Here is a 72,089-nt window from a genome sequence, read left to right as displayed (position 1 = left end):
TTTCATTTCTTTTGTACTCCTCTGAACAATCTTATACAGCACTTCTCATTTCACTGAATCTCTTTGTTGTATTCTTTGTTTGTAAATCATTTTGGAAAAAAGCTTCTTCTAAATGAATAAATGTAAATCAAGTGCTGTTTTGTTTGTCTTTGGTCAGTATCAACAGGAGGCAGAGATCAGAGTCTCCAGAACCCAGCGGTGTGTCTCTGAAGAGTAACAGATCCATGGTGCCACCGCCTGAATTCAGTGATGGACCAGTGACCTCTAAACCTCTGTTAGTATAAACATTTACTTGCTAATTTAAAGTAGTGCATCTCAGATGAATAATGCTCTCAGTGAAATAACACAAAATGTTCTCCAAATAAAAATGGCAGCATGCAACATTCCAGCCAACATGTCCATGTGGGTTTTTTATGGGCTGTTACTTGGGACCTGCTTGGGCAACCCAAATAGAAATGTGTCCATCGGCTCCACATGGGCCCCATGTATGTTATCCCATAGGGGCACATGATGGGTCCATAGTGGGCTCTAAGAGGGGCCCATTTAGATGTTCATTATATGGGCTCACTGTGGTTGCCAATGGGTGCTAAGAATGGGGCTGAGGTGGGCTGCACACAAAAACCTTATGGGACCCACATGGGTGATCACATTGGTCTCACAAATTGGTCCCCCATTATGGTTTTATTATGGGAATACAGTGGGAGAAAATTGGGCCCCATTGATTAATTTCAAGTGTTAATTTAACACTGGGGATTTTGCTGTGTACACTGTAAAATATTGTCCAGCAAATTAATGAAATGATTACTGATAAATTGCTGCATCTCATGATGTAGAATCACAGAGATAATATAATCAATAAATATAAAATTATTTGAACACACATACAATCAGTGAATCAGACAAGTCCATGGCTATTACGGCTTCATCACAACAGCCAAAAACAACTGATCAACTTTCTCTTGGCTTTGTCTTGCCATTACAAATGTGCTTTATAAACTCACTGTCAACAGCCAGAGAGAAACTAATGTTAAAGAGTCAAGAGCCCAACTAAAGCAAACACTGTCCACCATAAAGGGGAATTACAAACTTTATTATTTTCAATAAAACATAAACATCTAAACCTCTGTTAATTATTTTTACTAAGAACTTAACTGTTCTTTTACTGTTAAAATGCATTTTAGTGATCAGTGTTTTCTTTAATTTCTTTAATCTTTAAGTGTTTTTTTTTTCTTTCTTTTTTTTTTCTTGTGTATTTACAAGGCACATTTGCTATGGCAAGATTGATTGGGTGAGTTTGGCTGTGTCACTGTGTGCCAGCCAGGCACAAAACTCCCAGAATGCATTGTAGCATGAATACATTTTGCAGCTGAATGGTTTTGCAAATTTTTTTTATTTGCTTGTATTTGTTGCTGGTGACCATATCATCATCAATACATAATAATCAGAATTCACTGTTTGTTTTTACTCTCTGTTTGCTTAATTTATTTTGTGTTAAAAAGGTTACAATGTCCTTGCATTTAGTTGAAAAAAAAGTTAGGTGAATTCAATAAAAGAAGGGTAAATGCTGAACAGAAGTCTTATTTAGCATTTTTGCACATAATAATATAGTGGAGATCGGTTAGTGTTTAATGCTCTGTTGGGATTTAAATGGTTTCTGTTGTCTGAGTTTTGTGGGTCACCATTGAGCTGATGAGTAGAGCCTGTGACAGCCCATCAAAAACCCATACAGGATCTGTATTTGAAATTTCGGCTGGAATGGTATAAACAAAACAAACTGCAAAAAAATACAATAAAACAATGGTATGTATATATATCTTTATATATATGGCCCACATGGTATTTTAAAATAAGCAATAATGAACAACATAACTGGGGCCCACTCTGACCCCATTCCCAGGCATATAACACAGATAAAACCCATGTGGAGTGGGCTCCACATGGGAGCCAACACGCATATGCATATGCATATGCATATGCACTGCATAGGGGTACCAAAATCATGGTAGCCAATATATTTATGATGATCTCCTGTAATTTTTGTTGCTCTTTTCTTTATAATTCCAGCAGGGGAGACACACATGAGCTGATAAGGTCTGTGTCGTCTTCAACATCCCATTATCAGACCCACATCTGGCAGGACAAAACTGAAGCAGTCCTGCAGACACACACACTGGAGACTGGAGGCCTGCAGATAGTCAAAGACCAGCACAAAACCAGCATGAAGAACAAGTATGAGAGATTATTTGAGGGAAACAAACTCCAAGAGAATCAAACCCTCTTGAACAGGATCTACACACAGCTCTACATCATAGAGGGAGAGAGAGAAGGAGTGAATGAAGAACATGAGGTTTTACAGATGGAGAAAACAGCCAGAACACAACACTCACAAGACACTCCAATCTACTGCAATGACATCTTTAAAGCCTCGCCTGAACCAGGATGTGAGGAGAAAGACCAAATCAAGACTGTTCTTACTAAAGGCATCGCTGGAATCGGGAAAACTGTCTCTGTGCAGAAGTTCATTCTGGACTGGGCTGAGGGAAAAGCCAATCAGGATGTAGATTTCATGTTTGTGCTTCCATTTCGAGAGCTGAACTTGATCCGAGATCATCAGTACAGTCTTCACAAACTTCTGCTGGACTTTCACCCTGAACTTCAAGATCTGGACTCAAAGATTTATGAGCAGTGTAAAGTTGTGTTCATCTTTGATGGTCTGGATGAAAGCAGAATCACACTGAGGTTTTCAGATGCTCATAAAGTTTCTGATGTGACTGAGACTTCATCAGTGGGTGTGTTGATGTCAAACCTCATTAAAGGAGAGCTTCTTCCCTCTGCTCTCATCTGGATCACCTCTAGACCAGCAGCAGCCAATCAGATCCTCTCTAAATACATCCACCGTCTGACAGAAATTCAGGGATTTAATGAGTCTCAGAAGGAGGAATATTTCAGGAAGAGAATCAGTGACGACCATCAAGCCAGGAGAATCATCTCACACATCAGAAGAGCAAGAAGCCTCCACATCATGTGCCACATACCTGTATTCTGCTGGATCTCATCCACTGTGCTTCAAAAGCTCCTGGAAGATGATCTGAGTGCAGAAATCCCTCAAACTCTAACTGAAATGTATATCCACTTCCTGCTGATTCAGATCAAGACAAGGAATCAGAAGTACGAAGAGAGAGATCCAAAGAAAATTCTGCAGTCCAACAGAGAAGTGATTGTAAAACTTGCTGAAGTGGCTTTCAAACAGCTGATGAAGGGCAATGTGATGTTCTATGAGGAGGACCTGAGAGAGAGCGGCATAGACATCACTGACGCCTCAGTGTATTCTGGGATTTGCACTGAGATATTCAAGGAGGAATCTGTGATTCATGAGAGGAAAGTATACAGCTTCATTCATCTGAGTGTTCAGGAGCTTCTTGCTGCTTTCTATGTGTTTTACTATTATAATAGACAAAGATCTGTTACATCCCAGTTTTTTTGATTTAATTAAAAGTTTACTGGAAAGTGCAGTAGATAAAGCCCTTGAGAGTGAGAATGGACATCTGGATCTGTTCCTGCGGTTCCTGCTGGGTGTCTCACTGGATTCCAATCAGAGACTCTTACAGGATCTACTGACACACACAGAGAACAGCTCAGAGAGCATCAGGAGAACCACACAGTACATTAAAGAGAAGATCAAAGATGGACATGGACTCTCCACTGAAAGATCCATCAATCTGTTCCTCTGTCTGCTGGAAGTCAAAGATCAAACTTTGTCTGTCTCCAGAGAGATACAGGAGTTTGTAAAATCAGACAAACACTCAAAGAAACTCTCTCCTGCTCACTGCTCAACAATCGCCTACATGCTTCAGATGTCAGATAAGGTGATGGATGAGCTGGACCTCAAGAAATACAACACATCAGATGAGGGTAGAAGAAGACTGATACCAGCTGTGATCAACAGCAGAAAAGCCCTGTGAGTGATTAATCGTGTCTTAATCATTTCATTTGAATGCCTTTTCAAGAATGAAGCTGATATCTTTGAAATACAGTTGAAGAATGAGGAATGCACTTTTATGTTTTACCCTCCTTCAGTCTTGCTGGCTGTAATGTGACTGCTCAGCATTGTGAAATTGTGGCATCAGCTCTACAATCCTCAAACTGTGCCCTGAGAGAGCTGGACCTGAGTAATAATGATCTGCAGGATTCAGGAGTGAAGCTGCTCTCTGGTGGACTGAAGAGTCTGAACTGTCGGCTGAAAATACTGAGGTAAGGAAAAAAATAAAGTTTGCAACAATTGTAACACCCGTTTCACACATACTCCGTGTGCGGTGCAGGAGCAGCACGTGCTATAGTGCTTTCACATATGCTGCGTTTGCAGTGCATAACTGATCCGTGGCTGTACCACAAACACATACTTACTATTTTAATTTTAAATCAAGAAGTTATGCAGCAACTTTTATATAAAAAAAAGTTTTGTCAGCATTGCGATTCTCTTTGTACACATATACACTCTTTAATGGACATATGCACGTTTAAACACAATTTAAACAACGTAGGCCTATTATTCCATTCATTACTTCTACTTATATTAAGTTGTTCAAGCAAGTGGTCAAATATATACTTGCTTATATTAAAATCGCAAACATTTTAAATTAAAACTTAAAATTGACAAAAACAGCAGGCTCTCATGCCTTTTTTTTTGCATTTAAATTTTAATACAATACATCTTGCATGTCACAAAGAACTTGTTTTTCCACTTCCACGAATGAGACAAGTGTTGTTCATTATGTCGCCTTGTTGAGGTAAATTGTAGTTTTCCTTGCTTTACCCCGGTCTTAAAGTAAAAAAAAAAGACTGTGAATTTTTTTTTTTTTTTTTATTAAATACGTTTATGGTGAGATTACTACATTTTATTTAATTAAACACATTTATGGTGAAATTACTATCTGTGTTCATTTTGAGCATGAAACATGCGCTGTCACTTTAATTCAGCGTTTACAGCATAGCAAAAATAGACTCAGTGTGGAAACGATCGTTGCACTGCTGTATACTCACCACAACTGGAATGGATCGACTGACTGCAACCTCGTGCAGTGTGAAAACACATGTGTATGTGTTTTGTTAAACACACTGTTATAAAAATGATAAACTAACATTAAAAAGTCAAGGGTCAAGAGATCAACTAACACAAACACTGATCACCATAATGGTAACGTCAAACAAAACTATTATACAAAAAAAAAAATCAACATCTAAATATCTGTTAATTCTCTGTAATAACTTCTGTAGACGTCTGACAGAAATACTGTAAAGTCAATCTGGTTAGTAATAAGTGAAGCTGGTAATGCTGTTTGTGGAGTTTAATCCTCCTCTGCTGAGATCTTTACAGATTTAATGTGATTTAAATGAGATTTTATTTTCAGTTGATTTCATCTAAGGCTGTGTTTGGAAGCAGAGGTGGAAAGTCCAGGGGTCAGAAAGTAAAAGTCCTGCCATATGTTTATTCCACCCATGAACTCACACAGCAAAAACTCCAGTGTTAAATGAACTCTCTCCTGGGAGTTTATTTGGCTTCAGAGTGTTAAAGTTAATGATATACTTTAGTGATTGATTTAGTGATGATTGATCATTATTGAAGACACCTGATGTTAACAAGCAGAATCACTGAAGGAAAAAATCTAATTTTTAAAGTTGCCATTATTGTGATCGGTGTTTGCTTTAGTTGGGCTCTTGACCCTTAGTCAAATAACGTTAGATTTAGTTTGGCTGCTTTAACTGAGTTATAACTGCCAGATGAACAACAAGAAAAGCTGATCAGGTGGTGTTGCTTATGTTTTGACATAATCATCATTTGACCAGAATCACAAAACTTATTTAGAGAGTTAGGTTTACCTTGTTGATTACAGCAGCCTGTGGTTCTAAAGTATACTATTTGCAGCATTTTCCATATAATCAAAAAGATTTCTTAAAAGCTGTTCTGATCAAAAGACTTTTATTTGGAAACACAGACATCAAGAATCAGCCTGTGATTCTCAACAATGGTGACAATAATAAAGCATGTTGCAGTGCATTCTGGGTGCCACCGATCAAAACTCATTCATGGCTCCCATCATGCGGTATGAATAAATTATGATCTGAATTGTCTTAGTAATTTCCTTTTCCTAAATGAATATTCTTTTTGTCACCATTGTTGAGATTCATACACTGATGTCTGTGTGTGCCTTAAAGAAAGATTATATATATATATATATATATATATATATATATATATATATATATATATACATATACACACATACACATATACACATATACACACATATATATATCAGAACAACTTTTAAGAAATCATATAGATGTTATTGAAAATCTGAATCTTATTCTGTAGAATCACTGTGATGCTGTAATGACCAATAGACATTTAAGTCAGAGATTAGGCTCTAAATGAGTTCAGTGATTCAGGACAAATGATGATTATGTTAAAATATTACCAACACCACCTGATCACCTTTTCTCTTTGTTCATCTGGCTGTTATAACTCAATTACAACAGCCAAACAAAATCTAAAGTTAAACATTTAAAGGTCAACTGCCCAACTAAATCAAACACTGATCTCCATAATGCTGACTAAAATTGTGATTTTTCTCCTTCAGTGATTCTGCTTCTTAACATCAGGTGTCTTCAATAATGGTCAATCATCACTCAATCAATCACTTAATTAGCTCATTAACTTTAACACTCATATTTTAACACTTTAACACTCTTGAGTCTGGAACCAAATAAACTCCCAGGAGAGTTCATTTAACACTGGAGTTTTTGCTGTGCAGCCGATTTCATTAATTAGTTCTCTCTCCTGTCTGAGTTAGCAAATCCAGGTGATTGGAACAAAATACTGAGGAGAACTTTTACTTTCTGAACCCCGACTTTCCACCTCTGTCTGGAAGTCAGTGGTACTTCTTGTGTTTCTTCATCTTTTTTTTGTTTCTTGGTTTTTGGTATTCAATGGTTCTGCTTGTTATCATCAGGTGTCTTCCATAATGGCCAATTATCACCTAATTTATCACTTAATTATCTCATTAATTTTAACACTGCTTCAGTGTTACTTTTAACACTCTGTAGTCCTTCATTGTAACTGATTGCTGTTGGAACACTTGCTGTAGTTTCACAGTGGTGGTAATGTACAATTTAAGTATGCTAATAATATAACACTTTTGATAAGGGATTTAACACTGGATGAGATCAGTGAATCCAGAGACTATATGATTGTTAAATCCTCATCAATCCATTACTATAAATATAATTGAGTGATGATTGAGCATTATTGAAGACAGCTGATGATTAGCAAGCAGAATCACTGAAGGAAAGAGAAACACAAGAACTACAACTGACTTCAGCCACAGCCTTAGATGAAATCAACTGAAGATAAAAGAAGACATTAAGGCCATGTCCACACTAATACGTTTTCGTTTGAAAACGTATATTTTTCTCTCCGTTTTGGCCTCCCGTCCACACTGAGACAGCGTTTTTAATAATGAAAACTAAGCTTTTTTGAAAACGCACTCCAAAGTGGATACATTTGAAAACGCCGTTTGCACGTTGTAGTGTGGACTGTGAAACCGGTGGTATTTAAAAACTATGACGTAAATTTAGTCATGTGATGCATATTGTACCAATAGGTATTCGTGTTTATTACCAGTATTGTGCTTTTTATGTGTTTTTCACTTTCACACTGTTGCTAAAAATATTCTACATTGCACTCTTCATATCACAGTCCTGCAAAGATGACAGAATTTACTCACATTTGCTGTCCTGCGGCAATACATGAGAGTAGCCTACCGGTAGTTGCGTTTAGACCAAACATATGGTGACTACGTGCGACCTGGACCGCATCAGTGAATGGTGAGATATTTTACTAAATAAAATTATCCTGTTAGAAGAATTGCGCAATAACTTCATTATTTATTTTTCCATCTGAATCATATCAGTGAGCTTTTGTGGGGGTTTAACGCATGCGCAGTAATGTGAATTTAGCGTTTTCAGACGTTTTTCAAAAGTTTCTCATCCACACTGAAACGTCCGAAAACGCCTGAAAACGTTAGTGTGGCTGGAGAGCGTTTATAAACGAAAACGCCGTTTTCAAATGTATCCGGATTAATGTAGACGTAGCCTAAATCTCTGAAGATCTCAGCAGAGGATTAAACAACTCCACAAACAGCATTACCAGCTTCACTTATTACTAACCAGATTTACTTTATTTTTGTCAGACATCTACAATTCTTATTTAGAATTAACAGAGCTTTAGATGTTGATGATTTTTTGTTTCATTTGAAGTTACCATTATCAATGTTTGCTTTAGTTGGGCTTCTTGACCCTTGACTTTTAACATTAGTTTTTCTCTAGCTCCTGTAACTGTCTTTACAATACAATTGTAATGGCAAAAAAGCAGAGGATGTTGGCTATTTATTAGGGTAATGGTCACAATCATCATCTAATAGCCTATTTCACTGATCTACCCCCTAATTTAATGTATAATTTTATAAATTTTGTTATGATATCTCTGTGACCAGATAATATATAAAAAAATGTAAAAACAGTTTGTGCTCAAAACATTCTGAACTTCTGCATTGTTCAGACACACACATCAAGAATCAGCATATGAATCTCAACAATGGTAACAATCGAAATTTTCATGCCACAATGCATGCTGGGTACCAGCATTGTACAAAAGTCATCCAGGACTCCCAGCATGCATTTCAGCATCAATAAATTATGCCACTGAATTGTCATTTTCTTTCATTCTTACTATTTGCTGTTGTTTTTGTGTTGACTTTTAGTAGCTTGTTTTGTGATGTTCAGGGTTGATATGTTTACCTTTTTTATTGATTGTCACTATTGTTGAGATTCATATGCTGATTCTTGATGCCTCTGAGTGTCTAAATGATGCCGTAGTTCAAACGATTTTTGTGAAAGAGTTTAAAAATCCTTCATAACTGACTTCTCAGCACTGTTTTATCTTTTATCTTTTGTCACAGTAGTGGTAAGGTAAAATTGTTCGGTATTTTACACTTAAAGCCCTGTTTACAGATCGTTTCTGATGAAATAGAACGGTTAAGATTATACTAATATGAGTATTTTGGAAAAGATTATACAAACATACTAACACTAATCATTGTACATCTGCAGGTTGTCAGGTTGCATGGTGACAGAGGAAGGCTGTGGTTATGTGTCTTCAGCTCTGAGTTCAAACCCATCACACCTGAGAGAGCTGGATCTGAGCTACAATCACCCAGGCGATTTAGGAGCCAAGCTGCTCTCAGAGAAACTGAAGGATCCAAACTGCTCACTGCAGATACTCAAGTATGTCAAACATAAGTAATCTATTCCCCCAAAACTTTCCCCCAAAAATCTCAAAACTTTAAACTGCAGCTGTAAGACGGTCGAATCTCAAATCAGCTCAAATATGACGTAACACATTTCCTTATTTGGATCTGGTCTGTACCTTTGTTATGCCCCTAAATTTGCATACACACAGCCCACTTTCTGGGCCCAGGAATATCAATGGTGATCGTGCAGTCAGACACAGTTTAGCCACAATGGCTCGAGAATGATGAGTTCTCGTGGTGGTTAAAGCCGGTACCTGGAAATGTATACGAGGCAAACTGCGCTGTTTGTCGAAGACTTTTTAAACTGGGTACAATGGGAATCAAGGTATTTGAAAAATAATTTTCTCCTTCAAAAGAACTGTATTTCTATAGCTCTTTGGCTGATTTTTGGATTTTGGATTTCTTGGGGGCTGTTTATACCTGGCCACTTCATGCGTTTTCTGTGATCGGATAGCTATCCGATTGTGAAAAGACCAGGTGTAAATGCCCTCCGAAACGCATTCGAGACGGATTTGAATCCAATCGCTCAAACCACTTCAGGAGGAGGTCTGGGCCACATTCCAGACGAAACTAGACAAGTGTAAATGCATCTGGTTGTCGAAACCACATATGTAAATTGTACTCCTCCCAAAAATGAAAAAAAAATGAAAAACTTGTGAGAGCGTGTTATAGGCTACAATGTCATATTAAAGCTAGATATGACGATGCTACACGCATCACCGCAAATGAGCAGCTGAGCATGTATTCATTAAGCCAACGTGCAAACTATCGCAAATCAAAGTGAAAGTAAGTTCACACAATCATCATCATCATCATCATTAAAAGTAAAGAAATTAAATGATCTTATCAAGGCTGTTGCCGCTCTCTCTTATTGCGGTCTTTGATGTTGAAATTTTAGCTGATGATCAATAAAATGCAGCTCATATCTGTTGCTTTCGGTGACGTGCACTCCATTAAATCTGCATTTAGCACGGGAATTGAGGATCGGATTTAAATCTGTTTTCCAAAAACACATTTATGTGACCAGGTGTAAATGGTATCGTTTAGATAAATCCGATAGCTATCCATTATGAGAAAACGCATGAAAGGGCCAGGTGTAAACAGCCCCTTGGATATTGTCTGCGCTGCTGATATGAAAAGTTCATTGTATATTGTAATTAGGGATGCTCATATTGACCATTTAACCGTTAACTGAAAGTAAAAATTTTGACCGATTAATACTATCAGTTAAACGTTATTTTTTTTTATTTATTTTATTTATTTTTTTTGCTGCATGGTTTAAAAATAAAATACTACATAGCTTATATTTATTAACTCACAGAGCGCGTCGACACGCGCAACCACACGCGTCTCTAGCGAGACGTTACCCGTGTATTCCCGGGACATCTGTCCCATCTGAGAGGGTGTTTTCTGCTGCGGGTCAACTGTCAACAGGCTGCGCTCCAGACTGACCCCACATCACGTTGATATGTTGCTTTTTTAAAATAAAAGTGAGATGAGGTGTTGAGGTAGGGCTGCTATTTTTATTTAACGAAAAATCTTAGTCTAACGGGGAAAAAATTGCTGGTTTTTGAAAGCTTTGTTCAAACGGATTCAGTGTTTTCTTTTTGTCATCTTAATTTGTTAATTATTTAAGTTTAAAAAATATATTTAGTGTAGGCCTATTTTATTCTGTTTTTCTCTCACTGTCAGAAATGCTGCAGGTGCATGGAAAATTTAAACTGAATCCAGGTTCTGTTGTTGATCTGTTCTGTATGCTGCTGTTTGCACTTTGCAAAATTTTTTGAAAGGGTCACAGATACGTGTAAATTTTATTTGTATTTAATGCCAATTCAATATTATAATCTTATCAGTTAACGGTTAATAATCGATTAACGAGCGGCGGTTGTCGGTCGGGAAAATTAATCGAAATGAGCATCCCTAATTGTAATAATAAATAGCATTTGTGACAGCAATGATATTTTGCGAAATGTGATGATTTATATATATATATATGTGTACGTGTGTATTTCCATTGCAGGTTTGGTCTCCTTAAATTTCATTTAAGGTGGTATTAAAAAGGTCTTAAAATGACTTAAATTTAAGTTAAATTTCATATCTGTAGACACCCTGTAGCTATTGTTATCTAGCAGGTACAGTTAGTGTGACGGTTTGGTTTAATTGAAATATTTATTCAATAGTAGTTTAGATACACAGTGAGTGCTGCCAATCTTCATTGGGCATGTTGCGTCTTTGCTTTGGAGATTCCTCGTTGTAAACCAACCAATCAGTCTGCAGCTCATCTAAATATTCATGAGCATACCATAAAAGGGAGAAAACCGCTCGTTTCATTCTGGGGCCATTTCTCAGGGTTGCATTAGGGCTTATAAAAGAGCCACCGGGGGCATTTTCAGCGCAACCATTGTTACATACCCTATTTGGATACCTTAAGGAACAGTGTGAAATACCCTATAAAATCATTCTATAACCCTTTTAAGAAACTACAGGGAATGTTTGTACTTATAAAATGGTAAAACTGGAAAAAACTAACAAATGGTGACCAGATACAATGTTTAAAATATACACATTCCTTAATAAATTCATATATTTTTTTCACGTAAAATATAGACGTTGAAGAGAAAAGTTCATTTCTGTTATTTGTCAACTACCCATATGCAAACTGGATATGCAGATTAAATGTAAAACATATATTTGAATAAATATGTTTGATGATGTTAGACTGTAACTGGTCAGCAACTGTATCAAAATGAACGACTTTTAATCATTAGCTGATTTCGGCCGCAAGAGTAATTTATCCCGCCGGCATAATAGCAACATCGCCCGGGATCCGCCCACATAGTTACTTGCGTTTCGCGTTTGATACTTGCGTTTCAGATCGTTAAAATAGGGCCCATTAACTTCAATGCAACCTGACAATCTTCACTGTATTGTCACCTCACCAAATTCAGTTTACACATCAGAGGTTTCCTACTGGTTATACAACATTTAGTTTGATAAAATGTGATTTTGCACATTTTATATTATGAAAAAAAAATTCAATAACTTCACTGTAACACACCAAACTCAGTTTACACATCACTGCTCTCCTGCTGCTTATACTACAACACTTAGTTTGGCAAGTAATAGCAATACAAAATAAGTTGGTATGCAGCTAACATACTAGTTACAACCATAGCTTTTGCATGATCATTTCTTACTGAATTTGATGGCATTGAAGTTATTACATATTTTTTCTAATAACAATGAAGTTATTGATTTTGTTTCATAATTAAACAATCATAAAAATTATGCAAGTTTATCAAACTAAGTGTTGTAGTATAACCACAAGGAGAGCAGTGATGTGTGAACTGAATTTGGTGACAGTACAGAGTGTTACAGTGAAGTTATTAAATATATTTCATAATATAGGCTAAAATGTGTGAAAGGGTTTTGGGTTTTGCACTTTTTCAGACTTGTCTCTCAGCCGCCTGCTCATAGAGACCAATTTATATTATAAAGCTTGTTTTGAGTAAAATCGTTGTCTACGTTACTGTGATTGGAAATAGGTGTCATTTGTGTTTTAACAACGTTTAGCTCTAATCTGAAGTTCGAATCTGTGAATATATTGCCAACTTTAGTTCAAGTCCTTGAACTAAGCACTGACCGCATTTCTTTATACTCGAGTTCAAGTTCAAACACTATGAAATGCTCCATTGTTAATGTACGGAGCTCTGAAACACTCCAAGCGGGACAACTGGGAAAACAGTTTGTCCAAGCTCACAAGTTTTGTGAGGGAACGCAAAAAAAAAAAAATTCTCCTATCCCAAATTTTTTCCACCGCCATGTCCGTTTAGAGGCTCCGTAAACAGTGCATGTACAGAGTAGTATATATATAGCATACGTATATAGTAGATGTGTCACAGTATTTTTTTATGTTTGTGTTACTGTAGTATGGACCATGGCGGAGAGACCAGGATTTCAACAGGACTGCAAAAATGTATGTTTTAAAACAAACACACAGACAGATCCTCACATTACAACTGTGTACTGATGTTGTCATCTGGATCATTCTCCAAAAAAAAAACGATTTTTCTTATTTTTCTTTTATTAATCTGAAGTTTTGAATTCAGTTCAGTTTTTTTTTTTCTCTCATGCCGAGTTTAGTTATTTGTTTATCATATTTACATAATTACCATTTTACCATAATTACCATAACATTGACCTTTAAATTAATGGTAATGGTATTTACAAAAATGATTTACTTGACTTGACTTGACATTAAGATCTCAGCAGAGAAGGATTAAACAACTCCACAAACAGCATTACCAGCTTCACTTATTACTAACCAGATTGACTTATTAACTCATAATCAGACTTATTGAGAAATAACAGAGGTTTAGAACTGATTTATTGAAAATGTTTAATTTGAAGTTACCATGATCGTGATCAGTGTTTACTTTAGTGGGGCTCTTGACTCTTTTTTAACATTATTTTTATTCTGTTTTTTTATATCTTATTTATAATATAATAAATATTCTAAATATGAAAGGAGAACAAAACAGTACATTTGGTTAAGGTGTATATGAAAAAAATCATTAGGTGTAAAAGACAAACTACAGCTACAGGTTTTATTTTACTATGCAAAAAACTGCACAGATTACAAAATGCTGGAAGGAGAAAGCATACATTGACTACAACATATTCAGTTATTAATAAAACAATTGACTCCAAACACAACTATGAAATATGCTTACAAAATCTTTAACACATTTTTAATAATACTTGAATAAATAGTGAATATATTAATTTTGCTAGGCTGGACATCACTTTTGGACACTACTGTAAAACTTGACTTTACATCTTTATTTAGAGTCATGACACTAGAGACAAATTTTCATAAATTTTTCATACAATTTTCATACATTTTCTATGATTTCTTAGATTTTCTAATAGTGTCTCAAAACACTAATCAGCCCAAAATCATTACATCATATTGGGAAACCATACTGTATGTCCAACATATATAGTAACAAGATATATGTGTGTTGTAAAAGTTCTCTCTTTTAATCTCTCTTCTTGTGTTCAGATGCCTGTGATCTCACACTGGATCCAAACACAGCACATGTTAAACTCATGCTGTCTGAGGGGAACAGAAAGGTGACACGCGTGGAAGACAAGCAGCCGTATCCTGATCATCCAGACAGATTTGATGGCTTTGAGCAGGTTCTGTGTGGAGAGAGGCTGACTGGACGCTGTTACTGGGAGGCTGAATGGAGTGGAAGGGGAGCTGATATTTCAGTAGCTTATAAGGGAATCAGGAGGAAAGGGCTGAGTGAAGACTGTTGGTTTGGATACAGTGAAAAGTCCTGGAATCTGTATTGCTCTAGCAGAAGTTATTCTGCTTGTCACAATTTAAAGCAAACAGATATACCTGCCCCTTCATCGTCTAAGAGAGTAGGAGTGTATGTGGACGTGTCGGCCGGCACTCTGTCCTTCTACAGCGTCTCTGACAAACACACACTCACACACTTACACACATTCAACACCACATTCACTGAACCACTCTATGCTGGATTTAAGGTTTACCCAGACTCCCCTGTGTTGTTGCAACAGAATGTCCAGACCTCCTAGACATCCCTGTCATATAAACAGTACTCCCTGTTAAACATTGACCTTTAAATTAATGGTAAAACACTGGCAACACTGTTGCCAGTAATTTACTGTTAATTGTACAATTGTTTACTGTAATCTACAGTATGTTACTGTAAAATGCACAAAATGCACATCTCTGTCTCCTCAGTGCAATCTCAAGCCTCTACTGGCAACTCCTAACCACTTGAGAGACCTCTCGAGCTGTCTTAAATAACTGTGAGAGTAAGAGTGATTCTTAGCTTTAAGAAATTTGATAACTTGCTTTTATACTTAAGTTTGAAAGTAGGAGTAAATTGAATGAATTCTCAGCACTTAAGACTAAAATGGCACGTTGAGAAGCTTGATAAATATGGGTCCTGGTGTTTATCAGTGAACTTTTCTTTTCATTCACTCAGTCAAGGGGACTATTTTAGTGAACTAATGTAGGGAATAGTGATTGAGGGTATAGGGTGTGATTGGGAACACAGCCTCTGAGTGTCAACTTTGAGCGCTATTAATTCACAGTATATTCCTGTCGGCTATTTTCTCGAAAATGTTACCCAAAATGCATTGTTTTCGACAGTATATTACTGTTTTAATAGAAAATTGTATAAAGTCAATTTGTTCAGTAATAAGTGAAACTGGTAATGCTGTTTGTGGAGTTGTTTAATCCTCTTCAGTTGATTTCATATTTTTTCTGTTCTTCTTGTTCCTCTTTCCTTCAGTGATTCTGCTTGTTAACAACAGGTGTTCATCAGTGCCTGAATTAACTCGCTTGTTTGTATTCACTCTGTCAAGTGGACTATATTAGTGAACTAATGTAGGGAATAGTGATTGAGGGTATAGGGTGTGATTGGGAACACAGCCTCTGAGTGTCGACTTTGAGCGCTGTTAATTAAACTGGTATATTAATTAATATGTTAATTAATATGTTAAATGAAAAGGTAAATCGAAAATCAAATAGAATTTCTCTCGAAAATGACAAATATCACCCAGAATGCATTGTTTTCTATGGTATATTGCTGTTTTAATGGAAAACAGCATGTTACTGTCAAAATGTGGCCCTTTTTTACAGCAATTTTTTAGTGTAACATGAAACAGAATATCTGTCCAATTCATCTTCAGCGTCTGCTCAGTGCCTCATTGGGTACTGTAGGCAATAGGCAAGACCTTTTCTTGTTTTCTATTCTATTATACATGTAATTTCTACAATTTGAGTACAATCACCAATAATTTATTAAGAAACCTTTAATAAAAAAGGAAGACAAAAAAGGATATAGATTAGCTTTGAATAAAACCATGAATAAGATATTCACATTCATGTTTAGTTCATTTCATTTCATTATGTTCTGTTTAGTTTCATTGTCATGTTCCGTTATGTTGCCATTTGCTTTAGCTCTAGTTTATAGTTGTCATGGTTTCTGATTTGTTACTCACCCGTTTCCTGTTCTGTTGATCCTTCCCTCTGTGTATTTAAGCCTGCAGTTTCCTCAGTTCTGGGTTTGTCGTTAAAGTTGGTATATGTGTAGTGTTCCTACTCTTTGTATGGATGAAACTTTTGTTTCATCTTTCTGTGTCACGCATTTCTCTTGTTTTTGGAGTATTCTGCACTCAATCATTACAATTGTGTGGTTGTTGTTGTGGTTTGCATTTATTTAAATAATCTCACAAAGATATACATCACCAGCAATACTCAGACCGTGCTAATGCCCATCAGTATTATCGGGTAAGGCAAGGGAAGTTTATTTATCACATTTCATACACTATGACAATTCAAAGTCCTTTACAGAAAGGAATTAAAAGAATCACAAAATAAAAGCAAGGAAAATTAAAACAGTTATAAAAGAAAGTAAAAGAGATATATGATACAGTTGTAATAGATGATACATAGATAAACTTCTCATCTGGCAAAACACCGATACATCATATTTTTCACAACTCCCAGTTTTACACTGAGATTTTACCATGGTGATTACACTGTGTCTGTAATTTCACCTTACTGATTCCACAGCATGATGTTCAGTTGTGACATTATCAGGCAAATTTTGTTTCATATATATACGATTCACAAAACCATACAAAATACCGGAACACACACATATATCAAGAATCAGCATATGAACCTCAACAATGGTGACAAACAAAATATAGATAAGCAGATCAACTCGGAACATTACAAATCAAGCTACTAAAAAGTCACATAAAAAAACAACAAAAACAAAAGCACATGGTAAGAATAAAACAAAATAAGACAATTCAGCTGCATAATTTATGCATTCTACAATGCATGCTGGGAGTTCTGTACTATGGTGGTACCCAGCATGCATTGCGACATTAAGCTTTTCATTTGAGTGTCACCATTGCTGAGATTCATAATGCTGATTGTTGATGTCTGTGTGTGACAACAACAACAAAAAAAACAAACAAAAAAAACATGGTGTTATAAAACTTTCTATGCATAATGTTTTTTTGAAATTGTTCATATTATAACAATGCTGTTGGATTTCTTAAAGTAAAATCACTGGACTTTAATAATCAGTCATGTAGAAAAAGCCACATGATTATTTAAGATTAAGAATAAATTGAAATTTGGATGAAATGAGGTGCTACTGATTTAACAGCCATAGTCACCAGACTACTTTTTTTCTTTTTGCTTTTTTTTGTTATAACTATTGTGTCTTATAAACACACAGGCAAAGCAGCCAGAGAAAAACTAATGTTCAAATGTCAAGGGCAAGAGCCCAACTAAAGCAAACCCTGATCACCGTCATGGTGACTACAAAATAAACAATTCATCAACATCTAATCCTCCGTTAATTTTCCAACAGATCTTCTGATTATGACAGAAATAAAGTCAGTCTGGTTAGTAATAGGTGAAGCTGGTAATGCTGTTTGTGTAGTTGTTTAATCCTCCTCTGCTGAGATCTTCACAGATTTAATGTCTTCTTTTATCTTCAGTTGATTTCATCTAAGGCTGTGTCTGAAGTCAGTAGTTTACAGTAAAATCTCACAGTAAAATTTACTAAACAAAAAAAGTAAAATTATGTTAATTACTTTGTGATTTTATGTGTTTTTGCACATAATGATATCGTGGAGATCTGTTAGTGTTTAATGATCTGTAGGGATTTAAAGGGTTTCTGTTGAGTTTTGTGGGTCACCATTGTGTTGAAGAGTAGAGCCTGTGCTTCAGTCCAGGATGAGCAGAAAAACACTGATGTTATGCTGCATGTTGCTTTATTTAAAGGCAGTGATTGTGTAGTTGCTGATGCATTAAAGTTATTTAACTAATTTGTGTGTTGTTGTTGTTATCCAGTAGGATTTATTTAAATTTATGTTTTTTTGTTAACTCATAAGGTATTTTTCTTAGTGGACTCAAATGAAATAAGCTCAGGGTATAAATATTTAATGCCAAATGACCACTCAATTTCCTCAAATGAAATAAGTTATCTCAGGTTTTAATTCAGTGCTTTATTAATAACAGTAACATACTGTTGTGCTGTATAATTTTACAGTATAATTGAAGTTTATGATTTACAGGCTCACTGGCAACCAAAATTGCCAGTAAGTTGCTGTAAATTTTACAGCAATTTGTTACAGTTTATTTCCCATTTGTAACTCTGTGTTTTTGTAGCACTGTCTTGTCACAGTTGTAAATGAGAACTTGTTCTCGACTGACTTACTTGGTTAAATAAAGGTGAAATAAAAAAAATTATATATATATATATATATATATATATTTTTTTATTTTTTTTTATTTTTTTTTTATTCCACGCTGCATGTGGGACAGATCATCTTTCCACGTGTGCCAGATGTGGGCCGGATCTGGGACGTCAAAATGTTGCTATGTGGGGTTATATCAGAGACAGGATCTGGTGATACAGACAAAACACATTCCATAGCATTAGGCACCTTATTGGCTAAAAATGAGTTTGACAGATCAACTATTTCCTTAAATTTCTGTGCCTGAGCTCGAGTAACCACACAAGTGGAAAACACAAAGGGGCATTTCTCTGCTAGATCAAAACTTTGGGAAGTAGTGGGTGTGTGAGTCACAATTGGTGTAAGGAGACGATGACATCTGCAAGATCATTCCCAAGAATCAAGTCACACCCTCCACTGGTAACTGTTCACGCACAGCTAAGTTGACTGCCCCAATAATGATATCAGACTTCAAATATGCAGAATGAAGTGGCACAATTCTTCTCAATTCTCAATTCTGCGTACTAGTACGTCACCACCAGCAAATTAAGTTTTAGAGAGCAGCAATATTCCAGCAGATATAAACGATTGAGCGGCTGCCGTATTTTGTAGAATTGTTACAGGTTTGAACTCAGAATCAGGCGATAACAAGACTGTGCCCCTAAACAAAAAAAGGCTGGTAAGTCTTGCCCTTATCAGAGTTAACAGAGTATGCAATCTCAACAAGATCAACACTTTTAGTCCTTTAAGCTCCACTCTTTTCCTTCCACGCTTCACAATCCACAATCATGTGATTTGAATCGAGACAAAAGAAACAAACTCTCTTATCTACACTCCCATTTGATTATCGAGTGGTTTTGCCCTTAATCGAACATGTAACTCCTGGTATCTTATTCTCCACATTCCCCACCTGATACTTGACAGACGTCCCCGACGCAAAGACATTCTTATGCGTTAACTGCAAAACTGCAGCACTAGCAAGCGAGCGAAGTAACCTTTTGTTCATTCAAATACACAACAATATTTGATGGCACGCAATTTTTAAACTCTTCTAACAGGATTAGCTCCTGTAACTCCTCCAGGGAGCTAACACTGCTAAAGAGACACCACTTTTCGAAAAGATTCCTCTTTTCTCTCACAAACTCCACATAAGCTTATTTTACTGTTTTCATATACCCACGAAACTCCTGTCGGTAAACTTCAGGGACTAACTCGTATGCCCGCAAAACAGCAGACTTTACAGTTTCATAATCAAGGGAACCTTCAATAGGCAAGGCTGAGCAAACCTCTTGAGCTTTCCCTGTTAAGACTGCACTGCAAAAGTAAAGCCCACATATCTTTTGGCCATTTTAGTTTACCCGCAATTTGCGCGAACGCTACAAAATAGGAGTCCACCTCAGCTTTCCTAAACGGAGTTACGAGCCTAATATACTTACTTACATCAAAAGCGTAGTTCGAGACGGTAGGGGAAAAATCCTCTGTGACTGCACTACCAGTCATAGGTATGGGCAACGAAACTGAACTAGGCTGAGTATGTGGAATTGGAATTGCTCAGATTCCAAATCCAATTTACGCATCTAAATGTCTCTTTCTGCCTGCTTTTCCACTACACAAAGTCCAATCATTTCTGCATTACTTTCTTGCTTTTTAATTAAAATACCCATCTCTTTTCATTTCAAAGCAATCCTCAGATCCCGAGGCCCAGTGTTAAAATTCAGGCCTCCGCCTCAGATTCAAACTCTTCATCAGATTGTCTAGGCAGAATACCTGCATCTACCAATTTCTCAAAAAGGTAATCTTTAAAGGGCATGTTGCAGGTTAGAGTACCCAGTAAGCCAATGTATAGAAAAATAATGTAGGAACTAGATTTAAATATAAACATATACTTATAAAACGCTATTTAGGCTTCTGGAGTCGTTTTTGTGATAAAATTTTACTTTCCGCATTTGAAAACTGCCGAACTGGAAGTGACGCAACACGAGGGAGAGCGGTCAAAGTAAACAATAGGAAAGCAATGGATTGCAATGACAGCTCGGAAGCTGAGGAAATTGTAGCCTAAATGTTTACTCGTATGATATATGTAATTCATGTAATTGATATATATATATATGATGATATCATATAATTATGAGCCTGATATGAAGCCAAGTGAGCAGGACAGGCCAGGATTAGACAGAACAACGGTGATTTGTGGTGTGAGGAGAACAGGGCGAGAGAACAGCGTAGCTTATTATAGATATATCCACGTTAGCCGACGATATGTATAACACTATGCTCAGATCACAGTACTGTACAGATTATTATCATCATGTATCAGGCAATAGCAAAGCTAGTATTTAGACCCTTACCTGCATGTGCTGTGTGTGTCAACCATTAGGAGACAGTTTCCAGAGGAAGAGGGACTTTATAAAGGCTTTGAATTGACCCATTTGGTGACGATGAATAAAAAGAATGATCACAATCACAACTGTCTTACTGTATAAAAACTTTATATGTAGAAACAGCCAACACAAACATTAAAGTCGGTTTGTACAGATTGAAAATGAATTCTAGAACATAATATATTATATTTATAATAATAATAATAAGTGTCGGCTGCAGACTAATAACAAACACATAAATGCATTACAAGTTTATGTAGGATATGTTAATGAATTAAATTAAGACAAGGCACATTTTGTAAAACAGATGTACAATAAGTGATGTCTGACGGATCCGTGAGCGTCATGTTTCCCGCCGGCGGCCGAACCACATGCTGACGGCGGACCGTCACCGGGCGACCCGATGAAGGAGCCAGGACAGTGTGCACATATCGCCGGGATTATAATCATCCGGTCTATAGTAAATGCTACACACTACCGCGTTTTTCAAAGCAGAAGCAGAAGTGAAGTCCCGTCTCTTACCCGGCACAAAACGCACACAGGCACGGAAGATCGCACCGTCCTTTTTCTTATTCGGAAACCTGTGGACTCGGTGTCCTGACAGGCCATAATTCACAATCATTTACCACGACGATGATTAATTGAAATACAATAAGCACCGAAAACACACTGAATCATGACCACTCCAACTGAATACCAACCTACTCCGCACTGAGCGAACGCAGAGCCGGCAAACGACTCCCTCGGGTGACGTCATATGACGCGATGGTGAAAGAAAGCGGTTTTTCTACATGGTCAAGGAAACTGTCACGTTTTCTATTAAATTTGTGCCCTTATGTCTTGCAAAACAATTTTTAATCCTGCATTTACTTTTCATATGGTATTTTCATACAAGGTTATATTAATTTTGAAAAAAGAAAAAAACCTGCAACATGCCCTTTAAGCACTTGTTTGGAAGTATATTTTTTAACCTTAATATCAAAGAAATCTGAAATCAGAACTAAATATTTTTTCGACAACAATTAAAGGCTTCGATGGTGGGCACAAGAGTGAAGGCAGACAGACACATTTCACCACTATGATCAATGACGGACCAATCAAAACTCGCACTTTGATATGATCCAAAAGAACAAACGCTCTAACTTTGTTATAAGACAGAAAATTGGCTGGGCAAGCCCCCACTTGTTACGAACCTCCCCGTTTTCTAGGGGTTGGAGAGGATGTAACAATTATTGTAAATTATAATAAATATAACAAAAAAGACTGACGGTCACTTCAATCCCCTGATCCAGAAAAAGCAACAAAACACCAGATTAAGCAAAATAATTCTTAATTTATTTGATAATTCAAAGATAACAGCAACAAAAAGAAAACAAGAGAAAGGAAGCAAATCTTCAGGAGAAGGCCAGGTCAACATAAACAAAACCTTATAACTGAATGAGTAACATTAAATAACCTATACAAAAGAAAACAAATAAACAACAAAGTCTTCCCTCGCTCCCTGTCTAACATAAACATAAGCAAAATTCGAAAAAAACTGCACCCTCTCCCTATTGCTTCCAAATTCAAAAAAAGTATTTACACAAATTAAGATTGAAAATAAAACAGTAATAATAACATAAGAAATAAACACAATCAGCATTCACACGTTCTCCCACAGCTAGCGGTTACGCAACCATGAAAGATAAAGACCGCCTTTAGTTGTAAACATTACACCCAAGACAATTTTCTAAGATCACAATTCTGGTTGAGGGAAAAGAGTGAAGCATGTAGCCATCAGCACTCCAGCATTGTTTCTTCACTCTATTATAGTGCTTGAGATCTCTGCAACATTCACTCAACTAATGAGCATCAGCTTGAACCCAATTTGCAGCCTGTGCAAGGGAGAGAGACAAAGAGAGAAAAAGGAGAGCAAGTATACAACACATCACACGCTCAATAAGTATAACTCTCCCCAAATCACACATGTATTACAAATACGCCCACATAACAAGTGCGATAAAGCAGGATAATTAATCATTTTAAAAAGGCTATAATGCACCTGTATGTGCTGAAAGTATTCGACGCAGACAGCGATTTAAACTTTTGTTTGCACAACTTTTGTTTACAGTGGATTCATGTGAAATATTTAATCCACTCCTGTACGCCCTTTACATAATCATCCTACGATCTCTTTCTCAATTAAATGAAAAGCCGCAAGTTGTGTGATAAAACAAGAGATGGTGGTAATGCACAATTTTAGTTTGTTATTTAATAAGATGCTGTGCTGCTTCAATGCATTGCAGGCTCGTCAAAACGCAAAGCAGAATGTAACTTTTGCTAACCGCTACCTGCTGGGAAAAGTAGTTAGCTACTGGAAAAGCTATACTGTTTTAAAAGCAACTGAGCTACTGTCAAGCTACTGAAAAATGTAAGTTAGTAGCGTTGCAACTAGTAGTTAGCTACTCGCCAACACTGTTTTTTACACTGCCTCCATTTGGTTACAGAGGCATAGTAACAACGTAATCTTTTAGAACTACCTTTGAAACTTATCTATGTAACTACTTACGAACAAGTTTAATTATTTAAGTACCTTTGTCTCTAATGCAAAGACACAGAGGAGCCTGGATACAACCCAAATCCAGCATAGAGTGGTTCAGTGAATGTGGTGTTGAATGTGTGTAAGTGTGTGAGTGTGTGTGTGTCAGAGACGCTGTAGAAGGACAGAGTGCCGGCAGACACGTCCAGATACACTCCTACTCTCTTAGACGTTGAAGGAGCTGGTATGTCAATGCTTTTTTTATTGTGTAGTGCAGAGAAATTGCTACTTGTGCAATAAACAGTCCAGGACTTTTCATTGTATCCAATAAAACACTCATTACTGTTTCCTTTTCTGCTGATTCCTTTATATACCACTGCTATGTCAGCCACTCCACTCCATTCAGCCTCCCAGTAACAGCGTCCAGTCAGGCTCTCTTTACATAAAACGTTACCATAGTAATCAAATCTCTCTGGATGATCAGGATACGGCTGACGCTCTTTCACTCGGGTCACTTTTCGGTTCCTCTCGGAAAGAGCAAGACGAGAGTCTGCTGTATTTTTATCCAGTGTGAGATCACAGTTGTCTGTAGTTGAGATAAAAAGCAAGATTATTCATAACATGGTGAAATGAGTGAGAAAAAAAAGTTCAAAGTACAGTTACCCCTGGATAAATACCCCTTTTCTTTCTTTCTTTCTTTCTTGTTGCATGATTTTAATTACATATAAATGTGTATCATGTTAGGTAATTTGGTGATTTTTACCGTATTTAATGTAATTAAACACAGGATGTGTTTATTAAAACTTACATTTTTTCAGTCCTGGTTTAATTCTGCTCTCTCCTCCATGACCCAGCCTATAGAAATCCAAACACACACCAAACTGGTAAGCAGAGGTAGACAGTAATTCACTACATTTGAAAGACAAATACTGTACTTTTCACTCCACTGTTAACCCTTTGCTGTAAAAAAGGAAAAATTCTGTTGTGAGAATGCCGTGATCATCCTGAACATGTCTGATTCACTGATCTTATCCTGTGTATAATCTATGATTTTCTGGGTTTTTAATATTGATCACATATCTGTGAATCTACTAGCCTGGTTAAAACCAGACCCTTCTCAGTTGAAACTGAGTGTAGGGTCTGGGGAAGCTATGTAGACAAATCATTTCCAAAGGGGCGTCACCAACCGACGTAGCTCAAATTCCTCTGGCCGCAATTGGATAGTCATAAAAGCAATCAGATCGATGAAGGAGATGACGTATGCTTCGAGTGTTGTTCTTTGCTCCGGTTTTGACGAAAACGGTAAGTTTAAATCGCTCAAAACAGACGCGATAACTGATTCGTTTATATACTGTCTATGATTCGAACGAGTGATGTTCCACGGCGGCATCCATCTTTGTAATGAAATCTCCTTCAGCGTCGCTGCGCTGTCGTCATCATGTAAATCCCTCCCCAAACGTTTCTGATTGGTGCCGCGATTTCGGCGGCACAGAAATGAGTTTGAATGGGCTCTTCTCCAGACTATCCTGGAGAGAGAATTAAAATTCGCCGGAAGTAGTCTGGGTTTTCCCAGGCTATGAATCTACAACTTTAAATCCACCAATGTTTTTGTAACCAGTTATTCTGAAGGATATTGAAATCCTTTAGTGCATTATTTTTTTATTATTATTTTTGCATGACTCAGACACACACAGACATCAACAATCAGCAATGGTGACAAAAGTTTCATGTCACAATGCATGCTGGGTTCCAGGATAGTATAAAACTCCCAGCATGCACTACAGTATGAATAAAAAAATGTTTTCCTCCTCTTCCTCCTCCTCTTCCTTGTCCTCCTCCTCCTCCTCCTCTTTCTTGCCCTCTTCCTCCTCCTCCTCCTCTTTCTTGCCCTCCTCCCCCTCTTCCCCTTTCTTGCCCTCTTCCTCCACCCCCCACCCCCTCTTTCTTGCCCTCCTCCTCCTCCTCCTCTTTCTTGCCCTCCTCCCCCTCCTCCTCTTTCTTGCCCTCCTCCCCCTCCTCCTCTTTCTTGCCCTCCTCCCCCTCCCCCTCTTTCATGCCCTACTCCTCTTCCTCCTCCTCTTCCTTGTCCTCCTCCTCTTCCTCCCCCTCTTCCTCTGTCTTGCCCTACTCCTCTTCCTCCTCCTCTTCCTTGTCCTCCTCGTCATCCTCTTTCATTATGGTGATTAGTATTTTCTTTAGTTGGACAGTTTGACTCTCAGCTTTTATGTGAGTGTGGGATCTTTGCAACAGTGTGTTCTAAAACACATCATTTATTGCAAAGAAAACCAGAAACAAAGATCATAATTCAGCATCACAGTTCACTAATTTTATTCTGACCAAAAGTGGTAATTTGTTATGGCGACAAATCTTGCTAATGCTGGCGCGCGCAGTAAATAACATTCGCGTCATTGGTTGTGTGGCTTTAAGTCAGTTGTAATTGTTGTGTTTCATTTTCTGAGAGTGCAGGCATGATGTTGAACCAACATCACATTGTAACATTGACTCAACGGCATCACCATTGATTTATAGATGACATTTTCAAAAAAATGTCAACATTAATTGCTGGAGCAAAAGAGATATTGATTCAATACAGTTAACATTGACACATTAACATTATTTTGATGGTTACTGTCTGTCTGGGACCCTAATCAAACACACCTGAACCAGCTAATCAATGTCTTCAGGATTACTAGAAAGCTACAGACAGGAGAGTTTATCAGGGTTGGAGCTAAACTCTGCAGGACAGTGGCCCTCCAGGACAGCATTTGCCCATCCCTGCTCTATATGATCACAATGTGAGTTCACAGTGAGCTAAAAGTGTAACCGCACAGTACACTCACTGTGTGCTCATATTATGGCCACAATGTGAGTTACCCCAGCTAGAAATGTTATTGGACATGGACTCCAACATCGCTCAGATGTCACATTTTGGTTGAAAATGAAAATTGGGTTGACATCTAAACATTTGATGTCAGCGCATGTCAAAACATCTCAAGGACCCCAAAAACACCTTAGACCCCAGAGGGTTAAACAAAAAAAGTTTCATTTCAGATTGCAGCTTCTATTTGAAGTTGGTTGAAGGTCAAAGAGTTAAATTTAGTTTGACATACTTGAGTTTCTGCAGCGAGCAGTTTGGATCATTTAGTTTGTGGTTGAGCAGCTTGACTCCTGATTGTTCTGGGTGATTGTAGCTCAGATCCAGCTCTCTCAGGTGTGAGGGGTTTGAACTCAGAGCTGAAGACACATAACCACAACCTTCCTTTGTCACCATACAGCCCGACAACCTGCAGATGGACAATGATTACTGAAATATTTTTGTTTTGTGTAGGAGAGCACTACATTTTCTTTAAGATAGTAGAGAGCAAATATACTTATTTTGTATATATTATGTATAGACAAAAATATTTAAGTCTAATTAAAATTATTTTTGTGCTTTTTACTTACGAGGTAGTGCGATATGATCTGTACTATCAGTTAATTTTTTGAAAAACTGACTACGTGTGGGTCAAATGACTTTTCTTAATATATAACTTAAAGCAGCCCTTACACACTGTACAAGTTCTTATTTACAGATATTTCAAGACTGTCTTGTTTTTTTTTTTGTTTTTTGTTTTGGTCAGCAAAGGGTGGTCACCAAAACAACACTATAAAACTACTTACAACAAATAATAAACTACATAGCTGAAGAAACATTTTCAAAACTGTAAGGAAACCAATTTTATTAAACCATTCTGAGATCTTATAGAAATAGATAGAAAAATAACAGGGGGTTTTATATTACTTCCTCGTCCACTGTCAACTCTAAGTGTTTTCTAGGAAATGGCACACATAAAAGGTCCCTGTTACCTTTAAAATGTCACTGAAATAGGTGTCCTGAATTGTGACTCTTAAACATACACGTGTTTATAGCAAATAGTAAAAGTGAAAGAAAATAGCGACATAATGCATTCATGCCACAATGCATGCTGGGAGTCATGGACGAATCGTGTTCATATAAACAACACTACAGAAAGAAGGTCCCAATTTGTTCACAAACCTCAGTATCCCCAGCTGACAGTTTGGTCTCTTCAGTCCATCAGAGAGCAGCTTCACTCCTGAATCCTGCAGGTCATTGTTACTCAGATCCAGCTCTCTCAGGACACAGTTTGAGGATTGTAGAGCTGATGACAAACTCTCACAACATTGAGCAGTCAGATTACAGCCAGAAAGACTGGAACAAAGTAAATCAATTATTTATCTTACTCTATACCTTCTTTCAAATTATTAAATTTCAAAAAAAAAAAAAAAAAATCAAGACTCTCGATAACATCTTACATTTTAATTCCTCTCAGGGAACATAATGCTGCTCTTCAGAAAGATTTTCTAAATTGTAACACTCACAGCGCTTTTGTGCAGTTGATCACAGCTGGTATCAGTCTTCTTCTACCCTCATCTGATGTGTTGTATTTCTTGAGGTCCAGCTCATCAAGCACCTCCTCTGACATCTGAAGCATGTAGGCGATTGTTGAGCAGTGAGCAGGAGAGAGTTTCTTCTCTGAGTGTTTGTCTGATTTCACAAACTCCTGAATCTCTCTGGACAGAGTCTCATCTTTCACTTCCAAAAGACAGAGGAATAGATTGATGGATCTTTCAGGGGAGAGTCCATGTCCATCTTTGATCTTCTCTTTAATGTACTGTGTGGTTTTCCTGATGCTCTCTGAGTTGTTCTCTGTGTGTGTCAATAGATCCTGTAAGAGTCTCTGATTGGACTCCAGTGAGAAGCCCAGCAGGAACCGCAGGAACAAATCCAGATGTCCATTCTCACTCTCAAGAGCTTTATCAACTGCATTTTTTAGAAAGCTATAAATAACATCAAAAAACTTAAGTATGTCAACATTTTTTATTACATGGAGGTAAAATAGATAGAAAGCAGCGAGAAACTCCTGAACGCTCAGATGAATGAAGCTGTAGACTTTCCTCTGATGAATCACAGATTCCTCCTTAAAGATCCCAGAATACACTGAGGCGTTAGTGACATCTATGCCGCTCTCTCTCAGGTCCTCCTCATAGAACATCACATTGCCCTTCATCAGCTGTTTGAAAGCCACTTCAGCAAGTTTCATAATAACTTCTCTGTTGGACTGCAGAAGTTTCTCTGGATCTTTCTCTTCACACTCCTGATTCCTCATGTTGATCTGAATCAGCATGAAGTGGATGTACATTTCAGTCAGAGTTTGAGGGATTTCTGCACTCAGATCTTCTTTCAGGAGCTTTTGAAGCACCGTGGATGAGATCCAGCAGAAGACGGGTATGTGGCACATGATGTGGAGGCTTCTTGCTCTTCTGATATGTGAAATGATTCTCCTGGCTTGATGGTCGTCACTGATTCTTTTCCGGAAATATTCCTCCTTCTGAGGCTCATTGAATCCCTGAATCTCTGTCAGACGGTTGATGTATTTGGAGGGGATCTGATTGGCTGCTGCTGGTCTGGAGGTGATCCAGATGAGAGCAGAGGGAAGCAGATCTCCTTTTATGAGGTTTGACATCAACACACCCACTGATGAAGTCTCAGTCACATCAGAAACCTTCTGAGTGTCTGGAAACCTCAGGGTGATTCTACTTTCATCCAGACCATCCAAGATCAACACAACTTTACACTCTTCATAAATCTTTGAGTCCAGATATTGGAGGTCCGGATAAAAGTCCAGCAGAAGTCTGTGAAGACTGTACTGATGATCTTTAATCAAGTTCAGCTCTCGAAATGGAAGCACAAACATGAAATCTACATCCTGATTGGCTTTTCCCTCGGCCCAGTCCAGGATAAACTTCTGCACAGAGACGGTTTTTCCAATTCCAGCTATGCCTTTAGTAAGAACAGTCTTGATGTGGACTTTGTCCTCACATCCTGGTTCAGGTGAGGCTTTAAAGATGTCATTGCAGTAGATTGGAGTGTCTTGTGAGTGTTGTGTTCTGGCTGTTTTCTCCATCTGTAAAACCTCATGTTCTGCATTCACTCCTTCTCTCTCTCCCTCTATGATGTAGAGCTGTGTGTAGATCCTGTTCAGGAGGGTTTGATACTCTTGGAGTTTGATTCCCTCAAATAATCTCTCATATTTCTTCTTCATGCTGCTTTTGTGCTGGTCTTTGACCCCCTGTAGTTGTCCAGTCTCCAGTGTGTGTGTTTTCAGGGCTGCTTCAGTTTTGTCCTGCCTGATATGAGTTTGATAGGGGGATATAGAGGACGACATAGATGTGCTCAGCTCATGTATTTCCCTCTTGCTAAAAAAAATTAAAATAATAAAAAGACAATGACTGCTGGAGACCAGAAACGTATTGGTTACAAGATGTCCCAGCTAACAGGAAAGTTCTCATAACTTTTGCTATAATGTTCTGGCAAGGTACTCTCAGTTATGAACAAACGTTCTTCCAGTAAACTTAACAGAATCTGTTCAACGTTTCTCAAAATGTTAACGCAAATACATTATTCATACATTATTTGTAGAAGGTGTTTCAAAAGTCCTCATAATGTTGGGAGAACATGTCTAGAACAACATTCTTGAAAAATCCTTTAAACATTAGAATGACAACTAACTTCAGATAAATCAGGTTGTGTTTGCTCTTTTAAAAGAAGATCCTTGGAACATAGGAAAGTCTTGTAGCTTGCCTCATAGTTTTTGTACCTAACTTTTTAATTTATTTAAAGTTTCTGCAAGTGTAAGAATTAAACACTTTCAAAACAATGTTTATGAAATCATCATATTTTCATTAGTATTTGATGAAAGTTCTCAAAATGTTGGCAATAAACATTCTTTGAACATCATTCTTTGAGTCCAGATCTTGAAGGTCCAGATGAAAGTCCAGCAGAAGTCTGTGAGGAGTGTACTGATGATCTTATTTTAGATATTAAGGATCACTAACTTTCTGACTTAAAAATGGCTTGAGGTTGGACACTACACAGCAAAATACCCTGTTTCATTGACCCCTTACACCGTGAAGGCATTTTTACTATTACACAAGAGTTTGTCAACAGCTGAATTTTTTTATCACGTTTTTCATTACTGCTTCAAATCCATAATTATTAATGTCAGATATGAAACTGCAGAAAAAAAAAAAAGAAAAAAAAAACTTGTTTAAAGGAACACTCCGACTTTTTGGGACTTTAGCTTATTCACAGTATCCCCCAGAGTTAGATAAGTCCATACATACCTTTTTCATTTCTGTGCGTTCTGTAAGTGTTATTTGACGCACCCACCGCTAGCCTAGCTTAGCACAAAGACTGGATGTAAATGGATAAGGTAGCATACTAATCCCAATAAGTGACAAAATAATGCAAACATTTTCCTATTTACATGTTGTGATCTGTATAGTCACAGCGTGTACAAATAACAAGGCTATATGAGACAGAGACCATTTTTAATCGTATAAATACTGGGAACTATATTCTCACTAGGCGTAGGAGCACAGCTACTTGGGCGGAGTGATTAGCGCAGCACACGAGACATCATCAATCAATCACTCCGCCCAAGTAGCTGTGCTCCTACGCCTAGTGAGAATATAGTTCCCAGTATTTATACGATTAAAAATGGTCTCTGTCTCATATAGCCTTGTTATTTGTACACGCTGTGACTATACAGGTCACAACACATAAATAGGAAAATGTTTGCATTATTTTGTCACTTATTGGGATTAGTATGCTACCTTATCCATTTACATCCAGTCTTTGTGCTAAGCTAGGCTAGCGGTGGGTGCGTCAAATAACACTTACAGAACGCACAGAAATGAAAAAGGTATGTATGGACTTATCTAACTCTGGGGGATACTGTGAATAAGCTAAAGTCCCAAAAAGTCGGAGTGTTCCTTTAAACTTTAAATGCAGTAATTATTTGCTGTGAAAACAAACATGTTGATCTGCCTTTTCTTCAATCTGATCACCATGCTGGTGACCTCAAACTAAACATTTTCAACCAAACATCAACATTAAAAACCTCTGTTAATTCTCAATAAGAACCACTGAACCACTACCTATCAAGTGACCAATAATGCTTACTTTCAGATTTTGCATAAACAAAGTGTAACTTATTTGTTTGTATTGCTTCACTACTGTGCACACAAAGGTGTAATTTGGTAATTCACAGGGTAAAAGCCTATTGCAAACATTGCTTTGTTTTATCACAAGCTCAAATTATAGATATCAACACTACAATGACAAACTAAACAGTTTGACAAACTATCCTTTTATAATGGACTGTGGTACAGAAACAGTGACAATGTTACACACTCTTGGCTTACATTTCCCATGTTATATTAATATTTCCATTAAATGGAAAATGGGGGGGGGGGGGGGGGGGGGGATTTTGAAATCGTGCTTAATATTTTCTAAACAAGTATTTATTTCCAGTTTAATTTTTTCTTGGTCCCCCCTGTGCCCCCCCATTTATAAAATCATGGAATCGCCCCTGGAGCAGTGACTGAGCTGTTGGTTAAAATTCGCAATCTCAACACTAGATGCCGCTAAAATTTACACAATGCACCTTTAGCAGGAGTTTTTTGGCAGTCAATCACGCCATGCCTTTTGTCTTTTTCAAATACTGCATTCACCGCACCTTTAACTTGTTATCACTAACCAGATTGACTTTATTTCTGTTAGACGTCAGATCAGTACTTGATTATGTCATCGTCAATAAACATCTGATAGAAAAAGGAAGTAACTATGGCCAATACACACCTACTACAGTCACGTGTGTTAAGAAACAACACAGGTTGTGTGTTAAAGCTGCAGTCCGCAGTTTTTCCTCTTTGTCGCCATCTCTGTTCGAAATCTGCAATTGGAGTTATTCGCGTAATTATCAACTTTACGTGGGTTGTGCCTCAGCACGGCACAGCGCGGATGAATCCAATGTTTTGAAGAGAATGTGCTGCTGTCAATCACCGCGCTGGTGGTGTGGATACTGTCATTTGCAATCACAGATTCAACTTTTGGAAGTATGACCAACATAAGAATTTTCACCGGAAAATGTCGTCTGAACAAGTAAGTAACATCCACTTTTTTTCTGACCAACTAATGTTAAGGGGAAAAAAAACATTGCAGTAAATCGCGCCGATTAAATCTAATGATTGCTTATCATATCACGTCAAACCGTGCAAATTATACTTTGTTCTCAAAAACATCAGCATTGCGTGACTACATTTAATGCCCTCCCGATATTTATCCTTGTTTTCGCAGGGGCCGGTTGCAGTCTCTTTTTTTCTCCTAAGTCTTTCGTGTTTTACAACGGGTGAATCTCCAGTTGTCACTGGTGATTGTCGTTTTAACCTTTCTGGTCTACCATCAAATTGACAAGTTTAATTATATCAAGTGCTGTGAGAAAAGGCTATAAATCTCCACCTCGATCATCCTCACACTCATAGTCGACTAGCCGAGACTCTTCTTTATGTGTACAGATGTGACGTAATGACGCAAAGACATGCTCGAATTTCCCGCGGAAATCCACCAGTACCACTGGAATTAAAAACATTATTACAAGCTTACCGTTTTAAATCGAGCTAAGCCAAGCAGAGAGTTTTGAACACTGGCTGCTTATGTGCTCAAAAATTTATTTTGGATAATTTTTTACCCCAAAAAGCTACAGACTGCAGCTTTAAACTGTCCCTGAGCACACACACTATATGTGTTAAAAACTGACACAACATGTATCATTTTTAACACATCTTTTTTTACAGGTTGTGTTGTTTTACAGACATCATTTTATAAGAGCGCGCCGACACTCACCATCAATGTGCATTGTATGCAGTGTTTGCTATGTTCTCAAACAAACAGGCCTGTGTAAATAAAAGTTAGTTATATACAATAGTTGTCAGTTCCCAGCAAAGCAATAGCCGTCATTTCAACGTCTTGGTTAAATATAGACTCGATATAGTCCAGCTATGTGTAACCCACTTCTAGCCAAAATAACATTGAGGCCATCCTTAAAAATATTTTGGTTTGCAGTAACAGCAAAAAAAAAGAAAAAAAGGGACGGTAGGTAGGTCTATATTTTTTTATATATTAAAAAAAATTATATAAAAAAGTATATATTTTTGATACATTTTTTTTTTTTTTTATCGGGGTCGGGTCGGGATACATTTTTCACCTATGTCTAGGGGCTGTTTACACCAGGCATCAAAACGATTCCATTTACACCTGGTTACATACTTTTTTTTTTTTTTTTTTGCTGATATAAATCCGATCTTCAATTCCCGCTATATGCAGATTTAATGGAGTGCACATCACCGAAAGCAACGAGATACATTATTTTATTGATCATTAGCTAAAATTTCTGAATCAAAGCCCGCAATAAGAGAAAGCGGAAACAGCCCTGGTGAGATCATTTCGTTTCTTTACATTTAATGAAGATGATTGTGTGTTAAGCGTCTGCGACTTACTTTCACTTTGATTTGCGATAGTTTGCACGTTGATGCAGCTTCTCATCTGCGGCGAGTGTGTTGCAGTAGCGTCGTCATATCTGACTAAAACATGACATATCCTACACGCTCTCGCATGTTTATTTTTTAATAAACCATATTCAACAACATATAAAAATGAAATAATCTTTAGAGTAAAGCCGCAGCCATCATTACCAAGCGCGAACCATTGACAGTGAATGAAACGAAGCGAACTTAGCTTGCAGGGCCAGGCTGTAGTGTGATGCGTTAACCAATGGTGTAAACATAATCATAGATGACGCGCCACGGGTTTTTATTTAAAAGAAAGAACGTAGCTTATGTTTGTATGTAGGTCTAGGCAATTTATATTCACAATACTTAATAACTAATATTATTTTATTGCATTTGTATTAGTTGTTTTAAGAGTTAAAAAAAAAATCAGTCGGTCTAAACGCAAGTTTACAACCGGCAAGTCGGTCGGACTAAAAGGGGAAAAAAATAAATAATTGGGTCGGTACTAAATTGACAGGGTCGGTCGGGTTACGGCAAACAAGAATATTTTTAAGGATGGCCTGAATCTGGTTACATGTCATTTTTTCCAAAATAACTTGCGAGATGTAGGATATTCCATCATGTAGGCACAGTCAACTGTGATTACAAGGTGTTTGGTTTCATTTCTTTGACATTTTCTGTGTGTAGGCTGTGCGTAGCCATGATTTAGCTCGTAGTTAGACCGGTTATTTGTAGCCCACTTTGATTAATTGTAGTTTTTTTGGCCAGGCAGCGCATGAGATGGTTGATATCCCATTATGTTCACATTGGTAATAATATCTACAAGGTGCAAGTGTCATTTCATGACATGATCGATCTGTAGATTTAGCTCTGAATTGGATGGGCTGTGTGCAGTCTGATTTTAGCCCACCCGGCGAAATCGAGGCAATCAGTGGTCTACGTTTAACGGCTTGGCTATAGCCCTGATTTAGACCAGCGATTAGTATAGCCATATTAGCCAAAATAGTCTTAAAATTGTTTACATGTTTTGTGCCCACGCAGCTTCATGTTTGCTGTCACTGTCACACATAACATTCATACACAATCTACGATATTATTTGAATGTCTTTAATTTTAAATTAAATAAAAAATGCAATTACATTTCTCAACCGTTAAATGGCAACAGCCCTACTGAGAAATGACTACTGGCAACGCGAGACTTAGAGAGCACTGTTCTCGCGATCGCGCGATAAACACTTCCACCATTTTCAAACATTTTAAACCAGACAGAGCATTGCATTCACTTATCTGTCGATCAAAGAGAACAGGTAAAAGACATTCCTACTTTTGACTTGTAAGTATCTGTGTTTTTGTTTTGACGTGCTCATTTTTTATCTAAAATTATTTGTTGTTGTTGGAATCGTGACATTTTAGCATGGTAACATGGTACATGCACGTGAACTGTAACCCGTTTCCATGTGCCCTTAAACTCGAATTATCTGAACTCAAAGGGGTAAACATGAAATGTGCAACCTATTATAATGTTTTATGAAAGCCACACATATCTTTTACTCTTTTCTTATAAAAAGAGGGGGGGTATAGAATAAAACCAATTAATCATTTATTCACTGTTGAGAGTTAAGAGAATATATAACCCAAACTTTACAGTTATGCAAGTTATACCTAGCTATACTTGTCATTTAATTTTTAAAGTTAATTTCCAATATTTTTTATTATAATCTTTTTTTTTTTTTACTGTATTTATAATATTTTATTTTCATAATTGTAATTGTATAATTAATAAGTGTCATAATTGTATATTTTTTTTATTTGTTATTATCTTAAGTTGTTAATTTTTATATTGTTCTTAATAAAAGTTTCATATATATATATATTTTTTTTTTGGGATGGATTGTCATGTATGTGTGTTATATTTGAGTAAACAGAATTGTTGTATTTTGTTGTCTATTATATGTAGTATTCGAATACTATAATGTAGTCATTCATTTGCTGTCTATTTGATGACTAGTCTATTCTTGGTCTATTGCATTTTCACTGACAGCCCAAAATTAGCCTCGTTTTAGCCTAGATGTCAGGGCTGTGTTTGGACGGCTATTAGACATCTTTTAAACGCAAAATTGCTTGCTGGGTTTCTACATTTTAATTTAATTGAAAGTACTAACTGTTATATTATCGATTCGTGAACTTTTCTCAAAAACAGCATTATCAATTAGGGGTTGAAACATGAATTTTTTTATAATGTACAGTGAGTCATGAAACATGTAATTGTACTTTTTGTGCACATGCAGTCTGTACTTGACTATTGATTACAATTTTTTTTCCACTTTATTTTGAAAATTACACATCTGAGTATTTACTACATGAATTGTGTTAAATTTGACTCAACGTGTCATTTTTAACACGTCTCTTTTTAGAGTGCACATACTCTAAATCCATTCAATTCAGGAACACTGAATAAACGTCTAAATCGAAAGACTTGGTGTTTTATGAAGTAGGAACTGCATTTTAAAGGGGAAATGACACCTATGGCCATTCCGATGGGTAGTTTCTCCAGGCACAGATACTGTACGGCCAATCCGACCCAATACGGTTCAGTTTTTTAAGTATCTTGATCTGTCGAGCAGCAGAAGTGATTCTACGTAGGCTATACGAGGTTAACAACCTCCGTGAAGTTGGCACCCCATAAAACAAAATAATCTCCAAAACTATGCCATTCGTTTGTGCTGATTTGTGCCACAAAACGAACGTTTGAGATATTGAACATTATTTTTTTGGTTGTGTGACGTCACTCTCCACCCCATGCCGTTCAAATCGCTCCAAACCGGTGTAATTCGTTTGTGCTGCTCGGTTTGTGCCGATTTGTCCTGTTAAAATTAACATTGTATCTATATCATCACCTCCTTTAGAAATAACAAATATAATTCGGGGCAGTGACGTCACTCTCCACCCCACCTCATCTAAATCGCACCAAGCCGGTGTCGTTCGTTTGTGCTCGGTTTGTGCCGTTGAAAGAAACACTGCAACTACGATCCCCTCTTAAACATAAAAAAATAAACTTTTTAAGTACAGTTACATAACTGTCCACCCCATATGGTCCAAATCGTTGCAAAACTGTGCCGCTCGTTTGTGCTCGATTTGTGCCGGTTTGTGCCGTTACGATGAACATTGTATCTTTTCCCCTTCCTTAGAAATAACACATTGGATTCGGGACAGTGACGTCACTCTCCACCCCATGCCGTCCAAATCGTCCACCCCATGCTCGATTTGTGCCATAGAAAGAACCATCATAAATTATTCCACTCTTTAGACATCAGAAAATCTTTGGAGGAGTAGTGACGTCACCATCCATCTTGTCTACAAACCTGTCTGGTTTGTTTGCTCGCACAGGGCCGCTGCTGTCATTGTTCTTTTCTTTAGATATGGGAATGTTTTAGTTTAGATTTGTGCTAGATATTGACATTTGGTCTTTATATAATCACCAATGCACAATGATATGTAATGTACTGCCACTACTCTGGCTGTAGGCTACGTGTGACTGATGCTTGAATTTTTTATTAAAATTAAATAAAATAACCAATTTTTTTTTTACATTTTTTATTGTGTGTAGTGTCTTAAGTTTTCTGAATACTTTTAACAGCTTACAGACATTTAAAGTCTTTCTGCCCCCCTAGCCTACAGCCAGAGTAGTGGCAGTACATTACATATCATTGTGCATTGGTGATTATATAAAGACCAAATGTCAATAGCACAAATCTAAACTAAAACATTCCCATATCTAAAGAAAAGAACAATGACAGCAGCGGCCCTGTGCGAGCACAAGCGAACCAGACAGGTTTGTGGACAAGATGGATGGAGAGCGCGGCTTGCTTGCGTGACGTCACTAATCAAAAAAGATCTTGTGATGTCTAAAGAATGGAAAATTGTATGACGGTTCTTTCTACAGCACAAATCGAGCACAAACAAAAAGCACCGGTTTGGGGCGATTTGGATGGCATGGGGTGGACAGTAACGTCACTGTCCCGAATCCAATGTGTTATTTCTAAGGAGGGGGAAAAGATACAATGTTCATCGTAACGGCACAAACCGGTACAAATCAGCACAAACGAATGGCATAGTTTTGGAGATTATTTCGTTTTATGGGGTGCCAACTTCACGTTGGTTGTTAACACATGCTTTTCCAGTCAGGGGAAAGGAGTGTTTTCCCCCACTCCCCCAGCTATGACACGGCACCGAGCAAGTCTATAGGACAGTGGCGTAGCCACGAGGGGGCCCTCAGATTTTTGATTGCTTAAAATAAAATAATAAAAATAAGAAATTGTTGATATGTTAGTCTAATTGATAGATTGACCAATCAAAATACTGCGCGGTAAAATGCGGCTGTTTTGATTTGACGTGTTGTGCGTAACCTACGCTGTCATCTTCACGTGAGAGTTCATGCGGTGCCGGTGACAATGGCAGCGTTGTGCAAAGTACAATATTACACACGAAAAGATGAGCGAGAAGGAGAAAATAAGCCATCTACATCTGAGCTTGCTTCAGCTTACTACAAGACGACAGCGAGTGAAGCGGCTAGGAGACAGAAACGTGCATATTTCATCACAGGAATAGCGGTGAGACTTCACGACTCAGATCGGCACAATGCGCAATGACTTGTTTGCAATTGATGAACCGCCTTCACAACCCGTGCAGTTGTATATGAAGAGTTTGGTTTCAAAACGCGATAAATCCATTATGATTAATTTGAGTAATAATGTGTTTTCTTTACCAAGAGAGTGGAAAGATGAAAACCACTATTTTTTTGTTTCAAACTGTCACAAAGCATCTTTAGGTTATAATAACATAAACATTTCAAATCCAGATTTCTATTTTCAAATATTTATTATAAAAAATGATTAGTTTCCCCCCAAAATGCAATAAATTCATGACACTTTTTCTCCCAAAATGCAATATAAAAGTAATTTTTTCATATTTTAACTGTTGAAAATACACAACAAAGTAAGTTGATCCACATATGACAGCCTCTGAACTCGGTCAATACTAATCTTATATAACTTACAGGCACTGGACTAAAAATAGCCGACATTAAATCACCATCGCTAAAAAATACCTCCTGAACTTTTTGGACGGCGATCAGCTGTAAAATGGCTTGGTCCTGGTAAATTGATATATATATGTGTGTGTGTGTATATATATATATATATATATATATATATATATATATATATATATATATATATATATATATATATATATATGTGTGTGTGTGTATATATATTAGTTGCCCCCTCATTTTAAGATGGCCCCCCCCAAAAATAAAATTCTGGCTACGCCCCTGCTATAGGACACAGCAGATGTTAACTGAAACCAATATACTGAAACCTGTAACCTGAACATTTTCAACTAAAATTAGCAGCAGATGATTTACATACATAGGCCTAGTGATTTTTTGACTGATAATCAAGACAGATTGATTATAATTGTGAACCGTGTTCACAATTGACTCATGTCCATCCATCTACAGTGATGTTATTATATAAAAAGCAATACCATTGTTCAAAGTGTCTAAAATGAATAGGTGAACATTCCGTCATCATTCACTATTTCGATGCATTAATGACGTTCTCCCCAGAATAGTCCAAACTGCTCATACATCAGGAATGCCATGACTGTCAAAGAGTTTAAAGGCGAGTGAATGAATAATGAAATAAAATTTACTCTGAATTTATATATTTACATATTTACAATATTTACATAAGGTCTCATGGCCTCGAAAGGGTTGTAATATAGTGCACAACCTCGCATGGACTACTTTTACGATGTCTCCATGGTGATTTTGTATTTTTGACATTTTTGGAACTTGAAAGCCTCCATCCACTTGAAATGTATGAACCTTCTTCAGAACTAAAATCGTCGGTATTTCTGCCATTTTGGTCAGACATTTTCACATTCAACTGTTGAAATGAAAATGATCCGACTTTGAAACTCCATGTAAAGGAGAGCAGAAACAGAAGCTTATTTTTATATACCTATATGGTTTCATGAAGAAAAGGTTCTAAACTTACCAGAAAATATGCTCCCTTTGAACAGTGTTTACAAGTTTAAAGACTCGAGATGCCGTCTCTTCCTTATCTCCTCTTTTGCTTTCGATTCAAGGAACTTGGTTAAAGTGAGTCTTTGTCCTCCCTCTAGTGGCGCAGAACGTCATCACATTCTCAGGACCTGCAGAAAGGGGCGGGGCTACAGTGTCGCTCCGCCTCATTCTTACTCTGATTGGCTCGGTCGTCTGTCATAGGCATACATGATAGAAAACGTGTTCGGAGTTGTCTTTGCACAGGCAATACAACACTAGCCTACATCCTGCAATGGCTAGAGAAATTAATTAATACTAACAAAATATTACTCCAGTAAAAGAGAGGTTTCTAAGTAAGAAAGTAAGACAGACTTAAAGGTCCCATGACATGCTACTTTTTGTAGGCTTTAATATAGACCTTAGTGGTCCCTAGTACTGTATCTGAAATCTCTTTCCAAAAATTCAGCCTCGGTGCAGAATTATAGCCACTACAAACCAGTCCCAGAATGAGCTTCCTTCAGACAGGCCGTTTCGGTGTCTGTAGCTTTAAATGATAATGAGGAGGAGAAAGGCGGCGCAAGGTAGAGGGTGGGTGTGGCCTTGACCATCTTGCGCAACGATACCATGCATGTTTGTTTATGTTGGATATATTGCAATGGCACGAAGACACGCAGTCGTTCAAGCATTTCAGTTTGACCCAGAATCTGATCCAGATGGAGAAGCTGCAACTCAGCGGCTCCAGCAGGACGTTTCCGAATGGTAAGTTTAAAATATTATGTTTGGATACGGTACTTTATTCGGGTGGTTTACAGTTATTATCATGTAGCTAACGCGAACCTACTGTTGCCTTTTCATGAGAGATCTGTAACGTCTGTATTTATCTTATTACAATTACATCAAGCTCTGCGATCTTGAAATGCGGATATCGCGCGCGCCATATTACCAACAGGAAAACTGTTATCCAAATAACAAAGACGTGTACAACACTCGCGTTACAGTGTGTGTATTCACACACATAAACTGCATAGCTCATGTGACAGCCACATTCTACGTGTAACAAGCTAGGTAACCATAAACAGTAAAGCAACACACTTATATATCATTAGTTGACTTACTTGTCCGAGGTGTGTAGCTGAGCCAAAGAGATTGATCCAGACTTTAGTTTCAGACGTTCAGCAAGCCCAGCTCTGTATTGACCCTTCAGTGTTCATTTGTACATCCAATTATTGAGCAATTATAATGCTTTGCTCGCTCAAAAGCCATTATGTCTCTCGTGGACAAACTAAAATCGCGCGTGCGCGTTCCTGTTTCCTAGCTCGTTTTCTCATGGGCGAGAAATATCCTCTGGGCGGGCAAAGCAGAGAAAGGGGAGGTAACATTTCTCCTTGTAACGTCATAAAGAGGGGATTCAAGATCAGCCTGATTGAGCCTCCATTTTCTCAAAGGCAGAGAAAGATAGGAAAAGCTCGATTTATACCGATTGAAATTTCTAGAAACTTGGGGACCATATACAGGCTAGGGGAACTCATATTAATGTTAAAAAACCTCAGAAATTGAAAATTTCATGTCATGGGACCTTTAAACTGTCTAGAGCCTGTTAGAGCCTCCCCTTAAGGAACATATATTTCTATATATTTATGATCAATACATTATATGGTGTTACAATATATATATATATATATATATATATATATATATATATATATATATATATATAGTAGTCCATATATGTGTGTGTGTGTGTGTGTGTGTGTGTGTGTGTGTGTGTGTGTGTGTGTGTGTGTGTGTGTGTGTGTGTGTGTGTATAATATATTTACACTTTACATTTTTTGAGTGTACTTAGAAAACATGTGGAAAACGATTGCCCTAAATTTCTCAAGGATGTTTTACTCAAAGTTGTAAGTTGCTAATATAAAAACATACAAAAGTGTTAGCACAATGACAGACTGTGCATTTATTCGTATTTATTAAACTAATAATTCTTTGTGCATGTCTGAAACATAACTGTATAAATAATGAATATATATATATATATATATATATATATATATATTTGGGTGGACATCCCCTTTGTCTCAAAATGCATTGCGCCCCTCTCTGATAAATGTAAATAATTGTTATTATTATAATAAATATTATAATAAATAACAATACACTTATACACCATTGCCACTAATAATAATAATACAAAAAAAATTATTATTATTATTATTATTATTATTATTTTGGCGGAGGTGAAGTGGTAGGCGGAGTTTTCTTTGCAGCGCTATGTACACAGCAGTTCGCAGCGAGTCTTCACACTACACGAGCAGCCAGCAGGTAACATTAATACTACTACTAATAATAAACCTAATACTAATAATACAAATAAAATAAAAAACATTTATCCAACCATGCTACTGTAAAAGTTGTGTCAGCATGCGAGTTATGCTTAACTATAATAAAAGTATAACTCGATGTCATTCTGAGTCTGACAATGTCATTCGTTTTTATCCAAGGCCATATCAAGTGTTATTAGCTTGAGGAAATACATCTAGTGAAAGGAAATTTTAAGTCCATGTCCAACTCTAAATTGTAAGGAATTTATATTTTTGATTTCATAGTAACACTTTACAATAAGGTTTATCTGTTTATTATTCATATTAACTAACCTGAACTTACCATGAGAAACACATTTGTTAGGCTACTGTAGGCCTTTTAATAATACAACTGTTAATTGTTTGTTCATGTTATGTCACAGTCAGTGCATTAACTAATGTTAACAAATACATTGATTTTAATAATGTTTTAGTAAATGCTGAAATTAATGTTAACTAAGATTAATAAATGCTGTAGAAGTGCAGTTCATTATTAGTTCATGTTAACACATTTAACTAATGAAACCTTATTGTAAAGTGTTACTGATTTCATGATAGCTAACACTTTCATGAATACATACAATTTATCACATCAACTAACTAACATGAATTCCTCATAATTACCTTCTTTATTCTCACTGTTTTGTTTGGTAAAGTAAATAATATTTAGTAATATTATCATCATTTCCCTATTTTTGTTTGATGTGTTATGCATTCTAATTGTATCATCGTCTTTTCATTGGTAATGAAGACTCTGACCTACCGCTGCTCTCCATCGAGCGAGATATTACAATTAATTGTGAGGAAGTCATTAAAATATTGAGAAACACAACAGACAGACGGGTGCTGCTTTAAATACAGGTGATTTATTTAATAAATAAATGTAAAAAAAAATGGGTCCCTTTTTGGTCCTTCCGCCCCTGCCCCTGAGGAGGTCTGTGCACGCCACTGGTGTGAAGTAGTCTTCAAGTGCTTCCAGTATGGCTTTTACGTCTTTCTGCTGGTCTTGTGTGAGACCCAGGTTGTGCTTGTATAAGTGTTAGCACTCATTGCCCATTAGCCTTCTTAGCGCTTGCACATCCGCATCTTTCTCACATAGTCCGGTCGCCAGCAAGTAATCATCAAAGTCTGCTCGAAAACTTGCCCAATTGCTGCTCAAGTCACCAGACATCTTCATCGGCTCTGGTGGCGGAATGAACGACGCCATCTTACAGTCGCAATGTTATGGCTAACGTTAGCTGGTTTGCTGCGAACGGATGTAAATACGACTTATCTGTCCAGTAAATAAACCAAACATGTCGCGTTAGCGATGGGCTACATAAGCTCACTTTTCACCTAGTCTATCTGACACCATGTTGCATGTTGGTGAATAAGGACGCTACACAAACTGTAGGTTAAGATCCGTGAATCGATGTCTTGCATAACTGACACGCACCCGGTAGCACAACACTGTTGACTTCCTGTTACATGTTAACATACCCAAATTCCCCACAGGGTGGAGCTGCTGCCTAAGCAGTACAACAGGATACCCTGGAACATACACCATATGTGATAATAGCTGTACGTCGTTTAACCATGCAAAGCCACATGTCCTATTCATCATGTTCATGTTTTTGTCTGCTTGACAGGACCATATAAATGTGTGTATCTTGTATTAGAGCAGTTAAAATTTGTGCTTTGAGTACAATTCTCTCATACTGACCACTGGATGTTCAACATGGCACCTCATGGCAAAGAACTCTCTAAGGATTTGAGAATTTTAATTGTTGCTCTCCACAAAGATGGCTTTAGTCTATAAGAAGACTGGTAACACTCTGAAAGTGATTTACAATACAGGCCAGGGTCATACAGAGGTGCTTCAAAAAACAGACGCATGATTGTGCCAGCATTGCTTTAGAGGTTGCAGAAGCGGAAGGTCAGCTTGTTAGTGCTCAGACCATACGCTGCACACTGCAACAAGTCGGTTTGCATGGCCGTCTTCCCAGAAGGAAGCCTCTTCTCAAGCTGGCTCACAAGATGGCCTGCAAATAGTTTGCTGAAAGCAACCTGTTCAAGAGCATGAATTACTGGAACCATGTGGCCTGATGAGACTAAGATAAACTTGTTTGGCTCAGATGGTGTCCAGCATGTGTGGCGATGCCCTGGTGAAGGAGTACCAAGAACATTGAGTCTTGCCTACAGTCGAGCGTGGTGGTGGTAGCATCATGGTCTGGGGCTGCATGAGTGCTGCTGGTACTGGGGAGCTGAGCTTCATTGAGGGAAACATGGATTCCAACATGTACTGTGACATTCTGAAGCAGAACATGATGCCACTCCTTTAGAAACTGGGCCGAACGGCATGATAACGACCCCAACACACCACCAAGATGATAACTGCCTTGCTGAGGAAGCTGAAGCTGAAGGTGATGGAGTGGCCAAGTATGTCTCCAGACCTGATCCCTATTGAGCACCCGTGGGGCGTATTCAAGTGGAAGGTGGAGAAGCGCCATGTGTCTAACATCCAGCAGCTCCGTGATGTCATTATGGAGGAGTGGAAGAGGATCCCAGCAACGACCTGTGCAGCTCTGGTGAACTCCATGGCCAGGAGGATTGAGGCAGTACAAGATAACAATGGTGCTCACACAAAATATCGACACTTTGGACACAGTTTTGACATGTTCACTTAGGATGTACTCACTTTTGTGGCCAGCTATTTTGACAATAATGGCTGTATGTTGAGTTATTTTCAGAGGACAGTAATATATACTGCTATACCAGCAGCACAATGACTACACTAAAATATATACAAGTTTCATTAGTATTGTCCCTTGAGAAGATATACTAAAATGTTTGCTGAAATGTGAGGGATGTACTCACTTTTGTGAGATACCGTATATATATATAAACAATTCATTTTGATTTAACTCTTGAAATGGTTACTCTTTGACTTCACTTGATGTTTTCATTTTGAAATAACATGTTTCACTCAAGTAACCCAATTAAACAGGACTTTCACTTCCCATTGTGTTGTGCACAGCACTGAATTGGGAGAGTAAATGTTGAAATAAAGTGTTATTTTATGCAGTTTTTTTTAGCAAGATGAGCAAATGGTGCGACTTGTTAATGTTGGTATTTAAAAGTGTCTGTAATGTTAGTGGTTTTGGGGTTACCATTGTGGTGAAGTGTCGAGCATGTGCTTGGATTGAGGACCTGCTAGCAATAAGTCTCTTTTTTTTTTTTTTTTTTTTAACAAAGCAACCACTGTGGTTTGTGTTCTAAATACAGGTCTGTGACATCATGACATCAACACTGTTCATATCTCACGAGGGTCACGTGATCTCAGTTAGCACTTGAGATGCTAATGTGAAGCTGAACAGTCGGAGCAATAAACTTAGTTCTCATATGATACAAATGTTAGACATGAGGAAACAACTTCTGTTCTATTACTCTGTTAATTTCTGATGTTATTATTGTTAATTTTATTACCAACTTATTTTTAATTAGTCAAAGTGTGTGAAATGCATAATCAATAATTTACTTGGTTCCTTAGAAACCGATTAAATATGCATCAAGTTTGAAAACATAATGAGAATCTCTGTGTACTGATGTAAAGTTTCTCTCAGTTGAACTTGCATCTGTGGTGATGACCTTTTGCCTTGTTTAAACTCTTCTGCTAAATGCTGTGAAGGGTCATGTCTTTTTTTTTTATGTGTTAATCACGTGTCATTCATAGTGTGAAAACCCCAATATCTGTCACATCCTGATCACTTTTAGTTTGTTAACTGATCATGATTGTTGGTGAAACGGGTAAGAGCATGGTTTACCAATCATTCTAAATTATTCTCAGATATGTTGTGTGTGTGTGTGTGTGTGTAGGGGATATTGGGTCTAGTTTTCAGGAAGTGGACACATGGCTGTATCTCAGTAACTATAAGGTTTAAAGTCAAATATCAAGATGGTTTTGTATTCAATAAAAGAAATTCTGCCTTCCAAGTAAAAATTTCAGCATTACTCAATAAATATTTACAGAACTTAAAGCGTGACTAGTCCTGGTGTGTGTGTATGAAGACAGGAACTATATCTGTACCATTTGGTCTGATTTTTAAGATACATGTTGTTGATTTATATATTTAACATGATTTTGTAATGGATAAGAACCAGCTGCAAAGATCAGGATATGTTGTATTTTAGATGTTGGCGTCATTACTAGGCTTTTACTTTTGCTTAACCAAAAACACGATCTTGGTTTCACCAGAAAGACTACGCTGGTAGTCCAACTTTTAAACCCCTGGATAGCATAAAACATCCTTTAAAATTAAATGTGGTATTTAGGAAAGCCAGGAATGATCAAATTCATTTAATGTTTCTTTATTCTTTTCTTTTTGATTGTTTTTGGAGTAGGTTATTCTCCACACAGTCTCAGTGTTGTAGATTGTACTTGATTTTCACTGGCCAAAGAGGAAGTTAACAGCATGTGCTATAAACTAGTTTAACCAACAGTTGCAATGAGTCGGGCTAAACCGCAATAAACACTAGTATCTAAACAGACAAACTAACTGTACTAACTATAATATTTACATTTAAATGGACATTTATGCATTTAGCAGATGCTTTTATCCTAAATGAACTACAATAGAGCAACAAAAGCAATTCATCACATAGCCAACAATATTCATTGTGTAAATTGCCATGTTTATTATAAAGCTGGATTAGCAAACAAGCAAAAGCAGAAGATTGGCCTAAGTGGAATTAGTAAATAGTGACACCCACAAGCCAACTATAATTGCAGTTTAAAGCAAGGAAATACGGCCCACAGTGGTAGAGCTCTATTGTAATGATCTAAGTGCATGGTCTAAAGCTCAGGGCGCAAGTGCACTTATGGCCTTTCTGAATCCCCTTTTGCTAGTTTAACAATGGGAAAAATGGTCGGCGCTCCCGGCGCAGGGTCTAAAAGGGTTGTCTCTATTCTCTTAATGAGTAATGGGTGTGATTTGTCTTTATTCACAAAATGAGTAATGGGTGTGATTTGTCTCTATTCTCATAATGAGTAATGGGTGTGTTTTGTGCGTAACGTGAAATAAACCAACCAGAGTCTCGTCTCCCATTCCCGTTAAAAGCTAGTTGCGCTCACGCCATGGCAGATTCGCTATTTACATGACGGAATTTGCAAGCGGAAAGACTAACCACTTCTCCAGAGAGCAAACGGATCTGCTTGTGCGCTTGGTGAAAGCTCAGACCATCTACGGCACAAGCCGGATTCACCATATCTTTATGTACACAATATTAATCGTTTACATTGTAATGCTTTTATTTGTAATATTTGCCATGTTTGTGTGCTGCTGTGTGTCCCTGTGTGTGTAATAAGCAGAGTGTGTGTGTGATAAGCAGAGTGTATGCGTGTTGTGGACCCCCCTATAGGCGCATATTACTAATGCGCCCTTTAAATAAAAATTCATGAGTTCACACTTACATATAATTAGATAGAGTAAAGTATTTGCGTATCTAGCGTGCTGTCTGAGGGGAGGGTTTAGCCAGTATAATAATATTACAGTATCAACTCAGGGTGCTCTTGCTTTCAATGGAGGGTGCTGAACACCCTCTAGAACCTCCATAGAACCGAGACTGCCACCATACAGCAAAATAACTCTAAAGCAGTGTTAAAGTTAATGAGATACTTAAGTGATTGATTAAGTGATGATTGAGCATTAGTGATGAACACATGCTGTCAACAAGCATATGATGGCCTATGAAAAACGTTAATATAAATATACTATTATAAAACTAGCACACGAATTCTAAATTCGTGGGAATTAATTAATTCATAGTTAGCAGCACTCACTTTGGCTATATAAACTTTGCTTCATTTAAACGTAATAAAATAAAACTTAATTGAATATTGGTACTCACAGTCTGATTGGTCTCCATGTTGTCCATTTTAAATGAGTGTTTTTGGTGATCTAGTTCGGTAGGTGGCGCTGTCACAAAAAACTAGGGTCCTGAAACTGCAGCCTCCGGTTGTGCAGGAATACCCTTCTCGGTGAAAAGGCTGATACTGGTACCTATATTAAAATAATATTAAATATTAATATATTAATATTAATATATTATTCTTAATTCAGTTCTTTGCAGTAGAATCAGATTTAACATATTTATTTTTTGACCAACTGATGGTAATCAATTCAAAATAAAGTATAGTCCTACACAGCAAAATCCCCAGTGTTAAATCAACACTGCTCAGAGCAAATGTGGTCCCACTCTACAGAGTGTTAAAGTAACACTAAAGCAGTGTTAAAGTTAATGAGATAATTAAGTGATTAATTGAGTGATGATTGAGCATTAGTGATGAACACCTGCAGTTAACAAGCAGAATCACTGAAGGAAAGAGAAACACAAGAACTACAACTGACTTTTAGGGCGCTTTCACACTGGCAGTTTAGTGCGGACCGGGGCACGGTTCGCATGAAAAATCGCTAATGTGAACGCTGTCATCGGACCCGGGTGCGCACTAGAGTACCGAACCCGAGACTACCTGGAGGAGGTGGTCTGAGCTCGGTTGCTCCCGAACCGTGGCGCGGTTCGCGTTAATGTGCAAGCAACACGGACTCGGGTGCGCGCTTGTTCAGGAAGTATAGTATCCCGCGCATGCGTATCACTGTCGATATCATTGTTTCCTCACACACGACAACCATGAGTGGCAGGGGAACGTTGTGGGACACTGAAGAGGTGAGGTGCCTCATTCAAATTTGGGGAGAACAAACCATACAGGAGCAGTTAAATACAACACACAAGAATGCAGACGTTTTTGCATTACTCAGCACCAAATTAAAACAGTTGGGTTTTCATAGAACTACCGAGCAATGCCGTGAACATAAACGTAGTTGTCTCTCACTATGTTGTGCATAATAGCACCAAAAAAACAGACAAATTACAGCTATGCTCAGTCGAGTTGTATTCTCCATGCGTTTTCTGTGTGCGTTTGCGATGACGTAAGATCACTGCAAACGCACCTGGGTTCGATACAACTAATTGAGTGTGAAACCAGACCAACGCTGCGGGGGGCGCCGGGAACTAGCGCACTCGGGTTCGGACCGCAGCAAACGAACCCAGTGGAAAAACGCCCTTAGTCACAGCCTTAGATTAAATCAGATGAAGATAAAAAGAAGACATTAAGGCCCGGTTTCACAGACAGGGCTTAGACTAAGCCAGGATTAGACCATAGATCAATTAGGACATTTAAGTAATTTTTATAAACATGCTTAGAAAAAAACATTACCGATGTGCATCTTAAAACTAAAAAGGCACTGATATATTTTTAAGATCAGTCAGTGCAAGTTTATTTCAGTGGAAACAGCTCAGACTTACATTTTAGTCTAGGACTAGTCTTAAGCCCTGTCTGTGAAACCAGGGGTAAATCTGTGAAGATCTCAGCAGAGGAGGATTAAACAACTCCACAAACAGCATTACCAGCCAGGGGCGGACTTTACCATTAGGCAAAGGTCGGCAATTGCCTTGGGCCCCGAGCTACCTAGGGGCCCCCAAAATGCCCTATTAACTTATGCTTAAGTTTTTTTATATTTTTTTTATTATATATTTATAAAACTCCATTTGCGAAAAATGGCATCAATCATTAGTGTCACAGGCAGGAGGGGGCCCCCCCGCCTCACTACATTGGACTATTCCATTATCTCACTTTTACTGCGCATCTGCGAAAGTGACAAGGCTGTGCCAAAAAACTGACGGAGAAAAAGAAGTGATTGACAGACAGAGTGTACAGAGTAGTAGACAGAGTAAAAATTAAGCGAAGCTAGCTACCCAAGCGGTGCTGAAAAAAGGAGGAAGCGGGAGGAAAGCAAAAAGTCCGAAAAAGTGCGCGGCGCGAAAGATAAACAACACGCAGTAACAGGAGGACTGGGAAATAGAGCAATTGATCCCCAGAGCAAGACGAGTCTAAACGCAAAAATTTAAAGTTTCGAAGTTACCCAATCGGCTCAAATAAAAGAAAAATAGTGAAAAGACGCTGGTAAGTATTTGGGAACGCTGCCAAAGATGACAAACTTTTTTATGGCTACTGTTGGGGATACAGATCAGCAACAACAACGTCCAACGCACAGAAAAATCGTGAAGCAAAGAGGACACGGAGATCGACAGACAAAACTGAGCAGTTTATGAATCATGATATTTAAAAAAATCTCAGCTCTCAGATTCTGTCAATTCTATTACGAAATTCAAACAATAAATACCGTTTTGCCGTTTTAATGTGACGTGACAGATTCCTATAGCGGCACGTGAACTGATCATCTCTACCTAATAGTAAATAAACACGAATTAACAATGTTGAAAGATACCGTATAACTTACCGAAATGTATATTCCTCATTCATAATATCGATCAATAAGTGTTTTTCTACCGCGGAAAGAGGTAAAACAGCTGGAGAACAATCGTCACATAACATTTACCTCAGGAAAGCCATTTAATTGGCTAGGAAAAAAAGAGCTATAGAGAGTATTTGGCTAAATATGTGTACTATATTACTTATTTTAACCTTAAATTATACCAGCTGATTGGGCTTTTTTTTTTTCTTGAGAAAAAGTAACGTCTGTCTTGTGAAACTTTACCTAATATTTATCCAAATGAGTCAATATTGAATCAAATCACAAGAATTGAATCGAAATGGTGAAATTTGCCATGCAAAAAAAACATAGCTTACCAGAAATTGTACCATGTAAACATTGTAACATGTTTCTGTTTAGGAGTAAAGAAGTGTAGCCAATGCAGGGTTTAAAGGGGACGTTTTTTTCTCCTCTCTAACCTTTACTTCCCCGTAGATTAGCTTTACCTGCCTATCCACCATTCAGTCGGTACATATTTTTTTCGTTCTCTTTTAAAGATTGAATGGGTAGGGGCCCATAGCCTACCTTCGCCTTGGGCCCCCGATTTGCTAAATCCGCCACTGTTACCAGCTTCACTTATTACTAACCAGATTTACTTATTTCTGTCAGTCGTCTACAGTTCTTATTGAGAATTAACAGAGGTTTAGATGTTGATGTTTTAAAATCACCATTAAAAAATCACCATTATGGTGAACAGTGTTGCCTTTAGTTGTGCAATTTGACTCTTGACTTCTTTTGGGAGTTTATGGTCTTTGTAACAGTGTTTACTAAAACACATAATTTGTTGCACGGAAAGCCAGAATCAAAGACAGTCAGGTGATAGGCCTATAGTTTTCAACATCATAAAGTTTACAAATTTTATCATTGACTGAAAGTGGTTATTTGTTATTAAAATATATTTTTAACAACATTGACTTCTTTCTTCAGATCAGACATCAAGCTGATTTTTTTATTATTTTTTTATTATTATTATTGTTGGGAAAATAATCTTTGGACAAACACACAGACATCAAGAATCCACATATGAATCTCAACAATGGTGACATGCTTTTTATGCCGCAATGCATTCTGGGAGGCACCATAGTATAAAACGCTTGGCTCCCAGCATGCATTGCAGCATGAAGCATGTCACCATTGTTGAGATTCATATGCTGCTTATTGATGTCTGTTTGTTCCCAAATACAAGAAAATAATAATTCAGCATTGTATTTAAAAATAAAAATGTCTGATCTGTATCAAGAAAGGTGTAAGCTATTTTTTTAATAACAAATGACAACTTATAATCAGGGAAAAGATTAGTGAATCACTCTACTTTACAATAATGAAAACTAAACCACCTGAACACCTATGTTTTTGGCATTCTTTGTAACAAATTATATACTTTGGTAAATACTGTTACAAAGACCAGAATTGTACTTAAAATGCCAAGATTCAAACTGCCCAACTAAAGGAAACACCGATCACCATAATGGTGGCCAAATTTTTTAAAACATCAACATCTAAACCTCTGTTCATAGACATATGACAGAAATAAAGTCAGTCTGGTTAGTAATAAGTGAAGCTGGTAATGCTGTTTGTGGAGTTGTTTAATCCTCCTCTGCTGAGATCTTCACAGATTTAATGTCTTCTTTTCTCTTCATCTGATTTAATGTGACTGTGACTGGAAGTCAGTTGTAGTTCTTGTGTTTCTCTTTCCTTCAGTGATTTTGCTTGTTAACTGCAGGTGTTCATCACTAATGTCCAATCATCACTCAATTAATCACTTAATTATCTCATTAACTTTAACTCTGCTTTATTTTATTTGCGTTATTTTAACACTCTGTAGAGTGGGACCATATTTGCTCTGAGCAGTGTTGATTTAACACTGGGGATTTTGCTGTGTACAAAGCTATTTTAATCAGAGTATGTGAGCAGACAGCAGGGAGAGGATCAGTGAACAGTGGATAGCATCATTTTACCAGCGTTGCCCAGCACGGCTATATATTGCAAACAGAAACAAGTCCAGAGAAATTTTATGTTGGACTTTGCCTTTCCGGTGACCGTGAGCGACTGAGCAGAGCGCGCAACACAAACACACACACACACACACACACAGGTTGCAGTGGAACATTGAGCAGAACGCGCTGTGAACACACACACACACACAGCGGAACACGCTTCAAAGTTGTGCATCTTCGGAAGCGGAGCTGCTCGCAAAGTCACAAAACATGCTGAGCCAGAGTGAAACCAGATTGCCGAACACGGAGGGGCGGGGCGGCCTTTTTTTTTCTCTTTCGGCCAAAAAACGAAAATGCTATCTTCAGCCGAAAATCTTCGGCAGTCTACATTTCAGTGCATCCCTAATTTTAAGACAATCGTATGCTCTCACGGGCAATATGAAATATAGTGGCCTTGGGCTACGGGCCTTGAGTTTGAAACATGATATAGGGGACAAATCTCTCAAGATTAAGAGGATTAAACAACTCCACAAACAGCATCACCAGCTTCACTTATTACTAACCAGACTGACTTTATTTCTGTCACACGTCTACAGAAGCTCTTATTGAGAATTAACAGAGGTTTAGATGTGATGTTTTGTTGAAAACAGTGTTAGTGATGGGCAAATGAAGCTTTGGTGAAGCACTGAACCACTCAGAAGAATTGGTTTGAAAATGGGTTCATTACTCGCAGCTTCAGTAACAGTGACCTCGCCTGGTGAAGTGCCAAGGCTGCATCTAAATGATCCCGGCTAGATAGTGGACAGGAGGCTTTAAGATGAGTGAAATAAATCTAGTGCACACTCCTAACTCCTTACTTTTCTGTACCAAAGCAGCCTTCAGAGCAGTGGTTCAAATGGAATTGTAGTTAATGGTTTGAAGCACGTATCAAAGCTTCAGTGTCAGACTGCCATCACTAACCAGTGTTTCCTTAGTTGGATAGTTTGACTCTTGGCTTTTTTTGTGAGTTTGTGGTTTTTGTATCAGTTTTTACCAACAATTTTTTTTAACAACATAAAGTAGATTAATTCACTAACCTCATCACTGACTAAAAGTGATTATTTGATGTTAATAGATTATATTCATTAACAACACTATCTCACCACAGATCAGACATTCAGAATTTTGACATTTAAATACATTGTGGGATTTATTGATTGATTGATTGATTAATCAATTAATTAATTAATTAGCCTAACAGACATCAAGAATCATCATATGAATCTCAACAATGGTGACATGTTTAATGCTGCAATGCATCCTGGGAGCCATGAGTTTTACACTATTGTGGCTACAAGCATGTCACCGTTGTTGAGATTCATATGATGATTCTGGATGTCTTTGTCTTAAGATGAGCCACTGTGCTTTTGTTGTAGGTGTTGCTATGCTGATGTCAGTCAGAAGAATGGCTCCTCTTTCTATGATCTTTCTGCTCATGATTCACGGTGAGTGGCTTGAACACTTTAGAAACTCTCAAAGGATTTTGCAATTTGCGTACAGATGTTTTTTCCAGTATCTTTGATGCACAAGCTAAAGCTAATTCGTTCAGTCTGAATTCTGTGTTTCAGGGGTTTCTAGTGGTAATTGGGGTGTGAGTTACAGTCCTTCACACATCTGTGCACTAAAGGACTCAACAGTGATCGTGAGATGCAATTATACATACCCTACTGGATATGAGATCGAGAAAGCGTTCTGGACCAAAAGCCCTGTAGGGGTTCAAGAGCCTCCAGATCTGTCTAATGACACTGAATACAGTCAGAGGCTTCAGTATCTGGGAGATAAACAGCAGAACTGCACCGTCAGACTGAGTCATGTGACACAGAAGGATTCACACATGTACTATTTCAGATTCATCACTAATATCACTGAAGGAAGATGGATTGGTCAACCAGGAGTGACTCTTACTGTCACAGGTGACTTTGATGAGGTTTATCTCTTCTCCTGTGCATTATGTTGAATAATAATCAGTGTATGACAGCACTAGATATAATGTGTGTGTTGTGTTCAGATCTTCAGGTGGAGACTCCTGAGAGAGTGACAGAGGGAGATTCAGTCAATCTGACGTGTAAAAGCAGCTGCGCTCTGACTGACAGAGCAACATTCATCTGGTACAGAAACTCACTGAAGATATTAACTGAGAGTAAATTCAACAAACTCATCCTCAATCCAGTCAGAAGAGATGATTTAGGCAGATATAGCTGTGCTGTAGATGGAAACACTCACATCTCTCCTGCTGTTTATCTCAATGTCATGTGTGAGTATGAATTCAGTCAAATTTTAATTATATATATTTTAATCAATAAAGATGTTGAGTGTCTATTTACATTAAGTACAAGCCACTGCCACCATCACACAGCCTGGCTATGTACAATTGCTTTTTGCATGACTGACCAAGTTTAAATCCACCTTTTCCCGATTTCTTTCCTCTCCTTATTCCCATCGCAAATAAGCTCAAAGAATTTTTTTTTTAAATTTTTTTTATTAAAAATAAATAAAAGTAGAAACAAAATGCCAGGTATAAAATAGGTCTAACATGTGAGTATCTCAAACACAGTTCAGGTCATGTTGGTTATGTTTTGATAACAAAATTACAATTGTGTAGTGGCCTGATTCACTCACCATCAAGCATAACAAGCTGATTATACATATAATATGCTTTATTAGTTTTTCATCACAGTAGGTAATTACAACATTGCTGTAATAATTTAAAGGTGTTAAAATCACACACAGACATCAATAATCTACATATGAATCTCAACAATGGTGACAATCACACAAATGCTTCATGTTGCAGTGCATGATGGGAGCCACCAATCAAACGCATCCATGGCTGACATCATGCATTGCAGCATGAATAAATTATGCAGCTGAATTGTCCTGTAATTAAATTTTTTTGTTTGTTTGCTTTTATTTTGCTATTGTTTTATGACTTTTGTTTTGTTATGTTCAGAGTTGATCTGTTTGTCACTAGTTTGTTTATTGTCACCATTGTTGAAATTCATATGCTGATTCTTGATGTCTGTGTGTTTAAACACAAACATTTTAATACACAACATTTTTTCAAAATTGTTTATATTACTGATGAATCTCAAACTGTTGAATCTCAGAGCTACAATCACCAATACTAAAATGAGACACAAAGCATATAGTCAAAGATTTAGACTCCAAATGACATCAGTGAATCAGGACACTACATGATGATAATGTCATCATCACAACATATTGTGAGCAGGTCATGTTTTCTCTTGTAGTAACAACTGTGCTTTATAAACACAATGTTGGAACAGTCAGAGAAAAACTATAGTTCAAAAATGAAAAGGGTCAAGAGCTCAACTAAAGCAAACACGGATCATCATAATGGTGACTTAAACCGAAATATTCCATAAAACATTACCGTCTAAACTTCTGTTGAATCTCAAGAACGTGTGTAGATGTATGACAGAAATAACGTCAGACTGGTAATAATAAGTGCAATAATGGGTAATGGCTCGAAGTCAGTTGTAGTTCTTGTGTTTTTCTTTTTTCTGTTCTTCTTGTTTCTCTTTCCTTCAATGATTCTGCTTATTAACATCAGGTGTCACCACTAATGGCCAATCATCACTTAATCACTTAATTATCTCATTAACTTCAACACTGCTTCAGTGTTCATTTTAACACCCTGTAGTGTGGACACATATGTACACTGAGGAGTGTTAATTTAATTATTTAAAAAAAATTTATTAATTAAGTTAATTTAGTTAATTTGTAGATTTATATTTATTGCAAATAAATGTCATTAAGAATTCAAACAGTGTGATGACATGGTTTCTTAAACAATCTCTACTGTAGTACAAACTGTTTTAAATTGCAAAAAAAATCTAAAAACTAAAAATAACACATTTTCTTCTAGATTCTCCACAATACACTTTTGTTGGGGTGAGTCCATCTGGTGTAATAGTGGAGGGAGATTCAGTGACTCTGAGTTGCAGCAGTGACTCAAACCCTCCTGCAGAAATCAGCTGGATTAAAGGAGGATCGATTGTAGGATCTGGAAGAATCTACAACATCTCAAAGATCAGCTCTGATGACAGTGGAGAATACAAGTGCAAGTCCATCAATGAACATGGAGAGAAATACTCTGATGCTCTGACTTTAAACGTCATGTGTAAGTTTAAAATAAAACACAAGATGCTCTAGAACAGTGTTTCCCAACCCTGCTCCTGAAGGACCCCCAACACTGCACGTTTTCAGTGTCTGTGTGTCGCCTATCAGTGACATCAAACCTCTATGAATTTCTTTGTTATGCTGAATACAGAAGATGACAGAGTGAAGATGGTGGGTAACTAAACATTACTTTTTTTACATACTATGGAAGTCAGTGGCTACCGTCGTCTGGTTGTTACCCACCTTCTTCACTCTATCTTCTTCTGTGTTCAGCATAACAAAGAAATTCATACAGGTTTGGAACAACTTCAGGGTGAGTAAATGATGACAGAATTATTATTATTTTTTTTTATTTATTTTTTTTTGTTTGTGTGTGAACTAGGGCTGGGTAAAAATATCGATTCATCAATGCATTGCAATTATTTGTTTCTCAATTCAATATCGATTCATCAAATCCTATGAATCGATTCAGCCCGCCGGCCAGTGGCGGCGCTGTGGGCAACACTTTAGTGAGAGCGTTCAGCGCGGCTGCAGAAGTGAGTCAAATCTGTCTCCCCATTTTAAAATGACCAACTTTACAGCAGAAAAAAACATGTTTACAGCCTGGATCTCTATGTGGCTTTGGTCTATACAGCTAATTTTGCCCTTCATAACAACTGTGAGGAGGGTGAATGTTTTTATAACTCATCCGTTTAGTTGATATTCCCGCTGATGTCAATGCTAGCCATTTGTCTGCTGTTACTAGCTGTCACTTCACCTCAGCAAATTTAAGCTGCTGAACTTGCTTTCTCTGCAGTGTTTTGTGCTTTTTTTCTGGATTATTTCATACAATTTAATACACCCATTAACGTTACTTCGCCCATGGCTTTGGATTCCGTCGTTGTCGTCGAGTATCGTTCGAGAGAACAACCAGCGCTGTATTTCAGTTGTTTTCCTCTGTGAACATGCACTAATGGATGTCTGACAATTTCGTTGCTTTTTGGAGTTTTCAGATTTAAAAACGTCAATAAAGGCCCGTTCGTTCTGCTCTCACGGAACAGATAGATTATAATATGCTACCGTCAGATGAAATCATGCAGGCGTCGGCGCTTTCTCCGTTCGTGCTATAAATGCACATCCTTGAATAAGCGCGGATTTTCTAGCGCATTTACTTGAACTTCATAGGCAATATATCTATGGTTTAACCCATTTGAGAGGCGGCCAAAATCAGAATTTAAAATGGACTGTATAAGCTCTCTGCGAACTTGACGAGCGATGCCGCGCTGACATGTAACGTTATGCACAAATCACCACACACACTCTCTCAGAGTAATATTATGTTACTGCATAATACATTTTCAACTAGCAGAATAGTACAGAATCACGATACACAGTCTCACTTGTAGCCATGTCTTTTAACTATCATAATATTTCGAAGGGCAAAAATAGGAACTTTTAATTGGCAGTGTTATTTATTGTGTTGACAAAATAGCACTTTGTAATGTTATAATATCTATGGTTGCACTTTTTTTTTATGAGTATGCACATTTTGTGCTTATGTTTACATTTATTTTATAACTTGAATGTATAGGAAGAAAGAAATCTTTCTACTAACAGTTACATGCACTTTAGTGGTGTTAATAAAGCACCTGTTTGTTACAGTTGTGGTTTGTATTCAACACATGTACAATATTGTACAGTTTGTTCTGCTAAATAAACCATGACAGGAAACATACTGGGGTCAATTTGTTCTTAAACATTAATACTGCACACATTATTTAAAAATATACTCAGGTACTTAATTACTTGTGTATTTACTTATTATTGAATCGATATCGAAGCTAATAAATCAATATCGAATCGAATCGAAATCGAATCGAATCGAAGCCTCAAGAATCGAAATCGAATCGAATTGTGAAATTCCTAACAATACCCAGCCCTAGTGTGAACTATCACTTTAAATTACTCATTCTAGAGTGAAGTGAATTAATCTTTTTGGATGTTATACTTTTTGTCTCAGCTATAGGATGTTTGGTGATATTATACATATCCATTGGAGTGGTTTGTGGAGCTGCAGTGATCATTACCATGGTGCTAATTTGGTAAGATGTTTGCAATATTTGACTGCAGTTACCTATATTAACATATATGTTATAAAATGTACACTAAATATTATCCCATAGTTTAGACAAACTAAACTCAAATAAAAATCTGATCACATCACATGAATTGGTTTTCAAGGGTAAGCAAGAGGATGAAAAAGAGAAATGACACACTCAAATCTCAGGTGAGAAAAATGTATTTGGTTATCAGTAGTTTACTAATCAGGTAAATGAACTGCACTCAGACTGAAGTCCTGAATGTAGTCGTGACTTTTATCTAGTGGGTTTTGGAAGACATTATTCATGCATTTTTTTTTTTCTCTATTCTGTTTTTTTATTTTTTTTTGTGTGTGTAATGGAAAAGTTGAGTCAGTCCAGAAATCATTATAGCAGACGTGAAGCTTCTGGTGATGAGTTAAGTGAACCTGTGTATGAGAATGCAACAGTAAGTTAACTTTTCACACTATTCACTGAATATCAAATATCTATAGACTAAGCGTATAACAAAGATAAAAAATAAAAATAATAAAAAATAAAAAATCTTCTATATTCATTCACTTACTCATTATTTTTCTCTTCATTGTTTCTTTCTTTCAGCCTAACATGAGGCCGTAGTGTTTGGGACAGAGCAACCTTTTTTCAGCTTTTTATGCACAGTGGAAATAGAAAGTCTTCACATCCCTTTTAAAATAGCAGTTTTTCTGATGTAAAAATTGAAACAAAAGATAAATCACATCAGAACTTTTGAATGTTTAATGTAACAATTACAACCTATGCAATGCCACTAAAAACCAGTAACATTTCAGGGGAAAAAATAAAGCTAAAAAAAACTTGGAATAAATAAGTGTTCACACCCCTGAGCTTATACTTTGAAGAACCTTTTGGTTTTATTACAGGACTCCGTTTGGATGGGAGTCTTATCAGTTTGGCACATCTTGACATGGCAATATTTTCCTACTCTATTTTTTATTTTGCAAAAACACTTTGATTCACGATTCCATCCACCTTTCAACAAGGAGAACCCGTTGATGTTTTGTATAAGCTCTTTATTTTTATCTTTGCTTGTAATTTTTTACATTAAATGTGCAAATGCTCTGACTGAGTTATCTTTGTTTCATGTTTTACATCACTGTTTTAACAGGAGTGTGTAGACTTTTAATATCCACTGTATCTCTGGTGTGTGGAGCCCTGAAAAGCAACGTGAATATAAAAGTGTGTAATCATTTGTGTGTATTGTTTTTGTTACATATAGTTTGTTTAGCTTAGATTTTTTAAGATGTATTGTTTAACTTTACAGTTTTTCTCAATTGCTTAAACATTAAAACCCATTGGCTGAACAAAGTTCTCAGTTGCCTGAACTCATTTAGCTAACTGTGCAGTCTGTTGTCAATACCTTAAACCATTTCACATGGTAAAACACAATTTGCAGATCTCACTTAGACTTTTCAGAAAAACTCTAAACACATTATCATTCTCAAAACACATTCTGCACTCTAATGCACATGTCATCCATACTGGTAAACACAAGGGGCAACAATCAAATTATGTTGGGCAAGAAAGAGGAAGAGGAGGAGGAAAAGGGCAAGAAAGAGGAAGAGGGTGAGGAGGGCAAGAAAGAGGAGGAGAAGGAGGACAAGGAAGAGGAGGAGGAAGAGGGGGAGGAGGGCAAGAAAGAGGAGGAGGAGGAGGAGGAGGAGGAGGAAGAGGGCAAGAAAGAGGAAGAGGGGGAGGAGGAAGAGGGCAAGAAAGAGGAAGAGGGGAGGAGGAAGAGGGCAAGAAAGAGGAAGAGGTGGAGGAGGGCAAGAAAGAGGAGGATGGGGAGGAGGGCAAGAAAGAGGAGGAGGGGGAGGAGGGGGAGGAGGGGGAGGAGGGCAAGAAAGAGGAGGAGGGGGAGGAGGGCAAGAAAGAGGAAGAGGTGGAGGAGGGCAAGAAAGAGGAGGAGGGGGAGGAGGGCGAGGAAGAGGGGAGGAGGGCAAGAAAGAGGAGGAGGACGAGGAAGAGGGCAAGAAAGAGGAAGAGGGGGAGGAGGGCAAGAAAGATGAAGAGGGGGAGGACAAGGAAGAGGAGGAGGAAGATGAGTAGGGCAAGAAAGAGGAAGAGGGGGAGGAGGGCAAGAAAGAGGAAGAGGGGGAGGAGGGCAAGAAAGAGGAGGAGAAGGAGGACAAGGAAGAGGAGGAGGAAGAGGGGGAGGGGGGCAAGAAAGAGGAGGAGGGGGAGGAGGGGGAGGAGGGCAAGAAAGAGGAGGAGGAGGAGGAGGAAGAGGGCAAGAAAGAGGAAGAGGGGGAGGAGGAAGAGGGCAAGAAAGAGGAAGAGGTGGAGGAGGGCAAGAAAGAGGAAGAGGTGGAGGAGGGCAAGAAAGAGGAGGAGGGGGAGGAGGGCAAGAAAGAGGAGGAGGGGGAGGAGGGCAAGAAAGAGGAGGAGGGGGAGGAGGGCAAGAAAGAGGAGGAGGAGGAGGAAGAGGGCAAGAAAGAGGAAGAGGAGGAGGAAGAGGGCAAGAAAGAGGAAGAGGGCAAGGAAGAGGAAGAGGTTGAGGAGGGCAAGAAAGAGGAAGAGGGGAGGAGGGCAAGAAAGAGGAGGAGGATGAGGAAGAGGGCAAGAAAGAGGAAGAGGGGGAGGAGGGCAAGAAAGAGGAAGAGGGGGAGGAGGGCAAGAAAGATGAGGAGAAGGAGGACAAGGAAGAGGAGGAGGAAGATGAGTAGGGCAAGAAAGAGGAAGAGGGGGAGGAGGGCAAGAAAGAGGAAGAGGGGGAGGAGGGCAAGAAAGATGAGGAGAAGGAGGACAAGGAAGAGGAGGAGGAAGATGAGTAGGGCAAGAAAGAGGAAGAGGGGGAGGAGGGCAAGAAAGAGGAGGAGGAGGAGGAGGAGGAGGAGGAGGGGGAGGAGGGCAAGAAAGAGGAGGAAGAGGGCAAGAAAGAGGAAGAGGGGGAGGAGCAATGGCGATTCTAGGCCGGGGCCACCCCTGAAAGCTCATTGGCCACCCCTGTAAATCAGCTGATCAACTGATTTAGGGCCAGTTTCACATTTTTAACTAACACAGTAACGGTCGTACTGAGACTGTGAGAGCTGATTTCTGCTCAGCGGACGTTTGGCCATGCAGGTCAGATGACCCATGAGATAAGAGCACGCGCGCTGCACGGTGCACCTGCTGCTGCTGGTCCGTGAAACAAGAGGACGGTCACACAGTTGCAACAATACAACAACGATAAAAACGCTGGAATCAGTCGATTGAGCGGTATGGTCGGGACCCAACGCAACAGAGTGCGACACGGGAATATAGATCTGATGGCCGAGTGCGGGCGCGGGCGGTAATGCACTCGTGTGTCGATTCGCGGGAGTCGGGACTCCAGCAAAATAGAATTATCTATAAATTGAACAAATAAAAACGAATAAACTGTCATTCATCTGTTGCACAAAAGCAACAAGAACAACTAAAACAAAATAGAAACGATTTACAGGCCAGAGTCTCTATTTATAACATGTTTGCAGCGTTGAACAATGTAATCAATCACAGACATATGTGTTGATTTCTTGAACGCAATGGCCAATCAGATGCATTTAAGATAGAATTCCCTCACCACTCAAAATTGACTTTTTGTTCAGTGCTGAATTCTGCATACTGGCAAATCATCTATTATATCAAACAAAGTGTAGATAATATGAAAGATTAATTATGCAGCCAGTTTCATTGATAATAACAGATTTGTGAGATGGCGATGAACTGAGATGTCAGCTTTTTAGGAATTATTAAGTGAGAAATCCGTCCTGCGCAGGTCTCTAATGTAGACTTTAAAAACAAACCACTAACATTATATTTACATTAAAAGTAGCCTAGGCTGCAATCTAGTGTATGTGAACCTTTTTGCAGATAAACACAAATGCATTTTCGGACAAGTTAATGGCCAAGTTAATTGAGTAAATCATATCCCCCACTATGGCAATTAATAACAGACTATAGTAAACACATTTCCTAAATAGGCCTGTGACTGTATCTTACATTTTATGAAATAGTACCATTATTTAAAAATAAAGTTTGCACTTTGTTACTATTATTAAAATCCTCTATAGTTCATAAGAGTTTAAAGGTTTACATAACATTACTTTATAGTATATATGGCCACAGGGGCGTAGCACCAAATTTTGGGCCCTGGGTACAAACCATCTTGCTGGGCCCCCGTACCAAATACCATAGTGATACCAATGGGTGGGGTATTGCATTTTTATCATAAAAACACTTAAAATGTAAACAAAATAAGCCACACTCTGATTAATATATTTTTGTTTTATTGTCAAAAGTACAAGTTAATTGATGATTATTTGTCTGTTTAAAATAAATGCAGACTATAGAATCACAGGGTACACTAACCGCCAAACTAGACATTCAGTCTTTGAATTACGTTTTTAAAATTAGTCATTTTCAATCATTAAGATGTGCATTAAACTGAGAACAATTCTGTACTTAATGTAAGAGCGTGCGCGAGCTAATTTGCATAGCAATGCGGTAAAATAGGCGCTAACGATCTGTGTTTTTGCGGGTGTTAGATTTTGACAACGGAGGGAAATATACAGTGTTTTCATGTAAACATCTGATTTTTGCAGTGTAAGATTACGGTTAACACCTTTAAATATTACATAAATGTATTATTATGTATTTTTATTAAACTTATTGAGTGTAGGCCTATAAATCAGCAGCAAAAAGTAATTCTTGAAAAAATCTGCACAGTAATTTGATCAAATCTACACGTTAATAAAAACAAATTGCTATTAGTACTATTAGTATAAAATTCAATTAGGCAATCATACATTTCTCAATTTTATATTTATATATTAATGTCAAGAATTTAGAAGTGTATTTATATAGCCTACGCTACACTACACAGAAATAATACACAATTAAATTATGCTTATTTTAAATGCATTGAGCAGGCTAGGTATAAAAAAATATAGGCTTTTAATAATCTTTCAGTGCGCAAAACCATGATAATATGAAACGCTTCAAAACAGAGCGCGTATGCGCATCGCGGGTGCAGAATGATGTGCTCAAAGCGACATGGAGTCACAGCAAGTGTGCATTTAAAAGTTCACGGCACAAAGCGAAGACATGTCGAGCACACAAATCCTAGTGTTTATCCGTCCAACAGTTTATTGATCATTTGTTTCTTCAGTTTTAAATTCCAGTTATTGTGCGTTTGATGCCGATTCATAGTCCTTGTGCTGTTTGTGATCTAACAGGCACACGGTAGCGAGTCGTTTAAAAACAGCAACAAACTCCAACAAAATAAAGTCATTTTATGCAAATCCACAGCCTTTTCTCTACAGATCAAGCATTATAATGTTAATATATCATATTGGAGAGAGTTTTACCGTGCATCCTGCTGTAACCGGCAGAGGCGCGCGCGCTGTTTGAATAACGTTAGTTAGCTGTTACTGAATGGAGATTGACAGCCGCAGAGGAGGGAAAACGAGTTTCCGTAAACTTTAATGATGTAATACGACATCTGTCCCTCACATTAAGCTATGGAATGGCCTCAGATGACTTTGTCACCCAAACTGACGTGAAAAAAGCGCGAGGCGCCGAAAAGCGCGCTGTTTGCATCCCTGTGTGATACTATAAAGTATTGGTATATTATTCAAACAGAGTACGAACATAAATGTAGGCTATTCTACCTGGAGTAGATATTTATGTTAAAACAATGTCAATGCTCGATGATGCATTTGGAGCTCACCTTTCTTTTAAAAAAAACTGAGTGAGCAACTGCTTGCCCTCATTTGCCTTTCTCTCTTTAATCTTCTTTTCTTTTCGTTTTTGAGCCCCTTATTTTCCTTTCTTAAGGAAAAACATGACTCTTCCCCTGTCTTCCTAGTTCCTATCACAGCTCACTCCAGCTCCTCCTGTCTCTCATCAACTGATTCACCGCGGGTCCGTAGCAGAAGCACCTGACCTGCGAGTCGTACCATTTACATTGATTCGAGAGGGGTGGTGGGGCCCTGCACAGCATGAAAATGACTTTTTTATACCAAACCAGTGCCTAACTACAAGTTTAGTTTTGCACAGGAACTTTTTTATTTGTACATAAATGCTATACAAATGTTAGTGCATGTATATGTATGTATAGAAAACTGACTTCTAAGGCCCCCCCCCTGCCTCGGGCCCTGGGAACTCGGTACCCTTTATCCCCCCAGTCCGACGCCCCTGTATGGCCACCCCACTCTAGTTTTGTGTCCCATCTTGGCCACCCCAGTAAAAATGTCCTGGATACGCCACTGGGGAGGAGGGCAAGAAAGAGGAAGAGGAGGAGGACAAGAAAGAGGAAGAGGAGAAGGAGGAGGACAAGAAAGATGAAGAGGGGGAGGAGGGCAAGAAAGGAGGAGGGACAATATTGCTTGTGATATTGACGAAGTGCTCTGGCCTGGCCCAAAGACAAGAAGAAGCACATTGATCACGTTTACTCCTTTGATTTTTGTCCCTGTTAGTATTGTATACTGTAGTACAGTGGATTGTGGGCTGTATACTGTACAATGAACACATTATATGTCCCTGAACATTGTGCTTTCCATTTGTTAACAGCACTGACTGCTCAATAGATTTAGACTGGTTGCAGGTTCATATCAACAAAGAACAAGAATTACAGTATCACAGAGATAAAGGACAGGTTAGTGAGGTGCAGGGTACAGTACTGTAGAAATAGGGGTACAAGAAGAGGAAGAACAAAAAAAAATTTCCAAAGAGCAAAGCAGAGTAGTAATTTCTGATCAATTTTTGAGCTACTATGATAGAACATGTTTTCGTTCATCAAAAGACAATGACGGAAAAATATGAAATTTGTTTTGAGATTAAAAATGTACATCTCCCTGAGAACTATATGTTTCGAAAACTGTGTTTTCTATTTTTTGGTGTATTGTTTACTGACTGCTTGATAGTGTATATCATTTTGATCACTTTGTTTATGATTTGAGAGCAGTGTTTGATTTTGAACACAGGTAAAACTGGTTTGAGGCGAAAGTTTAATTTTGCAAGAGGAGTCAGAGGTTTTGTAAATAGTGCTTGAAGATGAGGTTTTGTGTTTAATGTTTTCAGAAAATGGAGCAAGGTTTCAGAAATTGTGTTTTAGCAATTGAGAAAAACTGTAAAATCTACACAACATGTGTTGTCCCTGAGCACACACACAACATGTGTTCAAATCTACACAACATGTGTTGTCACTGAGCACACACACAACATGTGTTCAAATCTACACAACATGTTGTCCCTGAGCACACACACTACATGTGTTCAAATCTACACAACATGTGTTGTCACTGAGCACACACACAACATGTGTTCAAATCTACACAACATGTTGTCCCTGAGCACACACACTACATGTGTTCAAATCTACACAACATGTGTTGTCCCTGAGCACACACACTACATGTGTTAAAATCTACACAACATGTGTTGTCCCTGAGCACACACACTACATGTGTTAAAATCTACACAACATGTCATTTTAACATCTCTTTTTACAGGTTGTGTTGTTTTCAACACATCATTTTATAAGAGCGCGCCGGCACTGTTTGCTGTGTTCACAGGCCAGTGTAAATAAAAGTTATTTATATACAACATTTTGTCAGTTAAAGTGCAAAGTGCAAACTCTGTGAACTCTTATCTCTTCATGAACTTTCCTCAAAAGCAGCATTATCAATTAGGGGTTGAAGTGTGAATAACTGAATAATATCCAGTACAGTGAGTCTGTCCAGTCATTGAGCTTGAAACATTGTGTTGTACTTTGTGTGCACATGCATTCTGTCCTCGACTATTGATTATACGGTTCATTTTTTAAATGTATTTAAGGAGGAAAATATTTAAAATGTTGCATGCATTTTGTTTTTAGTTTGTTTTGTAATACTATTTGCTTTATTTACTCTTTATAATTTTTGTATGTATTTGTTTTGAACTGACACATTTCCTGTGTGATTGCGTAAGATAAGTTAAGTTTCGTGTCTAAAAGAAAAGCCCTCATGGGTGTGGAAGTCTTCAGAGGGAAAGGCTTTAAAAGCCAGCAGCGGATCTCTCAGTCGTCACAGGAGGACAGAGCAGAAGAACATCACACTTCTCTTAAAAAAAAAACCTCACCAAATGGCAAACGCAGTAAGTAGGCAATTATTTTTATTTGACATTAAACTCATCAAAATAATATAGTGAGAACCAAAATGTGCTGAATGTATTGTATTGTTGTTAATGCACCCAGCTGTCATCATTTTATAGTATCACAGCATTATTATAATATATTTTATAATACATTTCTTATGTAAAAAAATAGTTTAAACTGCTGTAGGCACACAGTTTGCAGATTGTCCTCATATTTAAAATTCACCGTAACATTTCAGTTAGAACTAACAAACAAAAATGGATGTAATCTTTGTGAATGATGAATCAATGTGTTTACTGTATGACAGTGCCAAGCACCACACTTTATTAACTATTGCTGATATCACTGTCATTCCCATTAAATGTGCTTTACTTTGTGCCCCCTGTATTACTGATCAGTGTTTATTGTCCAGAGAGTATAGTATCTGTGACTGCAGAAGTAAACTCTCATTTCATTGTATATGGCTAGACTGAAACATACCTCAACTAAATGTACGTTATCTTCCCAGGCAAACTTCAAAGCAAGAAGAAATGCTCGACAAGCAAAATAATCACTCTGTAGAGGAGAATACATTGCGATAAACAATCTGAAATAAAGACAAAAAGGAGAACAAATTTACAACTTTCAAAGAAATACCAGATTATCCAACTCCTGTTGAATTTCACATCACAGAAGTGGCTCATGTCATTAACAAGACAAAACTGCCATTGATTTTCAAGTCAGAAAAATATGGCTTTGTCATTTGACAGCATTTTACAACTAAATAAAATATTTTTAGTAGGATAAAACAATGTATCATCTTGTTAATACTCTTAACTAGGGTTTAAACCTGGACCACAAAACCAGTCTTATGTGTAATTTTTTAAAAATTGAGATTTATACATAATCTGAAAGCTGAATACATAATCTTTCCATTGATGTATGGTTTGTTAGAATAGGACAATATTTGGCCGAGACACAACTATTTGAAAATCTGGACTCTGAGGGTACAGAAAAATCGAAATATTGAGAAATTCGCCTTTAAAGTTGTCCATTTCTATTGGCGATAGTGCTGCATCCATTAACAAAAATAAATGTTTTATATATTTAAGGTGGGAAATTTACAAAATATCTTCATGGAACATGATCTTTACTTAATATCCTAATGATTTTTGGCATAAAAGTAAAATCTATAATTTTGACCCATACAATGTTTTGTTGGCTATTGCCACAAATATACCTGTGCAACATAAGACTGGTTTTGTGATCCAGGGTCACATATCTATTTAGACAATTCACCTCAACATTTCAGTTAAAACAAACAGAAAATGGAACAAAATGGATATAAACTTTGTAAATGATTAACCAGCATATGTTTACTGTAATGTATAACAGTGCCAAGTTCCCTTTGTATGACTCTATTACTTATTGATGACTCTTACCATTATTGCTGCCACTATCACATCATGTCCTTTGTGTTTGTGTCTCATGTGTGTTTTTTTTACCCTTTGCGTTGTATTTATATGTATTGTACCGTATAACACACTGTTAACTAACTTTATCTTCTCAGACAGATAACAGCTTCAGAGAAAGTTGGAACAAGCGCAGAGCACGAGAGTTATATCTTGAGGGAGAGCATGTCAACATACAAAATCTGAAAATGAGAGATGATATAAGACAAACAAATCTAGTACAAAAGTATCTCTCCAAAGATATCACAGATTATCCAACTCCTGTTGAATTTCACATCACAGAATTGACCCATGTTACTAACAAAACTAGCCTTCAGGAGATCTGGGACTCAGAGGGATTCATGGGATTTGGGACATGGTGGAGCCTGAAGATCAATGAAGCGGATATAAGAGCCGCTGAGGAGCGTTTCCTCGAGAGTTTATTCCCAGACAGAAGCAAAGAAGAAATAGCAGCTCAGCAGCCGTTCCTGAGTGAATTCACCACGTCACCACCATTCATAAATGAATCCTCACGCTACGGCAACTTCCGCTTCACGTTTCCTCTGACTGAACTGATGGAGGTCTACAAGAAGCAGATGTGTGAGGACGAAGAGCCGGTTCTCAGGGTATACGAGACCAAACTTTTCAAGCAGGAGATCGAGTATGTTGTTCTCGTTCACCGCCCTCAGTTTAATGAGAAGTTTAGTAAATATCCACTGCTTACATCCAGCCCATTGGTTTCTTATGAGGGAAATCAGATCATCTGGAAAGCACAAGCCATTTGTCAAACCCACAGCTACCAACTGGAAATCCATGGAAAAACAGCAGTGACACAAAACATGTATCCATACCAGTATTATGTGTGGGATCAGCTTAGCCTCGTCTTTCACATTAATAAGGGTGAGGTCCTTACCTTCCCTCAAAGAAAGCTTAAAGCAAGCCTCAGTTGTTGTGAAGCTGATAGAAATGTAAACCTTTCAAATGGAGAAAACTGCTCTTCCATTGAAGAAGCTGAGAAATTCCTTGAAAGCTTGCAAGATGATGATGAAAAGAAAGATGAAAAAGAAGAAAATGCACTTGAGGAGGTGAAAATGGAAGCGGACTAAGAATGTGAAAAGTTTTGCCCATCTTTTCTGCTAGTAGATTTTGGTAAATAAAAGTTGAAGGTTTTTTTTTTTTTTTTTTTATCTAATATTTATTACTTGTCATTGAAAGGCTGTTATGGGATAAAAAAAAAAAAAAAACTGAAATCATCTGGATTGTTCAAAATAAATACACCATTTTTAACCTATCATGCTCTTTATCATTCTTTCACAAGCCGGTCAGTGTTTGCGAGGCAAGACTATTGCAACTCCTTGTATATGTGTGTGCGTGTGTGTGTCTGCCAAACAACATTAAACTGATTACAATTAGTTCATAATAGCCCCGTTTACACTTGGGATCATATTCTCCTATTTTGTCTTCTCTGAGCTCAGCTTTTGAGTCTGCAGTGTTGAGGCATTGGTTTTGTTTGCTCTGGTGTGGTATTGCTGTTCACCAGTCAGTATGAACAACCTGCTAAAAATAAGCTGTGGCTGAGATTTGTTTTTTCACTTGAGATCAATATGCCAAATAAATATACTTTTAAACTATTTCAGACACTGCACTGCACATTAAAGTAGCCTGGGAAAACCCAGACTACTTCCGGCGAATTTTAATTCTCTCTCCAGGGTAGTCTGGAGAAGAGCCCATTCAAACTCATTTCTGTGCCGCCGAAATCGCGGCACCAATCAGAAACGTTTGGGGAGGGATTTACATGATGACGACAGCGCAGCGACGCTGAAGGAGATTTCATTACAAAGATGGATGCCGCCGTGGAACATCACTCGTTCGAATCAGTTATCGCGTCTGTTTTGAGCGATTTAAACTTACCGTTTTCGTTTAAACCGGAGCAAAGAACAACACTCGAAGCATACGTTATCTCCTTCATCGATCTGATCGCAAAGACCCGCCCTCCTTAGTTACTGTCGCTATGCCCGACAAGCTACGCTGCTCTCACGCCACACCATGTTCTCACGCAGTGAAAAATACATCGCGGAGCAGAGAGGAGACTGACAACACGCTGACAGACAGGACAGACCAGGTTACTTTTCTGTTACTTTTGATATTAAACATATTAAACAAAGTCTCACCTTTAAAATTTGGTCATTTTTTAAAAGAAATTGAAACGATACATACCGTTTTGTGGCTCTTTAATGTGTCTGACAGATCGCTGTAGAGCATCAGTTAAAGCTGCTCGTGAACCAATCATCACTTCCTTCTAGTTCATTTATAGCATCAAATAAACATGAATGAACATGGGAAGGATTGTTGTTTTAACCGCGGAAAGACGTCAGTACACTCCGTTATTCATGTTCAAATCCTCCCATGTTAATCTGCTATCTCTCCAAAGAGTATAGAAGTTACTTCTATACTCTTTGATCTCTCCTGACTGCTTTGTCGGACAAAATGGCGGATGGCGGATTATGATTGGTTAGATCGCCTGTCAATCAAGCTCCCTGCGAAGGGAGCTACGTCGGTTGGTGACGCCCCTTTGGAAATGAATTGTCTACATAGCTTCCCCAGACCCTACACTCAGTTTCAACTGAGAAGAGTCTGGTTTTAACCAGGCTAACATTAAAGAGAAGTAGCTGCCACAATAAACATGCTGTTTTTCCACCCAGAGGATTCATTTCTTTGCGGTATACATCTTGATATTTTACATTTACATTATGGGCCCTATTTTAATGATCTGAAACGCAAATGACAAACGCGAAATGCGGGCGGATCTCGGGCACTGTTGCTATTATACCGGCGGGATAAATGACTCTTGCGCCCGACGCAAATCTAAAATGGGTTGGTCTGAAGTATTAACATTACTCATAGGTGTGGTTTGGGCTTAACGTGAAATAAACCAACCAGAGCGTCATCTCACATTCCCTTTAAGAGCAGGCGTGCTTGTTCCATGGCGGATTGCTATTATAACGGTGGATTTGCCAGACGCACGCCAGGAGCGGTTCACAGCCGAGGAGACCGACGTTCTCGCTGGGGCAGTAAAACACAGAGAAGTGACTTTGTATGGGGATGGAGAAACACACCCAAATTAGCTTCGGTTAAACAGGCGTATGATATATAAACAGGATATTTTTCCTTGTAATTACAGGGATTAAAGGGAAAAAAATTCTTCTGACTGAAATTTTTTTTTAGGCCAAGTCATATACCTTTTTAAATAGTCGAGACCAATAACGTTTTAAGGGGATACGTTTTAAACTGCTTTAATATTGCCAGTAGGCGTATCAGTGAACAGTTGCAAAATCAAATGAATAAATAATAAACAAATTTCTTCACCTAAGTCAGGGCTGCACGATTATTACAAAAATCATAATTGCCGATTATTCCCTTCGAATTGTAATTGCGATTTATTAATTATGATTATCAAAGTTTACATTGAATATATATATAAACAAATTTTGTTTAAACATGTTCTAATTTGCCTATATATATATATATATATATATATATATACAC

General features: G+C 37.8%; 3 protein-coding genes and 1 pseudogene across 7 annotated transcripts in view; 3 read left to right on the top strand and 1 right to left on the bottom strand.

The window, feature by feature from the left end:
- The window catches only part of LOC309495378 (NLR family CARD domain-containing protein 3-like), a 22,555-nt pseudogene extending 6,001 nt beyond the window's left edge, over positions 1 to 16,554 (top strand). Inside the window, exons 4-9 of the transcript XR_014211775.1 lie at positions 158 to 274; positions 2,065 to 3,958; positions 4,078 to 4,251; positions 9,169 to 9,342; positions 13,298 to 13,344; positions 14,434 to 16,554. The product of XR_014211775.1 is annotated as an NLR family CARD domain-containing protein 3-like (transcript). The remainder of the gene's footprint in view (positions 1 to 157; positions 275 to 2,064; positions 3,959 to 4,077; positions 4,252 to 9,168; positions 9,343 to 13,297; positions 13,345 to 14,433) is intronic.
- LOC309495387 (NLR family CARD domain-containing protein 3-like) lies at positions 16,150 to 40,301 on the bottom strand. Of its 4 annotated transcripts, none has more exons than XM_082165102.1 (6): positions 40,052 to 40,297; positions 27,957 to 29,834; positions 27,613 to 27,786; positions 26,687 to 26,860; positions 24,385 to 24,431; positions 16,150 to 24,162 (listed from the first exon to the last, which is right to left on the bottom strand). In XM_082165102.1, exons 2-6 carry the CDS (start codon positions 29,801 to 29,803, stop codon positions 23,639 to 23,641), a joined length of 2,766 nt encoding a protein of 921 aa, XP_082021228.1. In that variant the 5' UTR covers positions 29,804 to 29,834; positions 40,052 to 40,297; the 3' UTR covers positions 16,150 to 23,638. The 4 variants fall into 4 exon arrangements, with proteins under 4 accessions (XP_082021228.1, XP_082021230.1, XP_082021229.1 ...); XM_082165104.1 differs by having other exon boundaries at positions 27,957 to 29,765; XM_082165105.1 differs by having other exon boundaries at positions 24,028 to 24,162; positions 24,340 to 24,431; positions 40,052 to 40,301.
- Positions 40,302 to 46,129: 5,828 nt separating this feature from the next.
- On the top strand, positions 46,130 to 60,504 carry LOC309495440 (sialic acid-binding Ig-like lectin 14). Its single transcript, XM_082165235.1, has 9 exons — positions 46,130 to 46,202; positions 54,138 to 54,206; positions 54,330 to 54,674; positions 54,770 to 55,015; positions 56,651 to 56,905; positions 58,904 to 58,985; positions 59,125 to 59,170; positions 59,350 to 59,430; positions 59,583 to 60,504. Exons 1-9 carry the CDS (start codon positions 46,184 to 46,186, stop codon positions 59,598 to 59,600), a joined length of 1,161 nt encoding a protein of 386 aa, XP_082021361.1. The 5' UTR covers positions 46,130 to 46,183; the 3' UTR covers positions 59,601 to 60,504.
- Positions 60,505 to 66,803: 6,299 nt separating this feature from the next.
- Positions 66,804 to 70,015, top strand: LOC309495447 (uncharacterized protein). Its single transcript, XM_082165244.1, has 2 exons — positions 66,804 to 67,112; positions 68,663 to 70,015. The coding sequence occupies exons 1-2, from the start codon at positions 67,101 to 67,103 to the stop codon at positions 69,647 to 69,649; spliced, it is 999 nt and encodes a 332-aa protein (XP_082021370.1). The 5' UTR covers positions 66,804 to 67,100; the 3' UTR covers positions 69,650 to 70,015.
- The last annotated feature ends 2,074 nt before the right edge of the window (positions 70,016 to 72,089 follow it).

Source organism: Leuciscus leuciscus (assembly GCF_965113295.1).
Source record: "Leuciscus leuciscus genome assembly, chromosome: 3".
Lineage (NCBI taxonomy): Eukaryota > Metazoa > Chordata > Actinopteri > Cypriniformes > Leuciscidae > Leuciscus > Leuciscus leuciscus.
The sequence above is the reverse complement of the archived record's forward strand: the minus strand, read 5'-3'. Positions and strand labels throughout refer to the sequence as shown.

What these genes read in the sequence shown, in the direction of transcription:
- LOC309495387 (XM_082165102.1), bottom strand. Translation starts at nt 29,803, where the DNA reads ATGTCGTCCTCTATATCCCCCTATCAAACTCATATCAGGCAGGACAAA. An exon ending in ATCAACTGCACAAAAGCGCT is followed by an intron (nt 27,787 to 27,956) that starts GTGAGTGTTACA and finishes ACTTTGTTCCAG; the next exon opens with TCTTTCTGGCTGTAATCTGA. An exon ending in TGTCAGCTGGGGATACTGAG is followed by an intron (nt 26,861 to 27,612) that starts GTTTGTGAACAA and finishes GTCCATCTGCAG; the next exon opens with GTTGTCGGGCTGTATGGTGA.
- LOC309495440 (XM_082165235.1), top strand. An exon ending in AGTGACTCTTACTGTCACAG is followed by an intron (nt 54,675 to 54,769) that starts GTGACTTTGATG and finishes TGTTGTGTTCAG; the next exon opens with ATCTTCAGGTGGAGACTCCT. An exon ending in ATTACCATGGTGCTAATTTG is followed by an intron (nt 58,986 to 59,124) that starts GTAAGATGTTTG and finishes TTGGTTTTCAAG; the next exon opens with GGTAAGCAAGAGGATGAAAA.